This window comes from Mesoplodon densirostris, chromosome 6 (assembly GCF_025265405.1).
Source record: "Mesoplodon densirostris isolate mMesDen1 chromosome 6, mMesDen1 primary haplotype, whole genome shotgun sequence".
Taxonomy (NCBI): domain Eukaryota; kingdom Metazoa; phylum Chordata; class Mammalia; order Artiodactyla; family Ziphiidae; genus Mesoplodon; species Mesoplodon densirostris.
Window position 1 is genome coordinate 103,123,272 of NC_082666.1, and position 72,089 is coordinate 103,195,360.

Genomic DNA, 72,089 nt, shown 5'->3' on the forward strand with positions numbered 1-72,089 from the left:
ACACAACAGCAGCTTTAATCCCAGCGCTAATGGTCAGTGGATATTCCAAATCATTGCAGGCCTGTAAATGACACCTGCCCTGAAAACAAATCCTGGGGTCATATATCGACCAAAAAGTTCAAAAGACGTCCATATTTCAAAACGACAGTTTCAAGAGGAATATTTCACGAACATTAGTGTTCTGCTTCTTTTGCTTTCTTTCTTTTTTGGTTAAAAACAACGGGAATGGAAAAAGGCAACCCTCAGAATGGGCAAAAACGTTCACAAATGAATCAATGGACAAAGGTTTAATCTCCAATATATATAAACAGCTCACGCAGCTTAATATTAATAAAACAAACAACCCTAATACAAATATGGGCAGAAGATCTAAATAGACGTTTCTTCAAAGAAGTCACAGAGACGGCCAAGACGCACATGAAAAGCTGCTCAACACCACTAATTATTAGAGAAATGCAAATCAAAACGACAATAAGGTATCACCTCACACCTGTTAGAATCGGCATCATCAGAAAATCTACAAACAACAAATTCTGGGGAGGGTGTGGACAAAAGGAACCCTCTTCCACTATTGGTGGGAAGGTAAATTGTTACAGTCACTATGGAGAAGAGTATGGAGTTTCCTTAAAGAAACTAGAAATAGAATTACCATACGATCCAGCAATCCCACTTCTGGGCATATACCCAGAGACAACCATAAATCAAAAACACACATTCACCACAATGTTCATTGCAGCACTATTTACAATAGCCAGGTAATGGAAGAACCTAAATGCCCACAGACAGACGAATGGATAAAGATGTGGTACATATATAAAATGGGATATGACTCAGCCATGAAAAGGAATGAAACTGGGTTGTTTGTAGAGAAGTCGGTGGATCTAGAGACTGTCATACAGAATGAAGTAAGTCAGAAAGAGCAAAACAAATATTCTGTATTAATGCATGTATGTGGAACCTAGATATATGGTACAGATGAACAGGTTTGCAGGGCAGAAATAGAGAAACAGAGGTAGAGAACAAACGTATGGACACCAAGTCGGGGAAGCCATGGGGTGTTGTGGTCAGATGAGTTGGGAGATAGGTATTGACCTGTATATATGTATATGAATAAAATAAATAATCAATAATAACCTGCTGTATAGAAAAATAAATATAATTAAACTTCAAAATTTTTAGAAATAAAATTTAAAAATAAAACAGAAAAAAGTTCTTCCCTTCACACAGATGTATTTATATGAATGAATTATTTCCATGCTTATATCAATAAATACATAAAAGATGAATAAATTCTAACTTGAACCCAAAAAGAAAAAAAAAACCTGAACCCAGCAGTTATACAGAGGAAAACCCTATGAGGGCACTTGCTCCAGCGGTAAACAATTCTGAAATTGGTCAGAGGTGGGGAATCATCTCCCATACAGCCAGCAGCCCGGCCCCCCCACTCAAGGAGCATCCTCATTGCAAAGCTGGGGGACCGTGCCGAGGCCTCTGGGAGTAAACGTGAGCTGAGCCCCAGGCCAGCTGTTGCTGAACTGTTCCCACCCTTCCCAGGTAAAACACCTGAATATGTGCAAGGGCTTGAAAGCCTAGAGGAAGGGTCGTGGATCCACACCAGCGACAGCACGCAGGCCAACTTGGTGCCTGAAGGCCAGCCAGGATGGTCCTGGCCCCGGGCGCTCTTCTGGAAGCTTTCCATTTCCCTGCCTGAGATACCCCTCCTGTCCCGGCCTCCACTCCTTTTTTTCCTTCCTCACCTAAGCCCGGAGAGAAATTCCAGGGAAGTTATGGGTGACACATCCTCTTCTTTACAAGTGGCAGCCTGGCAACTCCTGCAGAAAGTCCAGCAGAGCCCCAGTCACACCGGGCCACCAACAAAGCCATGGACCCTCACACCCTCCCACCAGCACAGCCCCGAGACTGCTGACGGGGCAGAGAATATGGAGTCAGGCACAGCTGCAGGGGCTATTGCTGCCTGGAGTGCTGTTTCTATTGACCTCAACCCAGGCACACCTGGGGAGGGCTTGCCGGCAGGGTCAGGCTGCCCAGGTCAGCTAATCCTCAGCCCTCAGGGAATCACATTGCAGAAAATGGACCTCGCTAAGACAGAATATTAGCCAAGGAAAAAAGGACACAATGCCATTTGCAGCCCCGTAGATGAGTCTACAGGTAATCACGTGACTTGTAGTAAGTCAGAAAGTAAAAGACACATATCGTAGGATATCACTTATAGGTGTTACCTAAAAACGGATACCAGGGCAGATATTTCCACGGAGAAGGGCAATAACAGATTCATTAAACAAACTTATGGTTCACCAATGGAAAGGTGTGAGGATTGGATTCATTACGATATTGGGGTTAAGAGACATATACAAACACAGGTGAAATATATAATCACCAAAGATCTACGGAATGCCAAGAGAAGACTACTCAACATTCTATCATAACGTACATGGGAAAAGGGTCCCAGGAAGAACAGACATATGTATATGTGTAAAAGAACCACATCTTGCACACCTACAACAAGCCAAATGATGTAATCAATCTTGCTGTAATAAAAAATTAAAAATTAAATTAAAAACACGAACAAGAAGTAGTGAGACAAACTTGAGAGGTTTCTCCTGGCACATTCCATTCTAAATTCCAATCTAGAACACGGCTTCCATTGAGGCTCTGTTGCCCTAGTAAGCAGATTTGCTAAGGGAGAACTGCTGCCACCTTGTGGCCGTTTCACACAACAGCAGCATTAATCCCAGCGCTAATGGTCAGTGGATATTCCAAATCATTGCAGGCCTGTAAATGACACCTGCCCTGAAAACAAATCCTGGGGTCATATATCGACCAAAAAGTTCAAAAGACGTCCATATTTCCAAACGACAGTTTCAAGAGGCATATTTCACGCACATTAGTGTTCTGCTTCTTTTGCTTTCTTTCTTTTTTGGTTAAAAAAAACGGGAATGGAAAAAGGCAACCCTCAGAATGGGCGAAAACGTTCACAAATGAATCAATGGACAAAGGTTTAATCTCCAATATATATAAACAGCTCACGCAGCTTAATATTAATAAAACAAACAACCCAATACAAATATGGGCAGAAGATCTAAATAGACGTTTCTTCAAAGAAGTCACAGAGACGGCCAAGACGCACATGAAAAGCTGCTCAACACCACTAATTATTAGAGAAATGCAAATCAAAACGACAATGAGGTATCACCTCACACCTGTTAGAATCGGCATCATCAGAAAATCTACAAACAACAAATTCTGGGGAGGGTGTGGACAAAAGGAACCCTCTTCCACTATTGGTGGGAAGGTAAATTGATACAGTCACTATGGAGAAGAGTATGGAGTTTCCTTAAAGAAACTAGAAATAGAATTACCATAGGATCCAGCAATCCCACTTCTGGGCATATACCCAGAGACAACCATAAATCAAAAACACACATTCACCACAATGTTCATTGCAGCACTATTTACAATAGCCAGGTAATGGAAGCAACCTAAATGCCCACAGACAGACGAATGGATAAAGATGTGGTACATATATAAAATGGGATATGACTCAGCCATGAAAAGGAATGAAACTGGGTTGTTTGTAGAGAAGTCGGTGGATCTAGAGACTGTCATACAGAATGAAGTAAGTCAGAAAGAGCAAAACAAATATTCTGTATTAATGCATGTATGTGGAACCTAGATATATGGTACAGATGAACAGGTTTGCAGGGCAGAAATAGAGAAACAGAGGTAGAGAACAAACGTATGGACACCAAGTCGGGGAAGCCATGGGGTGTTGTGGTCAGATGAGTTGGGAGATAGGTATTGACCTGTATATATGTATATGAATAAAATAAATAATCAATAATAACCTGCTGTATAGAAAAATAAATATAATTAAACTTCAAAATTTTTAGAAATAAAATTTAAAAATAAAACAGAAAAAAGTTCTTCCCTTCACACAGATGTATTTATATGAATGAATTATTTCCATGCTTATATCAATAAATACATAAAAGATGAATAAATTCTAACTTGAACCCAAAAAGAAAAAAAAACCTGAACCCAGCAGTTATACAGAGGAAAACCCTATGAGGGCACTTGCTCCAGCGGTAAACAATTCTGAAATTGGTCAGAGGTGGGGAATCATCTCCCATACAGCCAGCAGCCCGGCCCCCCCACTCAAGGAGCATCCTCATTGCAAAGCTGGGGGACCGTGCCGAGGCCTCTGTGAGTAAACGTGAGCAGAGCCCCAGGCCAGCTGTTGCTGAACTGTTCCCACCCTTCCCAGGTAAAACACCTGAATATGTACAAGGGCTTGAAAGCCTAGAGGAAGGGTCGTGGATCCACACCAGCGACAGCACGCAGGCCAACTTGGTGCCTGAAGGCCAGCCAGGATGGTCCTGGCCCCGGGCGCTCTTCTGGAAGCTTTCCATTTCCCTGCCTGAGATACCCCTCCTGTCCCGGCCCCCACTCCTTTTTTTCCTTTCTCACCTAAGCCCGGAGAGAAATTCCAGCGGAAGTTATGGGTGACACTTCCTCTTCTTTACAAGTGGCAGCCTGGCAACTCCTGCAGAAAGTCCAGCAGAGCCCCACTCACACCGGGCCACCAACAAAGCCGTGGACCCTCACACCCTCCCACCAGCACAGCCCCGAGACTGCTGACGGGGCAGAGAATATGGAGTCAGGCACAGCTGCAGGGGCTATTGCTGCCTGGAGTGCTGTTTCTATTGACCTCAACCCAGGCACACCTGGGGAGGGCTTGCCGGCAGGGTCAGGCTGCCCAGGTCAGCTAATCCTCAGCCCTCAGGGAATCACATTGCAGAAAATGGACCTCGCTAAGACAGAATATTAGCCAAGGAAAAAAAGGACACAATGCCATTTGCAGCCCCGTAGATGAGTCTACAGGTAATCACGGGACTTGTAGTAAGTCAGAAAGTGAAAGACACATATCGTAGGATATCACTTATAGGTGTTACCTAAAAACGGATACCAGGGCAGATATTTCCACGGAGAAGGGCAATCACAGATTCATTAAACAAACTTATGGTTCACCAATGGAAAGGTGTGAGGATTGGATTCATTACGATATTGGTGTTAAGAGACATATACAAACACAGGTGAAATATATAATCACCAAAGACCTACGGAATGCCAAGAGAAGACTACTCAACATTCTGTCATAACGTACATGGGAAAAGGGTCCCAGGAAGAACAGACATATGTATATGTGTAAAAGAACCACATCTTGCACACCTACAACAAGCCAAACGATGTAATCAAACTTGCTGTAATAAAAAATTAAAAATTAACTTAAAAACACGAACAAGAAGTAGTGAGACAAACTTGAGGGGCTTTCTCCTGGCACATTCCATTCTAAATTCCAATCTAGAACACGGTTTCCATTGAGGCTCTGTTGCCCTAGTAAGCAGATTTGCTAAGGGAGAACTGCTGCCACCTTGTGGCCGCTTCACACAACAGCAGCTTTAATCCCAGCGCTAATGGTCAGTGGATATTCCAAATCATTGCAGGCCTGTAAATGACACCTGCCCTGAAAACAAATCCTGGGGTCATATATCGACCAAAAAGTTCAAAAGACGTCCATATTTCAAAACGACAGTTTCAAGAGGAATATTTCACGCACATTAGTGTTCTGCTTCTTTTGCTTTCTTTCTTTTTTGGTTAAAAACAACGGGAATGGAAAAAGGCAACCCTCAGAATGGGCGAAAACGTTCGCAAATGAATCAATGGACAAAGGTTTAATCTCCAATATATATAAACAGCTCACGCAGCTTAATATTAATAAAACAAACAACCCTAATACAAATATGGGCAGAAGATCTAAATAGACGTTTCTTCAAAGAAGTCACAGAGACGGCCAAGACGCACATGAAAAGCTGCTCAACACCACTAATTATTAGAGAAATGCAAATCAAAACGACAATGAGGTATCACCTCACACCTGTTAGAATCGGCATCATCAGAAAATCTACAAACAACAAATTCTGGGGAGGGTGTGGACAAAAGGAATCCTCTTCCACTATTGGTGGGAAGGTAAATTGTTACAGTCACTATGGAGAAGAGTATGGAGTTTCCTTAAAGAAACTAGAAATAGAATTACCATAGGATCCAGCAATCCCACTTCTGGGCATATACCCAGAGACAACCATAAATCAAAAACACACATTCACCACAATGTTCATTGCAGCACTATTTACAATAGCCAGGTAATGGAAGCAACCTAAATGCCCACAGACAGACGAATGGATAAAGATGTGGTACATATATAAAATGGGATATGACTCAGCCATGAAAAGGAATGAAATTGGGTTGTTTGTAGAGAAGTCGGTGGATCTAGAGACTGTCATACAGAATGAAGTAAGTCAGAAAGAGCAAAACAAATATTCTGTATTAATGCATGTATGTGGAACCTAGATATATGGTACAGATGAACAGGTTTGCAGGGCAGAAATAGAGAAACAGAGGTAGAGAACAAACGTATGGACAACAAGTCGGGGAAGCCATGGGGTGTTGTGGTCAGATGAGTTGGGAGATAGGTATTGACCTGTATATATGTATATGAATAAAATAAATAATCAATAATAACCTGCTGTATAGAAAAATAAATATAATTAAACTTCAAAATTTTTAGAAATAAAATTTAAAAATAAAACAGAAAAAAGTTCTTCCCTTCACACAGATGTATTTATATGAATGAATTATTTCCATGCTTATATCAATAAATACATAAAAGATGAATAAATTCTAACTTGAACCCAAAAAGAAAAAAAAAAACCTGAACCCAGCAGTTATACAGAGGAAAACCCTATGAGGGCACTTGCTCCAGCGGTAAACAATTCTGAAATTGGTCAGAGGTGGGGAATCATCTCCCATACAGCCAGCAGCCCGGCCCCCCCACTCAAGGAGCATCCTCATTGCAAAGCTGGGGGACCGTGCCGAGGCCTCTGTGAGTAAACGTGAGCAGAGCCACAGGCCAGCTGTTGCTGAACTGTTCCCACCCTTCCCAGGTAAAACACCTGAATATGTACAAGGGCTTGAAAGCCTAGAGGAAGGGTCGTGGATCCACACCAGCGACAGCACGCAGGCCAACTTGGTGCCTGAAGGCCAGCCAGTATGGTCCTGGCCCCGGGCGCTCTTCTGGAAGCTTTCCATTTCCCTGCCTGAGATACCCCTCCTGTCCCGGCCCCCACTCCTTTTTTTCCTTCCTCACCTAAGCCCGGAGAGAAATTCCAGCGGAAGTTATGGGTGACACATCCTCTTCTTTACAAGTGGCAGCCTGGCAACTCCTGCAGAAAGTCCAGCAGAGCCCCACTCACACCGGGCCACCAAAAAAGCCGTGGACCCTCACACCCTCCCACCAGCACAGCACCGAGACTGCTGACGGGGCAGAGAATATGGAGTCAGGCACAGCTGCAGGGGCTATTGTTACCTGGAGTGCTGTTTCTATTGACCTCGACCCAGGCACACCTGGGGAGGGCTTGCCGGCAGGGTCAGGCTGCCCAGGTCAGCTAATCCTCAGCCCTCAGGGAATCACATTGCAGAAAATGGACCTCGCTAAGACAGAATATTAGCCAAGGAAAAAAAGGACACAATGCCATTTGCAGCCCCGTAGATGAGTCTACAGGTAATCATGTGACTTGTAGTAAGTCAGAAAGTGAAAGACACATATCGTAGGATATCACTTATAGGTGTTACCTAAAAACGGATACCAGGGAAGATATTTCCACGGAGAAGGGCAATCACAGATTCATTAAACAAACTTATGGTTCACCAATGGAAAGGAGTGAGGATTCGATTCATTACGATATTGGGGTTAAGAGACATATACAAACACAGGTGAAATATATAATCACCAAAGACCTACGGAATGCCAAGAGAAGACTACTCAACATTCTGTCATAACGTACATGGGAAAAGGGTCCCAGGAAGAACAGACATATGTATATGTGTAAGAGAACCACATCTTGCACACCTACCACAAGCCAAACGTTGTAATCAAACTTGCTGTAATAAAAAATTAAAAATTAAATTAAAAACACGAACAAGAAGTAGTGAGACAAACTTGAGGGGCTTTCTCCTGGCACATTCCATTCTAAATTCCAATCTAGAACATGGCTTCCATTGAGGCTCTGTTGCCCTGGTAACCAGATTTGCTAAGGGAGAACTGCTGCCACCTTGTGGCCGTTTCACACAACATCAGCTTTAATCCCAGCGCTAATGGTCAGTGGATATTCCAAATCATTGCTGGCCTGTAAATGACACCTGCCCTGAAAACAAATCCTGGGGTCATATATCGACCAAAAAGTTCAAAAGACGTCCATATTTCAAAACGACAGTTTCAAGAGGCATATTTCACGCACATTAGTGTTCTGCTTCTTTTGCTTTCTTTCTTTTTTGGTTAAAAAAAAAAACGGGAATGGAAAAAGGCAACCCTCAGAATGGGCCAAAACGTTCGCAAACGAATCAATGGACAATGGTTTAATCTCCAACATATATAAACTGCTCACGCAGCTTAATATTAATAAAACAAACAACCCAATACAAAAATGGGCAGAAGATCTAAATAGACGTTTCTTCAAAGAAGTCACAGAGACGGCCAAGACGCACATGAAAATCTGCTCAACACCACTAATTATTAGAGAAATGCAAATCACAACGACAATGAGGTATCACCTCACACCTGTTAGAATCGGCATCATCAGAAAATCTACAAACAACAAATTCTGGGGAGGGTGTGGACAAAAGGAACCCTCTTCCACTATTAGTGGGAAGGTAAATTGATACAGTCACTATGGAGAAGAGTATGGAGTTTCCTTAAAGAAACTAGAAATAGAATTACCATAGGATCCAGCAATCCCACTTCTGGGCATATACCCAGAGAAAAGCATAAATCAAAAACACACATTCACCACAATGTTCATTGCAGCACTATTTACAATAGCCAGGTAATGGAAGCAACCTAAATGCCCACAGACAGACGAATGGATAAAGATGTGGTACATATATAAAATGGAATATGACTCAGCCATGAAAAGGAATGAAACTGGGTTGTTTGTAGAGAAGTCGGTGGATCTAGAGACTGTCATACAGAATGAAGTAAGTCAGAAAGAGCCAAACAAATATTCTGTATTAATGCATGTATGTGGAACCTAGATATATGGTACAGATGAACAGGTTTGCAGGGCAGAAATAGAGAAACAGAGGTCGAGAACAAACGTATGGACACCAAGTGGGGGAAGCCATGGGGTGTTGGTGGTCAGATGAGTTGGGAGATAGGTATTGACCTGTATATATGTATATGAATAAAATAGATAACTAATAATAACCTGCTGTATAGAAAAATAAATATAATTAAACTTCAAAATTTTAGAAATGAAATTTAAAAATAAAACAGAAAAAAGTTCTTCCCTTCACACAGATGTATTTCTATGAATGAATTATTTCCATGCTTATATCAGTAAATACATAAAAGATGAATGAATTCTAACTTCAACCAAAAAAGAAAACAAAAAACCTGAACCCAGCAGTTATACAGAGGAAAACCCTATCAGGGCACTTGCTCCAGCGGTAAACAATTCTGAAATTGGTCAGAGGTGGGGAATCATCTCCCATACAGCCAGCAGCCCGGCCCCTCCACGCAAGGAGCGTCCTCATTGCAAAGCTGGGGGACCGTGCCGGGGCCTCTGTGAGTAAACGTGAGCAGAGCCCCAGGCCAGCTGTTGCTGAACTGTTCCCACGCTTCCCAGGTAAAACACCTGAATATGTACAAGGGCTTGAAAGCCTAGAGGAAGGGTCGTGGAGCCACACCAGCGACAGCACGCAGGCCAACTTGGTGCCTGCAGGCCAGCCAGGATGGTCCTGGCCCCGGGCACTCTTCTAGAAGCTTTCCATTTCCCTGCCTGATATACCCCTCCTGTCCCGGCCATCATTCCTTCTTTTCCTTCCTCACCTCAGCCCGGAGAGAAATTCCAGCGGAAGTTATGGGTGACACATCCTCTTCTTTACAAGTGGCAGCCTGGCAACCCCTGCAGAAAGTCCAGCAGAGCCCCACTCACACCGGGCCACCAACAAAGCCGTGGACCCTCACACCCTCCCACCAGCACAGCCCCGAGACTGCTGACGGGGCAGAGAATATGGAGTCAGGCACAGCTGCAGGGGCTATTGCTGCCTGGAGTGCTGTTTCTATTGACCTCAACCCAGGCACACCTGGCGAGGGCTTGCCGGCAGGGTCAGGCTGCCCAGGTCAGCTAATCCTCAGCCCTCAGGGAATCACATTGCAGAAAATGGACCTCGCTAAGACAGAATATTAGCCAAGGAAAAAACGGACACAATGCCATTTGCAGCCCCGTAGATGAGTCTACAGGTAATCACGTGACTTGTAGTAAGTCAGAAAATGAAAGACACATATCGTAGGATATCACTTACAGGTGTTACCTAAAAACGGATACCAGGGCAGATATTTCCACGGAGAAGGGCAATCACAGATTCATTAAACAAACTTATGGTTCACCAATGGAAAGGTGTGAGGATTGGATTCATTACGATATTGGTGTTAAGAGACATATACAAACACAGGTGAAATATATAATCACCAAAAACCTACGGAATGCCAAGAGAAGACTACTCAACATTCTGTCATAACGTACATGGGAAAAGGGTCCCAGGAAGAACAGACATATGTATATGTGTAAAAGAACCACATCTTGCACACCTACAACAAGCCAAACGATGTAATCAAACTTGCTGTAATAAAATATTAAAAATTAAATTAAAAACACGAACAAGAAGTAGTGAGACAAACTTGAGGTGCTTTCTCCTGGCACATTCCATTCTAAATTCCAATCTAGAACACGGCTTCCATTGAGGCTCTGTTGCCCTAGTAAGCAGATTTGCTAAGGGAGAACTGCTGCCACCTTGTGGCCGCTTCACACAACAGCAGCTTTAATCCCAGTGCTAATGGTCAGTGGATATTCCAAATCATTGCAGGCCTGTAAATGACACCTGCCCTGAAAACAAATCCTGGGGTCATATATCGACCAAAAATTTCAAAAGACGTCCATATTTCAAAACGACAGTTTCAAGAGGCATATTTCACACACATTAGTGTTCTGCTTCTTTTGCTTTCTTTCTTTTTGGTTAAAAAAAACGGGAATGGAAAAAGGCATCCCTCAGAATGGGCGAAAACGTTCGCAAATGAATCAATGGACAAAGGTTTAATCTCCAATATATATAAACAGCTCACCCAGCTTAATATTAATAAAACAAACAACCCTAATACAAATATGGGCAGAAGATCTAAATAGACGTTTCTTCAAAGAAGTCACAGAGACGGCCAAGACGCACATGAAAAGCTGCTCAACACCACTAATTATTAGAGAAATGCAAATCAAAACGACAATGAGGTATCACCTCACACCTGTTAGAATCGGCATCATCAGAAAATCTACAAACAACAAATTCTGGGGAGGGTGTGGACAAAAGGAACCCTCTTCCACTATTGGTGGGAAGGTAAATTGATACAGTCACTATGGAGAACAGTATGGAGTTTCCTTAAAGAAACTAGAAATAGAATTACCATAGGATCCAGCAATCCCACTTCTGGGCATATACCCAGAGACAACCATAAATCAAAAACACACATTCACCACAATGTTCATTGCAGCACTATTTACAATAGCCAGGTAATGGAAGCAACCTAAATGCCCACAGACAGACAAAGGATAAAGATATGGTACATATATAAAATGGAATATGACTCAGCCATGATAAGGAATGAAACTGGGTTGTTTGTAGAGAAGTCGGTGGATCTAGAGACTGTCATACAGAATGAAGTACGTCAGAAAGAGCAAAACAAATATTCTGTATTAATGCATGTATGTGGAACCTACATATATGGTACAGATGAACAGGTTTGCAGGACAGAAATAGAGAAACAGAGGTAGAGAAAAAACGTATGGACACCAAGTCGGGGAAGCCATGGGGTGTTGTGGTCAGATGAGTTGGGAGATAGGTATTGACCTGTATATATGTATATGAATAAAATAAATAATCAATAATAACCTGCTGTATAGAAAAATAAATATAAATAAACTTCAAAATTTTTAGAAATAAAATTTAAAAATAAAACAGAAAAAAGTTCTTCCCTTCACACAGATGTATTTATATGAATGAATTATTTCCATGCTTATATCAATAAATACATAAAAGATGAATAAATTCTAACTTGAACCCAAAAAGAAAAAAAAAACCTGAACCGAGCAGTTCTACAGAGGAAAACCCTATGAGGGCACTTGCTCCAGCGGTAAACAATTCTGAAATTGGTCAGAGGTGGGGAATCATCTCCCATACAGCCAGCAGCCCGGCCCCCACACGCAACGAGCGTCCACATTGCAAAGCTGGGGGACCGTGCAGAGGCCTCTGTCAGTAAACGTGAGCTGAGCCCCAGGCCAGCTGTTGCTGAACTGTTCCCACCCTTCCCAGGTAAAACACCTGAATATGTACAAGGGCTTGAAAGCCTAGAGGAAGGGTCGTGGAGCCACACCAGCGACAGCACGCAGGCCAACTTGGTGCCTGCAGGCCAGCCAGGATGGTCCTGGCCCCGGGCGCTCTTCTGGAAGCTTTCCATTTCCCTGCCTGAGATACCCCTCCTGTCCCGGCCCCCACTCCTTTTTTTCCTTCCTCACCTCAACCCGGAGAGAAATTCCAGCGGAAGTTATGGGTGACACATCCTCTTCTTTACAAGTGGCAGCCTGGCAACTCCTGCAGAAAGTCCAGCAGAGCCCCACTCACACCGGGCCACCAACAAAGCTGTGGACCCTCACACCCTCCCACCAGCACAGCCCCGAGACTGCTGACGGGGCAGAGAATATGGAGTCAGGCACAGCTGCAGGGGCTATTGCTGCCTGGAGTGCTGTTTCTATTGACCTCAACCCAGGCACACCTGGGGAGGGCTTGCCGGCAGGGTCAGGCTGCCCAGGTCAGCTAATCCTCAGCCCTCAGGGAATCACATTGCAGAAAATGGACCTCGCTAAGACAGAATATTAGCCAAGGAAAAAAGGACACAATGCCATTTGCAGCCCCGTAGATGAGTCTACAGGTAATCACGTGACTTGTAGTAAGTCAGAAAGTGAAAGACACATATCGTAGGATATCACTTATAGGTGTTACCTAAAAACGGATACCAGGGCAGATATTTCCACGGAGAAGGGCAATAACAGATTCATTAAACAAACTTATGGTTCACCAATGGAAAGGTGTGAGGATTGGATTCATTACGATATTGGGGTTAAGAGACATATACAAACACAGGTGAAATATATAATCACCAAAGATCTACGGAATGCCAAGAGAAGACTACTCAACATTCTATCATAATGTACATGGGAAAAGGGTCCCAGGAAGAACAGACATATGTATATGTGTAAAAGAACCACATCTTGCACACCTACAACAAGCCAAATGATGTAATCAATATTGCTGTAATAAAAAATTAAAAATTAAATTAAAAACACGAACAAGAAGTAGTGAGACAAACTTGAGAGGCTTTCTCCTGGCACATTCCATTCTAAATTCCAATCTAGAACACGGCTTCCATTGAGGCTCTGTTGCCCTAGTAAGCAGATTTGCTAAGGGAGAACTGCTGCCACCTTGTGGCCGTTTCACACAACAGCAGCTTTAATCCCAGCGCTAATGGTCAGTGGATATTCCAAATCATTGCAGGCCTGTAAATGACACCTGCCCTGAAAACAAATCCTGGGGTCATATATCGACCAAAAAGTTCAAAAGACGTCCATATTTCCAAACGACAGTTTCAAGAGGCATATTTCACGCACATTAGTGTTCTGCTTCTTTTGCTTTCTTTCTTTTTTGGTTAAAAAAAACGGGAATGGAAAAAGGCAACCCTCAGAATGGGCGAAAACGTTCGCAAACGAATCAATGGACAAAGGTTTAATCTCCAATATATATAAACAGCTCACGCAGCTTAATATTAATAAAACAAACAAACCAATACAAATATGGGCAGAAGATCTAAATAGACGTTTCTTCAAAGAAGTCACAGAGACGGCCAAGACGCACATGAAAAGCTGCTCAACACCACTAATTATTAGAGAAATGCAAATCAAAACGACAATGAGGTATCACCTCACACCTGTTAGAATCGGCATCATCAGAAAATCTACAAACAACAAATTCTGGGGAGGGTGTGGACAAAAGGAACCCTCTTCCACTATTGGTGGGAAGGTAAATTGATACAGTCACTATGGAGAAGAGTATGGAGTTTCCTTAAAGAAACTAGAAATAGAATTACCATAGGATCCAGCAATCCCACTTCTGGGCATATACCCAGAGACAACCATAAATCAAAAACACACATTCACCACAATGTTCATTGCAGCACTATTTACAATAGCCAGGTAATGGAAGCAACCTAAATGCCCACAGACAGACGAATGGATAAAGATGTGGTACATATATAAAATGGGATATGACTCAGCCATGAAAAGGAATGAAACTGGGTTGTTTGTAGAGAAGTCGGTGGATCTAGAGACTGTCATACAGAATGAAGTAAGTCAGAAAGAGCCAAACAAATATTCTGTATTAATGCATGTATGTGGAACCTAGATATATGGTACAGATGAACAGGTTTGCAGGGCAGAAATAGAGAAACAGAGGTAGAGAACAAACGTATGGACACCAAGTCGGGGAAGCCATGGGGTGTTGTGGTCAGATGAGTTGGGAGATAGGTATTGACCTGTATATATGTATATGAATAAAATAAATAATCAATAATAACCTGCTGTATAGAAAAATAAATATAATTAAACTTCAAAATTTTTAGAAATAAAATTTAAAAATAAAACAGAAAAAAGTTCTTCCCTTCACACAGATGTATTTATATGAATGAATTATTTCCATGCTTATATCAATAAATACATAAAAGATGAATAAATTCTAACTTGAACCCAAAAAGAAAAAAAAAACCTGAACCCAGCAGTTATACAGAGGAAAACCCTATGAGGGCACTTGCTCCAGCGGTAAACAATTCTGAAATTGGTCAGAGGTGGGGAATCATCTCCCATACAGCCAGCAGCCCGGCCCCCCCACTCAAGGAGCATCCTCATTGCAAAGCTGGGGGACCGTGCCGAGGCCTCTGTGAGTAAACGTGAGCAGAGCCCCAGGCCAGCTGTTGCTGAACTGTTCCCACCCTTCCCAGGTAAAACACCTGAATATGTACAAGGGCTTGAAAGCCTAGAGGAAGGGTCGTGGATCCACACCAGCGACAGCACGCAGGCCAACTTGGTGCCTGCAGGCCAGCCAGGATGGTCCTGGCCCCGGGCGCTCTTCTGGAAGCTTTCCATTTCCCTGCCTGAGATACCCCTCCTGTCCCGGCCCCCACTCCTTTTTTTCCTTCCTCACCTAAGCCCGGAGAGAAATTCCAGTGGAAGTTATGGGTGACACATCCTCTTCTTTACAAGTGGCAGCCTGGCAACTCCTGCAGAAAGTCCAGCAGAGCCCCACTCACACCGGGCCACCAACAAAGCCGTGGACCCTCACACCCTCCCACCAGCACAGCCCCGAGACTGCTGACGGGGCAGAGAATATGGAGTCAGGCACAGCTGCAGGGGCTATTGCTGCCTGGAGTGCTGTTTCTATTGACCTCAACCCAGGCACACCTGGGGAGGGCTTGCCGGCAGGGTCAGGCTGCCCAGGTCAGCTAATCCTCAGCCCTCAGGGAATCACATTGCAGAAAATGGACCTCGCTAAGACAGAATATTAGCCAAGGAAAAAAAGGACACAATGCCATTTGCAGCCCCGTAGATGAGTCTACAGGTAAGCACGGGACTTGTAGTAAGTCAGAAAGTGAAAGACACATATCGTAGGATATCTCTTATAGGTGTTACCTAAAAACGGATACCAGGGCAGATATTTCCACGGAGAAGGGCAATCACAGATTCATTAAACAAACTTATGGTTCACCAATGGAAAGGTGTGAGGATTGGATTCATTACGATATTGGTGTTAAGAGACATATACAAACACAGGTGAAATATATAATCACCAAAGACCTACGGAATGCCAAGAGAAGACTACTCAACATTCTGTCATAACGTACATGGGAAAAGGGTCCCAGGAAGAACAGACATATGTATATGTGTAAAAGAACCACATCTTGCACACCTACAACAAGCCAAACGATGTAATCAAACTTGCTGTATTAAAAAATTAAAAATTAAATTAAAAACACGAACAAGAAGTACTGAGACAAACTTGAGGGGCTTTCTCCTGGCACATTCCATTCTAAATTCCAATCTAGAACACGGCTTCCATTGAGGCTCTGTTGCCCTAGTAAGCAGATTTGCTAAGGGAGAACTGCTGCCACCTAGTGGCCGCTTCACACAACAGCAGCTTTAATCCCAGCGCTAATGGTCAGTGGATATTCCAAATCATTGCAGGCCTGTAAATGACACCTGCCCTGAAAACAAATCCTGGGGTCATATATCGACCAAAAATTTCAAAAGACGTCCATATTTCAAAACGACAGTTTCAAGAGGCATATTTCACGCACATTAGTGTTCTGCTTCTTTTGCTTTCTTTCTTTTTTGGTTAAAAACAACGGGAATGGAAAAAGGCAACCCTCAGAATGGGCGAAAACGTTCACAAATGAATCAATGGACAAAGGTTTAATCTCCAATATATATAAACAGCTCACGCAGCTTAATATTAATAAAACAAACAACCCTAATACAAATATGGGCAGAAGATCTAAATAGACGTTTCTTCAAAGAAGTCACAGAGACGGCCAAGACGCACATGAAAAGCTGCTCAACACCACTAATTATTAGAGAAATGCAAATCAAAACGACAATGAGGTATCACCTCACACCTGTTAGAATCGGCATCATCAGAAAATCTACAAACAACAAATTCTGGGGAGGGTGTGGACAAAAGGAACCCTCTTCCACTATTGGTGGGAAGGTAAATTGTTACAGTCACTATGGAGAAGAGTATGGAGTTTCCTTAAAGAAACTAGAAATAGAATTACCATAGGATCCAGCAATCCCACTTCTGGGCATATACCCAGAGACAACCATAAATCAAAAACACATATTCACCACAATGTTCATTGCAGCACTATTTACAATAGCCAGGTAATGGAAGCAACCTAAATGCCCACAGACAGACGAATGGATAAAGATGTGGTACATATATAAAATGGGATATGACTCAGCCATGAAAAGGAATGAAACTGGGTTGTTTGTAGAGAAGTCGGTGGATCTAGAGACTGTCATACAGAATGAAGTAAGTCAGAAAGAGCAAAACAAATATTCTGTATTAATGCATGTATGTGGAACCTAGATATATGGTACAGATGAACAGGTTTGCAGGGCAGAAATAGAGAAACAGAGGTAGAGAACAAACGTATGGACAACAAGTCGGGGAAGCCATGGGGTGTTGTGGTCAGATGAGTTGGGAGATAGGTATTGACCTGTATATATGTATATGAATAAAATAAATAATCAATAATAACCTGCTGTATAGAAAAATAAATATAATTAAACTTCAAAATTTTTAGAAATAAAATTTAAAAATAAAACAGAAAAAAGTTCTTCCCTTCACACAGATGTATTTATATGAATGAATTATTTCCATGCTTATATCAATAAATACATAAAAGATGAATAAATTCTAACTTGAACCCAAAAAGAAAAAAAAAAACCTGAACCCAGCAGTTATACAGAGGAAAACCCTATGAGGGCACTTGCTCCAGCGGTAAACAATTCTGAAATTGGTCAGAGGTGGGGAATCATCTCCCATACAGCCAGCAGCCCGGCCCCCCCACTCAAGGAGCATCCTCATTGCAAAGCTGGGGGACCGTGCCGAGGCCTCTGTGAGTAAACGTGAGCAGAGCCCCAGGCCAGCTGTTGCTGAACTGTTCCCACCCTTCCCAGGTAAAACACCTGAATATGTACAAGGGCTTGAAAGCCTAGAGGAAGGGTCGTGGATCCACACCAGCGACAGCACGCAGGCCAACTTGGTGCCTGAAGGCCAGCCAGTATGGTCCTGGCCCCGGGCGCTCTTCTGGAAGCTTTCCATTTCCCTGCCTGAGATACCCCTCCTGTCCCGGCCCCCACTCCTTTTTTTCCTTCCTCACCTAAGCCCGGAGAGAAATTCCAGCGGAAGTTATGGGTGACACATCCTCTTCTTTACAAGTGGCAGCCTGGCAACTCCTGCAGAAAGTCCAGCAGAGCCCCACTCACACCGGGCCACCAACAAAGCCGTGGACCCTCACACTCTCCCACCAGCACAGCCCCGAGACTGCTGACGGGGCAGAGAATATGGAGTCAGGCACAGCTGCAGGGGCTATTGCTGCCTGGAGTGCTGTTTCTATTGACCTCAACCCAGGCACACCTGGGGAGGGCTTGCCGGCAGGGTCAGGCTGCCCAGGTCAGCTAATCCTCAGCCCTCAGGGAATCACATTGCAGAAAATGGACCTCGCTAAGACAGAATATTAGCCAAGGAAAAAAAGGACACAATGCCATTTGCAGCCCCGTAGATGAGTCTACAGGTAAGCACGGGACTTGTAGTAAGTCAGAAAGTGAAAGACACATATCGTAGGATATCTCTTATAGGTGTTACCTAAAAACGGATACCAGGGCAGATATTTCCACGGAGAAGGGCAATCACAGATTCATTAAACAAACTTATGGTTCACCAATGGAAAGGTGTGAGGATTGGATTCATTACGATATTGGTGTTAAGAGACATATACAAACACAGGTGAAATATATAATCACCAAAGACCTACGGAATGCCAAGAGAAGACTACTCAACATTCTGTCATAACGTACATGGGAAAAGGGTCCCAGGAAGAACAGACATATGTATATGTGTAAAAGAACCACATCTTGCACACCTACAACAAGCCAAACGATGTAATCAAACTTGCTGTATTAAAAAATTAAAAATTAAATTAAAAACACGAACAAGAAGTACTGAGACAAACTTGAGGGGCTTTCTCCTGGCACATTCCATTCTAAATTCCAATCTAGAACACGGCTTCCATTGAGGCTCTGTTGCCCTAGTAAGCAGATTTGCTAAGGGAGAACTGCTGCCACCTAGTGGCCGCTTCACACAACAGCAGCTTTAATCCCAGCGCTAATGGTCAGTGGATATTCCAAATCATTGCAGGCCTGTAAATGACACCTGCCCTGAAAACAAATCCTGGGGTCATATATCGACCAAAAATTTCAAAAGACGTCCATATTTCAAAACGACAGTTTCAAGAGGCATATTTCACGCACATTAGTGTTCTGCTTCTTTTGCTTTCTTTCTTTTTTGGTTAAAAACAACGGGAATGGAAAAAGGCAACCCTCAGAATGGGCGAAAACGTTCACAAATGAATCAATGGACAAAGGTTTAATCTCCAATATATATAAACAGCTCACGCAGCTTAATATTAATAAAACAAACAACCCTAATACAAATATGGGCAGAAGATCTAAATAGACGTTTCTTCAAAGAAGTCACAGAGACGGCCAAGACGCACATGAAAAGCTGCTCAACACCACTAATTATTAGAGAAATGCAAATCAAAACGACAATGAGGTATCACCTCACACCTGTTAGAATCGGCATCATCAGAAAATCTACAAACAACAAATTCTGGGGAGGGTGTGGACAAAAGGAACCCTCTTCCACTATTGGTGGGAAGGTAAATTGTTACAGTCACTATGGAGAAGAGTATGGAGTTTCCTTAAAGAAACTAGAAATAGAATTACCATAGGATCCAGCAATCCCACTTCTGGGCATATACCCAGAGACAACCATAAATCAAAAACACATATTCACCACAATGTTCATTGCAGCACTATTTACAATAGCCAGGTAATGGAAGCAACCTAAATGCCCACAGACAGACGAATGGATAAAGATGTGGTACATATATAAAATGGGATATGACTCAGCCATGAAAAGGAATGAAACTGGGTTGTTTGTAGAGAAGTCGGTGGATCTAGAGACTGTCATACAGAATGAAGTAAGTCAGAAAGAGCAAAACAAATATTCTGTATTAATGCATGTATGTGGAACCTAGATATATGGTACAGATGAACAGGTTTGCAGGGCAGAAATAGAGAAACAGAGGTAGAGAACAAACGTATGGACAACAAGTCGGGGAAGCCATGGGGTGTTGTGGTCAGATGAGTTGGGAGATAGGTATTGACCTGTATATATGTATATGAATAAAATAAATAATCAATAATAACCTGCTGTATAGAAAAATAAATATAATTAAACTTCAAAATTTTTAGAAATAAAATTTAAAAATAAAACAGAAAAAAGTTCTTCCCTTCACACAGATGTATTTATATGAATGAATTATTTCCATGCTTATATCAATAAATACATAAAAGATGAATAAATTCTAACTTGAACCCAAAAAGAAAAAAAAAAACCTGAACCCAGCAGTTATACAGAGGAAAACCCTATGAGGGCACTTGCTCCAGCGGTAAACAATTCTGAAATTGGTCAGAGGTGGGGAATCATCTCCCATACAGCCAGCAGCCCGGCCCCCCCACTCAAGGAGCATCCTCATTGCAAAGCTGGGGGACCGTGCCGAGGCCTCTGTGAGTAAACGTGAGCAGAGCCCCAGGCCAGCTGTTGCTGAACTGTTCCCACCCTTCCCAGGTAAAACACCTGAATATGTACAAGGGCTTGAAAGCCTAGAGGAAGGGTCGTGGATCCACACCAGCGACAGCACGCAGGCCAACTTGGTGCCTGAAGGCCAGCCAGTATGGTCCTGGCCCCGGGCGCTCTTCTGGAAGCTTTCCATTTCCCTGCCTGAGATACCCCTCCTGTCCCGGCCCCCACTCCTTTTTTTCCTTCCTCACCTAAGCCCGGAGAGAAATTCCAGCGGAAGTTATGGGTGACACATCCTCTTCTTTACAAGTGGCAGCCTGGCAACTCCTGCAGAAAGTCCAGCAGAGCCCCACTCACACCGGGCCACCAACAAAGCCGTGGACCCTCACACTCTCCCACCAGCACAGCCCCGAGACTGCTGACGGGGCAGAGAATATGGAGTCAGGCACAGCTGCAGGGGCTATTGCTGCCTGGAGTGCTGTTTCTATTGACCTCAACCCAGGCACACCTGGGGAGGGCTTGCCGGCAGGGTCAGGCTGCCCAGGTCAGCTAATCCTCAGCCCTCAGGGAATCACATTGCAGAAAATGGACCTCGCTAAGACAGAATATTAGCCAAGGAAAAAAAGGACACAATGCCATTTGCAGCCCCGTAGATGAGTCTACAGGTAATCACGGGACTTGTAGTAAGTCAGAAAGTGAAAGACACATATCGTAGGATATCACTTATAGGTGTTACCTAAAAACGGATACCAGGGCAGATATTTCCACGGAGAAGGGCAATCACAGATTCATTAAACAAACTTATGGTTCACCAATGGAAAGGTGTGAGGATTGGATTCATTACGATATTGGTGTTAAGAGACATATACAAACACAGGTGAAATATATAATCACCAAAGACCTACGGAATGCCAAGAGAAGACTACTCAACATTCTGTCATAACGTACATGGGAAAAGGGTCCCAGGAAGAACAGACATATGTATATGTGTAAAAGAACCACATCTTGCACACCTACAACAAGCCAAACGATGTAATCAAACTTGCTGTATTAAAAAATTAAAAATTAAATTAAAAACACGAACAAGAAGTACTGAGACAAACTTGAGGGGCTTTCTCCTGGCACATTCCATTCTAAATTCCAATCTAGAACACGGCTTCCATTGAGGCTCTGTTGCCCTAGTAAGCAGATTTGCTAAGGGAGAACTGCTGCCACCTAGTGGCCGCTTCACACAACAGCAGCTTTAATCCCAGCGCTAATGGTCAGTGGATATTCCAAATCATTGCAGGCCTGTAAATGACACCTGCCCTGAAAACAAATCCTGGGGTCATATATCGACCAAAAATTTCAAAAGACGTCCATATTTCAAAACGACAGTTTCAAGAGGCATATTTCACGCACATTAGTGTTCTGCTTCTTTTGCTTTCTTTCTTTTTTGGTTAAAAACAACGGGAATGGAAAAAGGCAACCCTCAGAATGGGCGAAAACGTTCACAAATGAATCAATGGACAAAGGTTTAATCTCCAATATATATAAACAGCTCACGCAGCTTAATATTAATAAAACAAACAACCCTAATACAAATATGGGCAGAAGATCTAAATAGACGTTTCTTCAAAGAAGTCACAGAGACGGCCAAGACGCACATGAAAAGCTGCTCAACACCACTAATTATTAGAGAAATGCAAATCAAAACGACAATGAGGTATCACCTCACACCTGTTAGAATCGGCATCATCAGAAAATCTACAAACAACAAATTCTGGGGAGGGTGTGGACAAAAGGAACCCTCTTCCACTATTGGTGGGAAGGTAAATTGTTACAGTCACTATGGAGAAGGGTATGGAGTTTCCTTAAAGAAACTAGAAATAGAATTACCATAGGATCCAGCAATCCCACTTCTGGGCATATACCCAGAGACAACCATAAATCAAAAACACACATTCACCACAATGTTCATTGCAGCACTATTTACAATAGCCAGGTAATGGAAGCAACCTAAATGCCCACAGACAGACGAATGGATAAAGATGTGGTACATATATAAAATGGGATATGACTCAGCCATGAAAAGGAATGAAACTGGGTTGTTTGTAGAGAAGTCGGTGGATCTAGAGACTGTCATACAGAATGAAGTAAGTCAGAAAGAGCCAAACAAATATTCTGTATTAATGCATGTATGTGGAACCTAGATATATGGTACAGATGAACAGGTTTGCAGGGCAGAAATAGAGAAACAGAGGTAGAGAACAAACGTATGGACACCAAGTCGGGGAAGCCATGGGGTGTTGTGGTCAGATGAGTTGGGAGATAGGTATTGACCTGTATATATGTATATGAATAAAATAAATAATCAATAATAACATGCTGTATAGAAAAATAAATATAATTAAACTTCAAAATTTTTAGAAATAAAATTTAAAAATAAAACAGAAAAAAGTTCTTCCCTTCACACAGATGTATTTATATGAATGAATTATTTCCATGCTTATATCAATAAATACATAAAAGATGAATAAATTCTAACTTGAACCCAAAAAGAAAAAAAAACCTGAACCCAGCAGTTATACAGAGGAAAACCCTATGAGGGCACTTGCTCCAGCGGTAAACAATTCTGAAATTGGTCAGAGGTGGGGAATCATCTCCCATACAGCCAGCAGCCCGGCCCCCCCACTCAAGGAGCATCCTCATTGCAAAGCTGGGGGACCGTGCCGAGGCCTCTGTGAGTAAACGTGAGCAGAGCCCCAGGCCAGCTGTTGCTGAACTGTTCCCACCCTTCCCAGGTAAAACACCTGAATATGTACAAGGGCTTGAAAGCCTAGAGGAAGGGTCGTGGATCCACACCAGCGACAGCACGCAGGCCAACTTGGTTCCTGAAGGCCAGCCAGGATGGTCCTGGCCCCGGGCGCTCTTCTGGAAGCTTTCCATTTCCCTACCTGAGATACCCCTCCTGTCCCGGCCCCCACTCCATTTTTTCCTTCCTCACCTAAGCCCGGAGAGAAATTCCAGGGAAGTTATGGGTGACACATCCTCTTCTTTACAAGTGGCAGCCTGGCAACTCCTGCAGAAATTCCAGCAGAGCCCCACTCACACCGGGCCACCAACAAAGCCATGGACCCTCACACCCTCCCACCAGCACAGCCCCGAGACTGCTGACGGGGCAGAGAATATGGAGTCAGGCACAGCTGCAGGGGCTATTGCTGCCTGGAGTGCTGTTTCTATTGACCTCAACCCAGGCACACCTGGGGAGGGCTTGCCGGCAGGGTCAGGCTGCCCAGGTCAGCTAATCCTCAGCCCTCAGGGAATCACATTGCAGAAAATGGACCTCGCTAAAACAGAATATTAGCCAAGGAAAAAAAGGACACAATGCCATTTGCAGCCCCGTAGATGAGTCTACAGGTAATCACGTGACTTGTAGTAAGTCAGAAAGTGAAAGACACATATCGTAGGATATCACTTATAGGTGTTACCTAAAAACGGATACCAGGGCAGATATTTCCACGGAGAAGGGCAATCACAGATTCATTAAACAAACTTATGGTTCACCAATGGAAAGGTGTGAGGATTGGATTCATTACGATATTGGTGTTAAGAGACATATACAAAAACAGGTGAAATATATAATCACCAAAGACCTACGGAATGCCAAGAGAAGACTACTCAACATTCTGTCATAACGTACATGGGAAAAGGGTCCCAGGAAGAACAGACATATGTATATGTGTAAAAGAACCACATCTTGCACACCTACAACAAGCCAAACGATGTAATCAAACTTGCTGTAATAAAAAATAAAAAATTAAATTAAAAACACGAACAAGAAGTACTGAGACAAACTTGAGGGTCTTTCTCCTGGCACATTCCATTCTAAATTCCAATCTAGAACACGGCTTCCATTGAGGTTCTGTTGCCCTAGTAAGCAGATTTGCTAAGGGAGAACTGCTGCCACCTTGTGGCCGCTTCACACAACAGCAGCTGTAATCCCAGCGCTAATGGTCAGTGGATATTCCAAATCATTGCAGGCCTGTAAATGACACCTGCCCTGAAAACAAATCCTGGGGTCATATATCGACCAAAAAGTTCAAAAGACGTCCATATTTCAAAACGACAGTTTCAAGAGGAATATTTCACGAACATTAGTGTTCTGCTTCTTTTGCTTTCTTTCTTTTTTGGTTAAAAACAACGGGAATGGAAAAAGGCAACCCTCAGAATGGGCAAAAACGTTCACAAATGAATCAATCGACAAAGGTTTAATCTCCAATATATATAAACAGCTCACGCAGCTTAATATTAATAAAACAAACAACCCTAATACAAATATGGGCAGAAGATCTAAATAGACGTTTCTTCAAAGAAGTCACAGAGACGGCCAAGACGCACATGAAAAGCTGCTCAACACCACTAATTATTAGAGAAATGCAAATCAAAACGACAATAAGGTATCACCTCACACCTGTTAGAATCGGCATCATCAGAAAATCTACAAACAACAAATTCTGGGGAGGGTGTGGACAAAAGGAACCCTCTTCCACTATTGGTGGGAAGGTAAATTGTTACAGTCACTATGGAGAAGAGTATGGAGTTTCCTTAAAGAAACTAGAAATAGAATTACCATACGATCCAGCAATCCCACTTCTGGGCATATACCCAGAGACAACCATAAATCAAAAACACACATTCACCACAATGTTCATTGCAGCACTATTTACAATAGCCAGGTAATGGAAGAACCTAAATGCCCACAGACAGACGAATGGATAAAGATGTGGTACATATATAAAATGGGATATGACTCAGCCATGAAAAGGAATGAAACTGGGTTGTTTGTAGAGAAGTCGGTGGATCTAGAGACTGTCATACAGAATGAAGTAAGTCAGAAAGAGCAAAACAAATATTCTGTATTAATGCATGTATGTGGAACCTAGATATATGGTACAGATGAACAGGTTTGCAGGGCAGAAATAGAGAAATAGAGGTAGAGAACAAACGTATGGACACCAAGTCGGGGAAGCCATGGGGTGTTGTGGTCAGATGAGTTGGGAGATAGGTATTGACCTGTATATATGTATATGAATAAAATAAATAATCAATAATAACCTGCTGTATAGAAAAATAAATATAATTAAACTTCAAAATTTTTAGAAATAAAATTTAAAAATAAAACAGAAAAAAGTTCTTCCCTTCACACAGATGTATTTATATGAATGAATTATTTCCATGCTTATATCAATAAATACATAAAAGATGAATAAATTCTAACTTGAACCCAAAAAGAAAAAAAAAACCTGAACCCAGCAGTTATACAGAGGAAAACCCTATGAGGGCACTTGCTCCAGCGGTAAACAATTCTGAAATTGGTCAGAGGTGGGGAATCATCTCCCATACAGCCAGCAGCCCGGCCCCCCCACTCAAGGAGCATCCTCATTGCAAAGCTGGGGGACCGTGCCGAGGCCTCTGTGAGTAAACGTGAGCAGAGCCCCAGGCCAGCTGTTGCTGAACTGTTCCCACCCTTCCCAGGTAAAACACCTGAATATGTACAAGGGCTTGAAAGCCTAGAGGAAGGGTCGTGGATCCACACCAGCGACAGCACGCAGGCCAACTTGGTGCCTGCAGGCCAGCCAGGATGGTCCTGGCCCCGGGCGCTCTTCTGGAAGCTTTCCATTTCCCTGCCTGAGATACCCCTCCTGTCCCGGCCTCCACTCCTTTTTTTCCTTCCTCACCTAAGCCCGGAGGGAAATTCCAGCGGAAGTTATGGGTGACACATCCTCTTCTTTACAAGTGGCAGCCTGGCAACTCCTGCAGAAAGTCCAGCAGAGCCCCAGTCACACCGGGCCACCAACAAAGCCATGGACCCTCACACCCTCCCACCAGCACAGCCCCGAGACTGCTGACGGGGCAGAGAATATGGAGTCAGGCACAGCTGCAGGGGCTATTGCTGCCTGGAGTGCTGTTTCTATTGACCTCAACCCAGGCACACCTGGGGAGGGCTTGCCGGCAGGGTCAGGCTGCCCAGGTCAGCTAATCCTCAGCCCTCAGGGAATCACATTGCAGAAAATGGACCTCGCTAAGACAGAATATTAGCCAAGGAAAAAAGGACACAATGCCATTTGCAGCCCCGTAGATGAGTCTACAGGTAATCACGTGACTTGTAGTAAGTCAGAAAGTGAAAGACACATATCGTAGGATATCACTTATAGGTGTTACCTAAAAACGGATACCAGGGCAGATATTTCCACGGAGAAGGGCAATAACAGATTCATTAAACAAACTTATGGTTCACCAATGGAAAGGTGTGAGGATTGGATTCATTACGATATTGGGGTTAAGAGACATATACAAACACAGGTGAAATATATAATCACCAAAGATCTACGGAATGCCAAGAGAAGACTACTCAACATTCTATCATAACGTACATGGGAAAAGGGTCCCAGGAAGAACAGACATATGTATATGTGTAAAAGAACCACATCTTGCACACCTACAACAAGCCAAATGATGTAATCAATCTTGCTGTAATAAAAAATTAAAAATTAAATTAAAAACACGAACAAGAAGTAGTGAGACAAACTTGAGAGGCTTTCTCCTGGCACATTCCATTCTAAATTCCAATCTAGAACACGGCTTCCATTGAGGCTCTGTTGCCCTAGTAAGCAGATTTGCTAAGGGAGAACTGCTGCCACCTTGTGGCCGTTTCACACAACAGCAGCTTTAATCCCAGCGCTAATGGTCAGTGGATATTCCAAATCATTGCAGGCCTGTAAATGACACCTGCCCTGAAAACAAATCCTGGGGTCATATATCGACCAAAAAGTTCAAAAGACGTCCATATTTCCAAACGACAGTTTCAAGAGGCATATTTCACGCACATTAGTGTTCTGCTTCTTTTGCTTTCTTTCTTTTTTGGTTAAAAAAAACGGGAATGGAAAAAGGCAACCCTCAGAATGGGCGAAAACGTTCACAAATGAATCAATGGACAAAGGTTTAATCTCCAATATATATAAACAGCTCACGCAGCTTAATATTAATAAAACAAACAACCCAATACAAATATGGGCAGAAGATCTAAATAGACGTTTCTTCAAAGAAGTCACAGAGACGGCCAAGACGCACATGAAAAGCTGCTCAACACCACTAATTATTAGAGAAATGCAAATCAAAACGACAATGAGGTATCACCTCACACCTGTTAGAATCGGCATCATCAGAAAATCTACAAACAACAAATTCTGGGGAGGGTGTGGACAAAAGGAACCCTCTTCCACTATTGGTGGGAAGGTAAATTGATACAGTCACTATGGAGAAGAGTATGGAGTTTCCTTAAAGAAACTAGAAATAGAATTACCATAGGATCCAGCAATCCCACTTCTGGGCATATACCCAGAGACAACCATAAATCAAAAACACACATTCACCACAATGTTCATTGCAGCACTATTTACAATAGCCAGGTAATGGAAGCAACCTAAATGCCCACAGACAGACGAATGGATAAAGATGTGGTACATATATAAAATGGGATATGACTCAGCCATGAAAAGGAATGAAACTGGGTTGTTTGTAGAGAAGTCGGTGGATCTAGAGACTGTCATACAGAATGAAGTAAGTCAGAAAGAGCAAAACAAATATTCTGTATTAATGCATGTATGTGGAACCTAGATATATGGTACAGATGAACAGGTTTGCAGGGCAGAAATAGAGAAACAGAGGTAGAGAACAAACGTATGGACACCAAGTCGGGGAAGCCATGGGGTGTTGTGGTCAGATGAGTTGGGAGATAGGTATTGACCTGTATATATGTATATGAATAAAATAAATAATCAATAATAACCTGCTGTATAGAAAAATAAATATAATTAAACTTCAAAATTTTTAGAAATAAAATTTAAAAATAAAACAGAAAAAAGTTCTTCCCTTCACACAGATGTATTTATATGAATGAATTATTTCCATGCTTATATCAATAAATACATAAAAGATGAATAAATTCTAACTTGAACCCAAAAAGAAAAAAAAAACCTGAACCCAGCAGTTATACAGAGGAAAACCCTATCAGGGCACTTGCTCCAGCGGTAAACAATTCTGAAATTGGTCAGAGGTGGGGAATCATCTCCCATACAGCCAGCAGCCCGGCCCCCCCACTCAAGGAGCATCCTCATTGCAAAGCTGGGGGACCGTGCCGAGGCCTCTGTGAGTAAACGTGAGCAGAGCCCCAGGCCAGCTGTTGCTGAACTGTTCCCACCCTTCCCAGGTAAAACACCTGAATATGTACAAGGGCTTGAAAGCCTAGAGGAAGGGTCGTGGATCCACACCAGCGACAGCACGCAGGCCAACTTGGTGCCTGAAGGCCAGCCAGGATGGTCCTGGCCCCGGGCGCTCTTCTGGAAGCTTTCCATTTCCCTGCCTGAGATACCCCTCCTGTCCCGGCCCCCACTCCTTTTTTTCCTTCCTCACCTAAGCCCGGAGAGAAATTCCAGCGGAAGTTATGGGTGACACATCCTCTTCTTTACAAGTGGCAGCCTGGCAACTCCTGCAGAAAGTCCAGCAGAGCCCCACTCACACCGGGCCACCAACAAAGCCGTGGACCCTCACACCATCCCACCAGCACAGCCCCGAGACTGCTGACGGGGCAGAGAATATGGAGTCAGGCACAGCTGCAGGGGCTAATGCTGCCTGGAGTGCTGTTTCTATTGACCTCAACCCAGGCACACCTGGGGAGGGCTTGCCGGCAGGGTCAGGCTGCCCAGGTCAGCTAATCCTCAGCCCTCAGGGAATCACATTGCAGAAAATGGACCTCGCTAAGACAGAATATTAGCCAAGGAAAAAAAGGACACAATGCCATTTGCAGCCCCGTAGATGAGTCTACAGGTAAGCACGGGACTTGTAGTAAGTCAGAAAGTGAAAGACACATATCGTAGGATATCTCTTATAGGTGTTACCTAAAAACGGATACCAGGGCAGATATTTCCACGGAGAAGGGCAATCACAGATTCATTAAACAAACTTATGGTTCACCAATGGAAAGGTGTGAGGATTGGATTCATTACGATATTGGTGTTAAGAGACATATACAAACACAGGTGAAATATATAATCACCAAAGACCTACGGAATGCCAAGAGAAGACTACTCAACATTCTGTCATAACGTACATGGGAAAAGGGTCCCAGGAAGAACAGACATATGTATATGTGTAAAAGAACCACATCTTGCACACCTACAACAAGCCAAACGATGTAATCAAACTTGCTGTAATAAAAAATTAAAAATTAACTTAAAAACACGAACAAGAAGTAGTGAGACAAACTTGAGGGGCTTTCTCCTGGCACATTCCATTCTAAATTCCAATCTAGAACACGGTTTCCATTGAGGCTCTGTTGCCCTAGTAAGCAGATTTGCTAAGGGAGAACTGCTGCCACCTTGTGGCCGCTTCACACAACAGCAGCTTTAATCCCAGCGCTAATGGTCAGTGGATATTCCAAATCATTGCAGGCCTGTAAATGACACCTGCCCTGAAAACAAATCCTGGGGTCATATATCGACCAAAAAGTTCAAAAGACGTCCATATTTCAAAATGACAGTTTCAAGAGGAATATTTCACGCACATTAGTGTTCTGCTTCTTTTGCTTTCTTTCTTTTTTGGTTAAAAACAACGGGAATGGAAAAAGGCAACCCTCAGAATGGGCGAAAACGTTCGCAAATGAATCAATGGACAAAGGTTTAATCTCCAATATATATAAACAGCTCACGCAGCTTAATATTAATAAAACAAACAACCCTAATACAAATATGGGCAGAAGACCTAAATAGACGTTTCTTCAAAGAAGTCACAGAGACGGCCAAGACGCACATGAAAAGGTGCTCAACACCACTAATTATTAGAGAAATGCAAATCAAAACGACAATGAGGTATCACCTCACACCTGTTAGAATCGGCATCATCAGAAAATCTACAAACAACAAATTCTGGGGAGGGTGTGGACAAAAGGAAACCTCTTCCACTATTGGTGGAAGGTAAATTGTTACAGTCACTATGGAGAAGAGTATGGAGTTTCCTTAAAGAATCTAGAAATAGAATTAACATAGGATCCAACTATCCCACTTCTGGGCATATACCCAGAGACAACCATAAATCAAAAACACACATTCACCACAATGTTCATTGCAGCACTATTTACAATAGCCAGGTAATGGAAGCAACCTAAATGCCCACAGACAGACGAATGGATAAAGATGTGGTACATATATAAAATGGGATATGACTCAGCCATGAAAAGGAATGAAACTGGGTTGTTTGTAGAGAAGTCGGTGGATCTAGAGACTGTCATACAGAATGAAGTAAGTCAGAAAGAGCAAAACAAATATTCTGTATTAATGCATGTATGCGGAACCTAGATATATGGTACAGATGAACAGGTTTGCAGGGCAGAAATAGAGAAACAGAGGTAGAGAACAAACGTATGGACACCAAGTCGGGGAAGCCCTGGGGTGTTGTGGTCAGATGAGTTGGGAGATAGGTATTGACCTGTATATATGTATATGAATAAAATAAATAATCAATAATAACCTGCTGTATAGAAAAATAAATATAATTAAACTTCAAAATTTTTAGAAATAAAATTTAAAAATAAAACAGAAAAAAGTTCTTCCCTTCACACAGATGTATTTATATGAATGAATTATTTCCAGGCTTATATCAATAAATACATAAAAGATGAATAAATTCTAACTGGAACCCAAAAAGAAAAAAAAACCTGAACCCAGCAGTTATACAGAGGAAAACCCTATGAGGGCACTTGCTCCAGCGGTAAACAATTCTGAAATTGGTCAGAGGTGGGGAATCATCTCCCATACAGCCAGCAGCCCGGCCCCCCCAATCAAGGAGCATCCTCATTGCAAAGCTGGGGGACCGTGCCGAGGCCTCTGGGAGTAAACGTGAGCTGAGCCCCAGGCCAGCTGTTGCTGAACTGTTCCCACCCTTCCCAGGTAAAACACCTGAATATGTACAAGGGCTTGAAAGCCTAGAGGAAGGGTCGTGGAGCCACACCAGCGACAGCACGCAGGCCAACTTGGTGCCTGCAGGCCAGCCAGGATGGTCCTGGCCCCGGGCGCTCTTCTGGAAGCTTTCCATTTCCCTGCCTGAGATACCCCTCCTGTCCCGGCCCCCACTCCTTTTTTTCCTTCCTCACCTCAGCCCGGAGAGAAATTCCAGCGGAAGTTATGGGTGACACATCCTCTTCTTTACAAGTGGCAGCCTGGCAACTCCTGCAGAAAGTCCAGCAGAGCCCCACTCACACCGGGCCACCAACAAAGCCATGGACCCTCACACCCTCCCACCAGCACAGCCCCGAGACTGCTGACGGGGCAGAGAATATGGAGTCAGGCACAGCTGCAGGGGCTATTGCTGCCTGGAGTGCTGTTTCTATTGACCTCAACCCAGGCACACCTGGGGAGGGCTTGCCGGCAGGGTCAGGCTGCCCAGGTCAGCTAATCCTCAGCCCTCAGGGAATCACATTGCAGAAAATGGACCTCGCTAAAACAGAATATTAGCCAAGGAAAAAAAGGACACAATGCCATTTGCAGCCCCGTAGATGAGTCTACAGGTAATCACGTGACTTGTAGTAAGTCAGAAAGTGAAAGACACATATCGTAGGATATCACTTATAGGTGTTACCTAAAAACGGATACCAGGGCAGATATTTCCACGGAGAAGGGCAATCACAGATTCATTAAACAAACTTATGGTTCACCAATGGAAAGGTGTGAGGATTGGATTCATTACGATATTGGGGTTAAGAGACATATACAAACACAGGTGAAATATATAATCACCAAAGATCTACGGAATGCCAAGAGAAGAATACTCAACATTCTGTCATAACGTACATGGGAAAAGGGTCCCAGGAAGAACAGACATATGTATATGTGTAAAAGAACCACATCTTGCACACCTACAACAAGCCAAATGATGTAATCAAACTTGCTGTAATAAAAAAATAAAAATTAAATTAAAAACACGAACAAGAAGTAGTGAGACAAACTTGAGGGGCTTTCTCCTGGCACATTCCATTCTAAATTCCAATCTAGAACACGGCTTCCATTGAGGCTCTGTTGCCCTAGTAAGCAGATTTGCTAAGGGAGAACTGCTGCCACCTTGTGGCCGTTTCACACAACAGCAGCTTTAATCCCAGCGCTAATGGTCAGAGGATATTCCAAATCATTGCAGGCCTGTAAATGACACCTGCCCTGAAAACAAATCCTGGGGTCATATATCGACCAAAAAGTTCAAAAGACGTCCATATTTCCAAACGACAGTTTCAAGAGGCATATTTCACGCACATTAGTGTTCTGCTTCTTTTGCTTTCTTTCTTTTTTGGTTAAAAAAAACGGGAATGGAAAAAGGCAACCCTCAGAATGAGCGAAAACGTTCGCAAACGAATCAATGGACAAAGGTTTAATCTCCAATATATATAAACAGCTCACGCAGCTTAATATTAATAAAACAAACAACCCAATACAAATATGGGCAGAAGATCTAAATAGACGTTTCTTCAAAGAAGTCACAGAGACGGCCAAGACGCACATGAAAAGCTGCTCAACACCACTAATTATTAGAGAAATGCAAATCAAAACGACAATGAGGTATCACCTCACACCTGTTAGAATCGGCATCATCAGAAAATCTACAAACAACAAATTCTGGGGAGGGTGTGGACAAAAGGAACCCTCTTCCACTCTTGGTGGGAAGGTAAATTGATACAGTCACTATGGAGAAGAGTATGGAGTTTCCTTAAAGAAACTAGAAATAGAATTACCATAGGATCCAGCAATCCCACTTCTGGGCATATACCCAGAGACAACCATAAATCAAAAACACACATTCACCACAATGTTCATTGCAGCACTATTTACAATAGCCAGGTAATGGAAGCAACCTAAATGCCCACAGACAGACGAATGGATAAAGATGTGGTACATATATAAAATGGGATATGACTCAGCCATGAAAAGGAATGAAACTGGGTTGTTTGTAGAGAAGTCGGTGGATCTAGAGACTGTCATACAGAATGAAGTAAGTCAGAAAGAGCAAAACAAATATTCTGTATTAATGCATGTATGTGGAACCTAGATATATGGTACAGATGAACAGGTTTGCAGGGCAGAAATAGAGAAACAGAGGTAGAGAACAAACGTATGGACACCAAGTCGGGGAAGCCATGGGGTGTTGTGGTCAGATGAGTTGGGAGATAGGTATTGACCTGTATATATGTATATGAATAAAATAAATAATCAATAATAACCTGCTGTATAGAAAAATAAATATAATTAAACTTCAAAATTTTTAGAAATAAAATTTAAAAATAAAACAGAAAAAAGTTCTTCCCTTCACACAGATGTATTTATATGAATGAATTATTTCCATGCTTATATCAATAAATACATAAAAGATGAATAAATTCTAACTTGAACCCAAAAAGAAAAAAAAAAACCTGAACCCAGCAGTTATACAGAGGAAAACCCTATGAGGGCACTTGCTCCAGCGGTAAACAATTCTGAAATTGGTCAGAGGTGGGGAATCATCTCCCATACAGCCAGCAGCCCGGCCCCCCCACTCAAGGAGCATCCTCATTGCAAAGCTGGGGGACCGTGCCGAGGCCTCTGGGAGTAAACGTGAGCTGAGCCCCAGGCCAGCTGTTGCTGAACTGTTCCCACCCTTCCCAGGTAAAACACCTGAATATGTGCAAGGGCTTGAAAGCCTAGAGGAAGGGTCGTGGATCCACACCAGCGACAGCACGCAGGCCAACTTGGTGCCTGAAGGCCAGCCAGGATGGTCCTGGCCCCGGGCGCTCTTCTGGAAGTTTTCCATTTCCCTCCCTGAGATACCACTCCTGTCCCGGCCTCCACTCCTTTTTTTCCTTCCTCACCTAAGCCCGGAGAGAAATTCCAGCGGAAGTTATGGGTGACACATCCTCTTCTTTACAAGTGGCAGCCTGGCAACTCCTGCAGAAAGTCCAGCAGAGCCCCAGTCACACCGGGCCACCAACAAAGCCATGGACCCTCACACCCTCCCACCAGCACAGCCCCGAGACTGCTGACGGGGCAGAGAATATGGAGTCAGGCACAGCTGCAGGGGCTATTGCTGCCTGGAGTGCTGTTTCTATTGACCTCAACCCAGGCACACCTGGGGAGGGCTTGCCGGCAGGGTCAGGCTGCCCAGGTCAGCTAATCCTCAGCCCTCAGGGAATCACATTGCAGAAAATGGACCTCGCTAAGACAGAATATTAGCCAAGGAAAAAAGGACACAATGCCATTTGCAGCCCCGTAGATGAGTCTACAGGTAATCACGTGACTTGTAGTAAGTCAGAAAGTGAAAGACACATATCGTAGGATATCACTTATAGGTGTTACCTAAAAACGGATACCAGGGCAGATATTTCCACGGAGAAGGGCAATAACAGATTCATTAAACAAACTTATGGTTCACCAATGGAAAGGTGTGAGGATTGGATTCATTACGATATTGGGGTTAAGAGACATATACAAACACAGGTGAAATATATAATCACCAAAGATCTACGGAATGCCAAGAGAAGACTACTCAACATTCTATCATAACGTACATGGGAAAAGGGTCCCAGGAAGAACAGACATATGTATATGTGTAAAAGAACCACATCTTGCACACCTACAACAAGCCAAATGATGTAATCAATCTTGCTGTAATAAAAAATTAAAAATTAAATTAAAAACACGAACAAGAAGTAGTGAGACAAACTTGAGAGGCTTTCTCCTGGCACATTCCATTCTAAATTCCAATCTAGAACACGGCTTCCATTGAGGCTCTGTTGCCCTAGTAAGCAGATTTGCTAAGGGAGAACTGCTGCCACCTTGTGGCCGTTTCACACAACAGCAGCTTTAATCCCAGCGCTAATGGTCAGTGGATATTCCAAATCATTGCAGGCCTGTAAATGACACCTGCCCTGAAAACAAATCCTGGGGTCATATATCGACCAAAAAGTTCAAAAGACGTCCATATTTCCAAACGACAGTTTCAAGAGGCATATTTCACGCACATTAGTGTTCTGCTTCTTTTGCTTTCTTTCTTTTTTGGTTAAAAAAAACGGGAATGGAAAAAGGCAACCCTCAGAATGGGCGAAAACGTTCACAAATGAATCAATGGACAAAGGTTTAATCTCCAATATATATAAACAGCTCACGCAGCTTAATATTAATAAAACAAACAACCCAATACAAATATGGGCAGAAGATCTAAATAGACGTTTCTTCAAAGAAGTCACAGAGACGGCCAAGACGCACATGAAAAGCTGCTCAACACCACTAATTATTAGAGAAATGCAAATCAAAACGACAATGAGGTATCACCTCACACCTGTTAGAATCGGCATCATCAGAAAATCTACAAACAACAAATTCTGGGGAGGGTGTGGACAAAAGGAACCCTCTTCCACTATTGGTGGGAAGGTAAATTGATACAGTCACTATGGAGAAGAGTATGGAGTTTCCTTAAAGAAACTAGAAATAGAATTACCATAGGATCCAGCAATCCCACTTCTGGGCATATACCCAGAGACAACCATAAATCAAAAACACACATTCACCACAATGTTCATTGCAGCACTATTTACAATAGCCAGGTAATGGAAGCAACCTAAATGCCCACAGACAGACGAATGGATAAAGATGTGGTACATATATAAAATGGGATATGACTCAGCCATGAAAAGGAATGAAACTGGGTTGTTTGTAGAGAAGTCGGTGGATCTAGAGACTGTCATACAGAATGAAGTAAGTCAGAAAGAGCAAAACAAATATTCTGTATTAATGCATGTATGTGGAACCTAGATATATGGTACAGATGAACAGGTTTGCAGGGCAGAAATAGAGAAACAGAGGTAGAGAACAAACGTATGGACACCAAGTCGGGGAAGCCATGGGGTGTTGTGGTCAGATGAGTTGGGAGATAGGTATTGACCTGTATATATGTATATGAATAAAATAAATAATCAATAATAACCTGCTGTATAGAAAAATAAATATAATTAAACTTCAAAATTTTTAGAAATAAAATTTAAAAATAAAACAGAAAAAAGTTCTTCCCTTCACACAGATGTATTTATATGAATGAATTATTTCCATGCTTATATCAATAAATACATAAAAGATGAATAAATTCTAACTTGAACCCAAAAAGAAAAAAAAAACCTGAACCCAGCAGTTATACAGAGGAAAACCCTATCAGGGCACTTGCTCCAGCGGTAAACAATTCTGAAATTGGTCAGAGGTGGGGAATCATCTCCCATACAGCCAGCAGCCCGGCCCCCCCACTCAAGGAGCATCCTCATTGCAAAGCTGGGGGACCGTGCCGAGGCCTCTGTGAGTAAACGTGAGCAGAGCCCCAGGCCAGCTGTTGCTGAACTGTTCCCACCCTTCCCAGGTAAAACACCTGAATATGTACAAGGGCTTGAAAGCCTAGAGGAAGGGTCGTGGATCCACACCAGCGACAGCACGCAGGCCAACTTGGTGCCTGAAGGCCAGCCAGGATGGTCCTGGCCCCGGGCGCTCTTCTGGAAGCTTTCCATTTCCCTGCCTGAGATACCCCTCCTGTCCCGGCCCCCACTCCTTTTTTTCCTTCCTCACCTAAGCCCGGAGAGAAATTCCAGCGGAAGTTATGGGTGACACATCCTCTTCTTTACAAGTGGCAGCCTGGCAACTCCTGCAGAAAGTCCAGCAGAGCGCCACTCACACCGGGCCACCAACAAAGCCGTGGACCCTCACACCCTCCCACCAGCACAGCCCCGAGACTGCTGACGGGGCAGAGAATATGGAGTCAGGCACAGCTGCAGGGGCTATTGCTGCCTGGAGTGCTGTTTCTATTGACCTCAACCCAGGCACACCTGGGGAGGGCTTGCCGGCAGGGTCAGGCTGCCCAGGTCAGCTAATCCTCAGCCCTCAGGGAATCACATTGCAGAAAATGGACCTCGCTAAGACAGAATATTAGCCAAGGAAAAAAAGGACACAATGCCATTTGCAGCCCCGTAGATGAGTCTACAGGTAATCACGGGACTTGTAGTAAGTCAGAAAGTGAAAGACACATATCGTAGGATATCACTTATAGGTGTTACCTAAAAACGGATACCAGGGCAGATATTTCCACGGAGAAGGGCAATCACAGATTCATTAAACAAACTTATGGTTCACCAATGGAAAGGTGTGAGGATTGGATTCATTACGATATTGGGGTTAAGAGACATATACAAACACAGGTGAAATATATAATCACCAAAGATCTACGGAATGCCAAGAGAAGACTACTCAACATTCTATCATAACGTACATGGGAAAAGGGTCCCAGGAAGAACAGACATATGTATATGTGTAAAAGAACCACATCTTGCACACCTACAACAAGCCAAATGATGTAATCAATCTTGCTGTAATAAAAAATTAAAAATTAAATTAAAAACACGAACAAGAAGTAGTGAGACAAACTTGAGAGGCTTTCTCCCGGCACATTCCATTCTAAATTCCAATCTAGAACACGGCTTCCATTGAGGCTCTGTTGCCCTAGTAAGCAGATTTGCTAAGGGAGAACTGCTGCCACCTTGTGGCCGTTTCACACAACAGCAGCTTTAATCCCAGCGCTAATGGTCAGTGGATATTCCAAATCATTGCAGGCCTGTAAATGACACCTGCCCTGAAAACAAATCCTGGGGTCATATATCGACCAAAAAGTTCAAAAGACGTCCATATTTCCAAACGACAGTTTCAAGAGGCATATTTCACGCACATTAGTGTTCTGCTTCTTTTGCTTTCTTTCTTTTTTGGTTAAAAAAAACGGGAATGGAAAAAGGCAACCCTCAGAATGGGCGAAAACGTTCACAAATGAATCAATGGACAAAGGTTTAATCTCCAATATATATAAACAGCTCACGCAGCTTAATATTAATAAAACAAACAACCCAATACAAATATGGGCAGAAGATCTAAATAGACGTTTCTTCAAAGAAGTCACAGAGACGGCCAAGACGCACATGAAAAGCTGCTCAACACCACTAATTATTAGAGAAATGCAAATCAAAACGACAATGAGGTATCACCTCACACCTGTTAGAATCGGCATCATCAGAAAATCTACAAACAACAAATTCTGGGGAGGGTGTGGACAAAAGGAACCCTCTTCCACTATTGGTGGGAAGGTAAATTGATACAGTCACTATGGAGAAGAGTATGGAGTTTCCTTAAAGAAACTAGAAATAGAATTACCATAGGATCCAGCAATCCCACTTCTGGGCATATACCCAGAGACAACCATAAATCAAAAACACACATTCACCACAATGTTCATTGCAGCACTATTTACAATAGCCAGGTAATGGAAGCAACCTAAATGCCCACAGACAGACGAATGGATAAAGATGTGGTACATATATAAAATGGGATATGACTCAGCCATGAAAAGGAATGAAACTGGGTTGTTTGTAGAGAAGTCGGTGGATCTAGAGACTGTCATACAGAATGAAGTAAGTCAGAAAGAGCAAAACAAATATTCTGTATTAATGCATGTATGTGGAACCTAGATATATGGTACAGATGAACAGGTTTGCAGGGCAGAAATAGAGAAACAGAGGTAGAGAACAAACGTATGGACACCAAGTCGGGGAAGCCATGGGGTGTTGTGGTCAGATGAGTTGGGAGATAGGTATTGACCTGTATATATGTATATGAATAAAATAAATAATCAATAATAACCTGCTGTATAGAAAAATAAATATAATTAAACTTCAAAATTTTTAGAAATAAAATTTAAAAATAAAACAGAAAAAAGTTCTTCCCTTCACACAGATGTATTTATATGAATGAATTATTTCCATGCTTATATCAATAAATACATAAAAGATGAATAAATTCTAACTTGAACCCAAAAAGAAAAAAAAAACCTGAACCCAGCAGTTATACAGAGGAAAACCCTATGAGGGCACTTGCTCCAGCGGTAAACAATTCTGAAATTGGTCAGAGGTGGGGAATCATCTCCCATACAGCCAGCAGCCCGGCCCCCCCACTCAAGGAGCATCCTCATTGCAAAGCTGGGGGACCGTGCCGAGGCCTCTGTGAGTAAACGTGAGCAGAGCCCCAGGCCAGCTGTTGCTGAACTGTTCCCACCCTTCCCAGGTAAAACACCTGAATATGTACAAGGGCTTGAAAGCCTAGAGGAAGGGTCGTGGATCCACACCAGCGACAGCACGCAGGCCAACTTGGTGCCTGAAGGCCAGCCAGGATGGTCCTGGCCCCGGGCGCTCTTCTGGCAGCTTTCCATTTCCCTGCCTGAGATACCCCTCCTGTCCCGGCCCCCACTCCTTTTTTTCCTTCCTCACCTAAGCCCGGAGAGAAATTCCAGCGGAAGTTATGGGTGACACATCCTCTTCTTTACAAGTGGCAGCCTGGCAACTCCTGCAGAAAGTCCAGCAGAGCCCCACTCACACCGGGCCACCAACAAAGCCGTGGACCCTCACACCCTCCCACCAGCACAGCCCCGAGACTGCTGACGGGGCAGAGAATATGGAGTCAGGCACAGCTGCAGGGGCTATTGCTGCCTGGAGTGCTGTTTCTATTGACCTCAACCCAGGCACACCTGGGGAGGGCTTGCCGGCAGGGTCAGGCTGCCCAGGTCAGCTAATCCTCAGCCCTCAGGGAATCACATTGCAGAAAATGGACCTCGCTAAGACAGAATATTAGCCAAGGAAAAAAAGGACACAATGCCATTTGCAGCCCCGTAGATGAGTCTACAGGTAATCACGGGACTTGTAGTAAGTCAGAAAGTGAAAGACACATATCGTAGGATATCACTTATAGGTGTTACCTAAAAACGGATACCAGGGCAGATATTTCCACGGAGAAGGGCAATCACAGATTCATTAAACAAACTTATGGTTCACCAATGGAAAGGTGTGAGGATTGGATTCATTACGATATTGGTGTTAAGAGACATATACAAACACAGGTGAAATATATAATCACCAAAGACCTACGGAATGCCAAGAGAAGACTACTCAACATTCTGTCATAACGTACATGGGAAAAGGGTCCCAGGAAGAACAGACATATGTATATGTGTAAAAGAACCACATCTTGCACACCTACAACAAGCCAAACGATGTAATCAAACTTGCTGTAATAAAAAATTAAAAATTAACTTAAAAACACGAACAAGAAGTAGTGAGACAAACTTGAGGGGCTTTCTCCTGGCACATTCCATTCTAAATTCCAATCTAGAACACGGTTTCCATTGAGGCTCTGTTGCCCTAGTAAGCAGATTTGCTAAGGGAGAACTGCTGCCACCTTGTGGCCGCTTCACACAACAGCAGCTTTAATCCCAGCGCTAATGGTCAGTGGATATTCCAAATCATTGCAGGCCTGTAAATGACACCTGCCCTGAAAACAAATCCTGGGGTCATATATCGACCAAAAAGTTCAAAAGACGTCCATATTTCAAAACGACAGTTTCAAGAGGAATATTTCACGCACATTAGTGTTCTGCTTCTTTTGCTTTCTTTCTTTTTTGGTTAAAAACAACGGGAATGGAAAAAGGCAACCCTCAGAATGGGCGAAAACGTTCGCAAATGAATCAATGGACAAAGGTTTAATCTCCAATATATATAAACAGCTCACGCAGCTTAATATTAATAAAACAAACAACCCTAATACAAATATGGGCAGAAGATCTAAATAGACGTTTCTTCAAAGAAGTCACAGAGACGGCCAAGACGCACATGAAAAGCTGCTCAACACCACTAATTATTAGAGAAATGCAAATCAAAACGACAATGAGGTATCACCTCACACCTGTTAGAATCGGCATCATCAGAAAATCTACAAACAACAAATTCTGGGGAGGGTGTGGACAAAAGGAACCCTCTTCCACTATTGGTGGGAAGGTAAATTGTTACAGTCACTATGGAGAAGAGTATGGAGTTTCCTTAAAGAAACTAGAAATAGAATTACCATAGGATCCAGCAATCCCACTTCTGGGCATATACCCAGAGACAACCATAAATCAAAAACACACATTCACCACAATGTTCATTGCAGCACTATTTACAATAGCCAGGTAATGGAAGCAACCTAAATGCCCACAGACAGACGAATGGATAAAGATGTGGTACATATATAAAATGGGATATGACTCAGCCATGAAAAGGAATGAAATTGGGTTGTTTGTAGAGAAGTCGGTGGATCTAGAGACTGTCATACAGAATGAAGTAAGTCAGAAAGAGCAAAACAAATATTCTGTATTAATGCATGTATGTGGAACCTAGATATATGGTACAGATGAACAGGTTTGCAGGGCAGAAATAGAGAAACAGAGGTAGAGAACAAACGTATGGACAACAAGTCGGGGAAGCCATGGGGTGTTGTGGTCAGATGAGTTGGGAGATAGGTATTGACCTGTATATATGTATATGAATAAAATAAATAATCAATAATAACCTGCTGTATAGAAAAATAAATATAATTAAACTTCAAAATTTTTAGAAATAAAATTTAAAAATAAAACAGAAAAAAGTTCTTCCCTTCACACAGATGTATTTATATGAATGAATTATTTCCATGCTTATATCAATAAATACATAAAAGATGAATAAATTCTAACTTGAACCCAAAAAGAAAAAAAAAACCTGAACCCAGCACTTATACAGAGGAAAACCCTATGAGGGCACTTGCTCCAGCGGTAAACAATTCTGAAATTGGTCAGAGGTGGGGAATCATCTCCCATACAGCCAGCAGCCCGGCCCCCCCACTCAAGGAGCATCCTCATTGCAAAGCTGGGGGACCGTGCCGAGGCCTCTGTGAGTAAACGTGAGCAGAGCCACAGGCCAGCTGTTGCTGAACTGTTCCCACCCTTCCCAGGTAAAACACCTGAATATGTACAAGGGCTTGAAAGCCTAGAGGAAGGGTCGTGGATCCACACCAGCGACAGCACGCAGGCCAACTTGGTGCCTGAAGGCCAGCCAGTATGGTCCTGGCCCCGGGCGCTCTTCTGGAAGCTTTCCATTTCCCTGCCTGAGATACCCCTCCTGTCCCGGCCCCCACTCCTTTTTTTCCTTCCTCACCTAAGCCCGGAGAGAAATTCCAGCGGAAGTTATGGGTGACACATCCTCTTCTTTACAAGTGGCAGCCTGGCAACTCCTGCAGAAAGTCCAGCAGAGCCCCACTCACACCGGGCCACCAACAAAGCCGTGGACCCTCACACTCTCCCACCAGCACAGCCCCGAGACTGCTGACGGGGCAGAGAATATGGAGTCAGGCACAGCTGCAGGGGCTATTGCTGCCTGGAGTGCTGTTTCTATTGACCTCAACCCAGGCACACCTGGGGAGGGCTTGCCGGCAGGGTCAGGCTGCCCAGGTCAGCTAATCCTCAGCCCTCAGGGAATCACATTGCAGAAAATGGACCTCGCTAAGACAGAATATTAGCCAAGGAAAAAAAGGACACAATGCCATTTGCAGCCCCGTAGATGAGTCTACAGGTAATCACGTGACTTGTAGTAAGTCAGAAAGTGAAAGACACATATCGTAGGATATCACTTATAGGTGTTACCTAAAAACGGATACCAGGGCAGATATTTCCACGGAGAAGGGCAATCACAGATTCATTAAACAAACTTATGGTTCACCAATGGAAAGGTGTGAGGATTCGATTCATTACGATATTGGGGTTAAGAGACATATACAAACACAGGTGAAATATATAATCACCAAAGACCTACGGAATGCCAAGAGAAGACTACTCAACATTCTGTCATAACGTACATGGGAAAAGGGTCCCAGGAAGAACAGACATATGTATATGTGTAAAAGAACCACATCTTGCACACCTACAACAAGCCAAACGATGTAATCAAACTTGCTGTATTAAAAAATTAAAAATTAAATTAAAAACACGAACAAGAAGTACTGAGACAAACTTGAGGGGCTTTCTCCTGGCACATTCCATTCTAAATTCCAATCTAGAACACGGCTTCCATTGAGGCTCTGTTGCCCTAGTAAGCAGATTTGCTAAGGGAGAACTGCTGCCACCTAGTGGCCGCTTCACACAACAGCAGCTTTAATCCCAGCGCTAATGGTCAGTGGATATTCCAAATCATTGCAGGCCTGTAAATGACACCTGCCCTGAAAACAAATCCTGGGGTCATATATCGACCAAAAATTTCAAAAGACGTCCATATTTCAAAACGACAGTTTCAAGAGGCATATTTCACGCACATTAGTGTTCTGCTTCTTTTGCTTTCTTTCTTTTTTGGTTAAAAACAACGGGAATGGAAAAAGGCAACCCTCAGAATGGGCGAAAACGTTCACAAATGAATCAATGGACAAAGGTTTAATCTCCAATATATATAAACAGCTCACGCAGCTTAATATTAATAAAACAAACAACCCTAATACAAATATGGGCAGAAGATCTAAATAGACGTTTCTTCAAAGAAGTCACAGAGACGGCCAAGACGCACATGAAAAGCTGCTCAACACCACTAATTATTAGAGAAATGCAAATCAAAACGACAATGAGGTATCACCTCACACCTGTTAGAATCGGCATCATCAGAAAATCTACAAACAACAAATTCTGGGGAAGGTGTGGACAAAAGGAACCCTCTTCCACTATTGGTGGGAAGGTAAATTGTTACAGTCACTATGGAGAAGGGTATGGAGTTTCCTTAAAGAAACTAGAAATAGAATTACCATAGGATCCAGCAATCCCACTTCTGGGCATATACCCAGAGACAACCATAAATCAAAAACACACATTCACCACAATGTTCATTGCAGCACTATTTACAATAGCCAGGTAATGGAAGCAACCTAAATGCCCACAGACAGACGAATGGATAAAGATGTGGTACATATATAAAATGGGATATGACTCAGCCATGAAAAGGAATGAAACTGGGTTGTTTGTAGAGAAGTCGGTGGATCTAGAGACTGTCATACAGAATGAAGTAAGTCAGAAAGAGCCAAACAAATATTCTGTATTAATGCATGTATGTGGAACCTAGATATATGGTACAGATGAACAGGTTTGCAGGGCAGAAATAGAGAAACAGAGGTAGAGAACAAACGTATGGACACCAAGTCGGGGAAGCCATGGGGTGTTGTGGTCAGATGAGTTGGGAGATAGGTATTGACCTGTATATATGTATATGAATAAAATAAATAATCAATAATAACATGCTGTATAGAAAAATAAATATAATTAAACTTCAAAATTTTTAGAAATAAAATTTAAAAATAAAACAGAAAAAAGTTCTTCCCTTCACACAGATGTATTTATATGAATGAATTATTTCCATGCTTATATCAATAAATACATAAAAGATGAATAAATTCTAACTTGAACCCAAAAAGAAAAAAAAACCTGAACCCAGCAGTTATACAGAGGAAAACCCTATGAGGGCACTTGCTCCAGCGGTAAACAATTCTGAAATTGGTCAGAGGTGGGGAATCATCTCCCATACAGCCAGCAGCCCGGCCCCCCCACTCAAGGAGCATCCTCATTGCAAAGCTGGGGGACCGTGCCGAGGCCTCTGTGAGTAAACGTGAGCAGAGCCCCAGGCCAGCTGTTGCTGAACTGTTCCCACCCTTCCCAGGTAAAACACCTGAATATGTACAAGGGCTTGAAAGACTAGAGGATGGGTCGTGGAGCCACACCAGCGACAGCACGCAGGCCAACTTGGTGCCTGAAGGCCAGCCAGGATGGTCCTGGCCCTGGGCGCTCTTCTGGAAGCTTTCCATTTCCCTGCCTGAGATACCCCTCCTGTCCCGGCCCCCACTCCATTTTTTCCTTCCTCACCTAAGCCCGGAGAGAAATTCCAGGGAAGTTATGGGTGACACATCCTCTTCTTTACAAGTGGCAGCCTGGCAACTCCTGCAGAAAGTCCAGCAGAGCCCCACTCACACCGGGCCACCAACAAAGCCATGGACCCTCACACCCTCCCACCAGCACAGCCCCGAGACTGCTGACGGGGCAGAGAATATGGAGTCAGGCACAGCTGCAGGGGCTATTGCTGCCTGGAGTGCTGTTTCTATTGACCTCAACCCAGGCACACCTGGGGAGGGCTTGCCGGCAGGGTCAGGCTGCCCAGGTCAGCTAATCCTCAGCCCTCAGGGAATCACATTGCAGAAAATGGACCTCGCTAAAACAGAATATTAGCCAAGGAAAAAAAGGACACAATGCCATTTGCAGCCCCGTAGATGAGTCTACAGGTAATCACGTGACTTGTAGTAAGTCAGAAAGTGAAAGACACATATCGTAGGATATCACTTATAGGTGTTACCTAAAAACGGATACCAGGGCAGATATTTCCACGGAGAAGGGCAATCACAGATTCATTAAACAAACTTATGGTTCACCAATGGAAATGTGTGAGGATTGGATTCATTACGATATTGGTGTTAAGAGACATATACAAAAACAGGTGAAATATATAATCACCAAAGACCTACGGAATGCCAGGAGAAGACTACTCAACATTCTGTCATAACGTACATGGGAAAAGGGTCCCAGGAAGAACAGACATATGTATATGTGTAAAAGAACCACATCTTGCACACCTACAACAAGCCAAACGATGTAATCAAACTTGCTGTAATAAAAAATAAAAAATTAAATTAAAAACACGAACAAGAAGTACTGAGACAAACTTGAGGGGCTTTCTCCTGGCACATTCCATTCTAAATTCCAATCTAGAACACGGCTTCCATTGAGGTTCTGTTGCCCTAGTAAGCAGATTTGCTAAGGGAGAACTGCTGCCACCTTGTGGCCGCTTCACACAACAGCAGCTTTAATCCCAGCGCTAATGGTCAGTGGATATTCCAAATCATTGCAGGCCTGTAAATGACACCTGCCCTGAAAACAAATCCTGGGGTCATATATCGACCAAAAAGTTCAAAAGACGTCCATATTTCAAAACGACAGTTTCAAGAGGAATATTTCACGCACATTAGTGTTCTGCTTCTTTTGCTTTCTTTCTTTTTTGGTTAAAAACAACGGGAATGGAAAAAGGCAACCCTCAGAATGGGCAAAAACGTTCACAAATGAATCAATGGACAAAGGTTTAATCTCCAATATATATAAACAGCTCACGCAGCTTAATATTAATAAAACAAACAACCCTAATACAAATATGGGCAGAAGATCTAAATAGACGTTTCTTCAAAGAAGTCACAGAGACGGCCAAGACGCACATGAAAAGCTGCTCAACACCACTAATTATTAGAGAAATGCAAATCAAAACGACAATGAGGTATCACCTCACACCTGTTAGAATCGGCATCATCAGAAAATCTACAAACAACAAATTCTGGGGAGGGTGTGGACAAAAGGAACCCTCTTCCACTATTGGTGGGAAGGTAAATTGTTACAGTCACTATGGAGAAGAGTATGGAGTTTCCTTAAAGAAACTAGAAATAGAATTACCATAGGATCCAGCAATCCCACTTCTGGGCATATACCCAGAGACAACCATAAATCAAAAACACACATTCACCACAATGTTCATTGCAGCACTATTTACAATAGCCAGGTAATGGAAGAACCTAAATGCCCACAGACAGACGAATGGATAAAGATGTGGTACATATATAAAATGGGATATGACTCAGCCATGAAAAGGAATGAAACTGGGTTGTTTGTAGAGAAGTCGGTGGATCTAGAGACTGTCATACAGAATGAAGTAAGTCAGAAAGAGCAAAACAAATATTCTGTATTAATGCATGTATGTGGAACCTAGATATATGGTACAGATGAACAGGTTTGCAGGGCAGAAATAGAGAAACAGAGGTAGAGAACAAACGTATGGACACCAAGTCGGGGAAGCCATGGGGTGTTGTGGTCAGATGAGTTGGGAGATAGGTATTGACCTGTATATATGTATATGAATAAAATAAATAATCAATAATAACCTGCTGTATAGAAAAATAAATATAATTAAACTTCAAAATTTTTAGAAATAAAATTTAAAAATAAAACAGAAAAAAGTTCTTCCCTTCACACAGATGTATTTATATGAATGAATTATTTCCATGCTTATATCAATAAATACATAAAAGATGAATAAATTCTAACTTGAACCCAAAAAGAAAAAAAAAAACCTGAACCCAGCAGTTATACAGAGGAAAACCCTATGAGGGCACTTGCTCCAGCGGTAAACAATTCTGAAATTGGTCAGAGGTGGGGAATCATCTCCCATACAGCCAGCAGCCCGGCCCCCCCACTCAAGGAGCATCCTCATTGCAAAGCTGGGGGACCGTGCCGAGGCCTCTGGGAGTAAACGTGAGCTGAGCCCCAGGCCAGCTGTTGCTGAACTGTTCCCACCCTTCCCAGGTAAAACACCTGAATATGTGCAAGGGCTTGAAAGCCTAGAGGAAGGGTCGTGGATCCACACCAGCGACAGCACGCAGGCCAACTTGGTGCCTGAAGGCCAGCCAGTATGGTCCTGGCCCCGGGCGCTCTTCTGGAAGCTTTCCATTTCCCTGCCTGAGATACCCCTCCTGTCCCGGCCTCCACTCCTTTTTTTCCTTCCTCACCTAAGCCCGGAGAGAAATTCCAGCGGAAGTTATGGGTGACACATCCTCTTCTTTACAAGTGGCAGCCTGGCAACTCCTGCAGAAAGTCCAGCAGAGCCCCAGTCACACCGGGCCACCAACAAAGCCATGGACCCTCACACCCTCCCACCAGCACAGCCCCGAGACTGCTGACGGGGCAGAGAATATGGAGTCAGGCACAGCTGCAGGGGCTATTGCTGCCTGGAGTGCTGTTTCTATTGACCTCAACCCAGGCACACCTGGGGAGGGCTTGCCGGCAGGGTCAGGCTGCCCAGGTCAGCTAATCCTCAGCCCTCAGGGAATCACATTGCAGAAAATGGACCTCGCTAAGACAGAATATTAGCCAAGGAAAAAAAGGACACAATGCCATTTGCAGCCCCGTAGATGAGTCTACAGGTAATCACGGGACTTGTAGTAAGTCAGAAAGTGAAAGACACATATCGTAGGATATCACTTATAGGTGTTACCTAAAAACGGATACCAGGGCAGATATTTCCACGGAGAAGGGCAATAACAGATTCATTAAACAAACTTATGGTTCACCAATGGAAAGGTGTGAGGATTGGATTCATTACGATATTGGGGTTAAGAGACATATACAAACACAGGTGAAATATATAATCACCAAAGATCTACGGAATGCCAAGAGAAGACTACTCAACATTCTATCATAACGTACATGGGAAAAGGGTCCCAGGAAGAACAGACATATGTATATGTGTAAAAGAACCACATCTTGCACACCTACAACAAGCCAAATGATGTAATCAATCTTGCTGTAATAAAAAATTAAAAATTAAATTAAAAACACGAACAAGAAGTAGTGAGACAAACTTGAGAGGCTTTCTCCTGGCACATTCCATTCTAAATTCCAATCTAGAACACGGCTTCCATTGAGGCTCTGTTGCCCTAGTAAGCAGATTTGCTAAGGGAGAACTGCTGCCACCTTGTGGCCGTTTCACACAACAGCAGCTTTAATCCCAGCGCTAATGGTCAGTGGATATTCCAAATCATTGCAGGCCTGTAAATGACACCTGCCCTGAAAACAAATCCTGGGGTCATATATCGACCAAAAAGTTCAAAAGACGTCCATATTTCCAAACGACAGTTTCAAGAGGCATATTTCACGCACATTAGTGTTCTGCTTCTTTTGCTTTCTTTCTTTTTTGGTTAAAAAAAACGGGAATGGAAAAAGGCAACCCTCAGAATGGGCGAAAACGTTCACAAATGAATCAATGGACAAAGGTTTAATCTCCAATATATATAAACAGCTCACGCAGCTTAATATTAATAAAACAAACAACCCAATACAAATATGGGCAGAAGATCTAAATAGACGTTTCTTCAAAGAAGTCACAGAGACGGCCAAGACGCACATGAAAAGCTGCTCAACACCACTAATTATTAGAGAAATGCAAATCAAAACGACAATGAGGTATCACCTCACACCTGTTAGAATCGGCATCATCAGAAAATCTACAAACAACAAATTCTGGGGAGGGTGTGGACAAAAGGAACCCTCTTCCACTATTGGTGGGAAGGTAAATTGATACAGTCACTATGGAGAAGAGTATGGAGTTTCCTTAAAGAAACTAGAAATAGAATTACCATAGGATCCAGCAATCCCACTTCTGGGCATATACCCAGAGACAACCATAAATCAAAAACACACATTCACCACAATGTTCATTGCAGCACTATTTACAATAGCCAGGTAATGGAAGCAACCTAAATGCCCACAGACAGACGAATGGATAAAGATGTGGTACATATATAAAATGGGATATGACTCAGCCATGAAAAGGAATGAAACTGGGTTGTTTGTAGAGAAGTCGGTGGATCTAGAGACTGTCATACAGAATGAAGTAAGTCAGAAAGAGCAAAACAAATATTCTGTATTAATGCATGTATGTGGAACCTAGATATATGGTACAGATGAACAGGTTTGCAGGGCAGAAATAGAGAAACAGAGGTAGAGAACAAACGTATGGACACCAAGTCGGGGAAGCCATGGGGTGTTGTGGTCAGATGAGTTGGGAGATAGGTATTGACCTGTATATATGTATATGAATAAAATAAATAATCAATAATAACCTGCTGTATAGAAAAATAAATATAATTAAACTTCAAAATTTTTAGAAATAAAATTTAAAAATAAAACAGAAAAAAGTTCTTCCCTTCACACAGATGTATTTATATGAATGAATTATTTCCATGCTTATATCAATAAATACATAAAAGATGAATAAATTCTAACTTGAACCCAAAAAGAAAAAAAAAACCTGAACCCAGCAGTTATACAGAGGAAAACCCTATGAGGGCACTTGCTCCAGCGGTAAACAATTCTGAAATTGGTCAGAGGTGGGGAATCATCTCCCATACAGCCAGCAGCCCGGCCCCCCCACTCAAGGAGCATCCTCATTGCAAAGCTGGGGGACCGTGCCGAGGCCTCTGTGAGTAAACGTGAGCAGAGCCCCAGGCCAGCTGTTGCTGAACTGTTCCCACCCTTCCCAGGTAAAACACCTGAATATGTACAAGGGCTTGAAAGCCTAGAGGAAGGGTCGAGGATCCACACCAGCGACAGCACGCAGGCCAACTTGGTGCCTGAAGGCCAGCCAGGATGGTCCTGGCCCCGGGCGCTCTTCTGGAAGCTTTCCATTACCCTGCCTGAGATACCCCTCCTGTCCCGGCCCCCACTCCTTTTTTTCCTTCCTCACCTAAGCCCGGAGAGAAATTCCAGCGGAAGTTATGGGTGACACATCCTCTTCTTTACAAGTGGCAGCCTGGCAACTCCTGCAGAAAGTCCAGCAGAGCCCCACTCACACCGGGCCACCAACAAAGCCGTGGACCCTCACACCATCCCACCAGCACAGCCCCGAGACTGCTGACGGGGCAGAGAATATGGAGTCAGGCACAGCTGCAGGGGCTAATGCTGCCTCGAGTGCTGTTTCTATTGACCTCAACCCAGGCACACCTGGGGAGGGCTTGCCGGCAGGGTCAGGCTGCCCAGGTCAGCTAATCCTCAGCCCTCAGGGAATCACATTGCAGAAAATGGACCTCGCTAAGACAGAATATTAGCCAAGGAAAAAAAGGACACAATGCCATTTGCAGCCCCGTAGATGAGTCTACAGGTAAGCACGGGACTTGTAGTAAGTCAGAAAGTGAAAGACACATATCGTAGGATATCACTTATAGGTGTTACCTAAAAACGGATACCAGGGCAGATATTTCCACGGAGAAGGGCAATCACAGATTCATTAAACAAACTTATGGTTCACCAATGGAAAGGTGTGAGGATTGGATTCATTACGATATTGGGGTTAAGAGACATATACAAACACAGGTGAAATATATAATCACCAAAGACCTACGGAATGCCAAGAGAAGACTACTCAACATTCTGTCATAACGTACATGGGAAAAGGGTCCCAGGAAGAACAGACATATGTATATGTGTAAAAGAACCACATCTTGCACACCTACAACAAGCCAAACGATGTAATCAAACTTGCTGTAATAAAAAATTAAAAATTAACTTAAAAACACGAACAAGAAGTAGTGAGACAAACTTGAGAGGCTTTCTCCTGGCACATTCCATTCTAAATTCCAATCTAGAACACGGCTTCCATTGAGGCTCTGTTGCCCTAGTAAGCAGATTTGCTAAGGGAGAACTGCTGCCACCTTGTGGCCGTTTCACACAACAGCAGCTTTAATCCCAGCGCTAATGGTCAGTGGATATTCCAAATCATTGCAGGCCTGTAAATGACACCTGCCCTGAAAACAAATCCTGGGGTCATATATCGACCAAAAAGTTCAAAAGACGTCCATATTTCCAAACGACAGTTTCAAGAGGCATATTTCACGCACATTAGTGTTCTGCTTCTTTTGCTTTCTTTCTTTTTTGGTTAAAAAAAACGGGAATGGAAAAAGGCAACCCTCAGAATGGGCGAAAACGTTCACAAATGAATCAATGGACAAAGGTTTAATCTCCAATATATATAAACAGCTCACGCAGCTTAATATTAATAAAACAAACAACCCAATACAAATATGGGCAGAAGATCTAAATAGACGTTTCTTCAAAGAAGTCACAGAGACGGCCAAGACGCACATGAAAAGCTGCTCAACACCACTAATTATTAGAGAAATGCAAATCAAAACGACAATGAGGTATCACCTCACACCTGTTAGAATCGGCATCATCAGAAAATCTACAAACAACAAATTCTGGGGAGGGTGTGGACAAAAGGAACCCTCTTCCACTATTGGTGGGAAGGTAAATTGATACAGTCACTATGGAGAAGAGTATGGAGTTTCCTTAAAGAAACTAGAAATAGAATTACCATAGGATCCAGCAATCCCACTTCTGGGCATATACCCAGAGACAACCATAAATCAAAAACACACATTCACCACAATGTTCATTGCAGCACTATTTACAATAGCCAGGTAATGGAAGCAACCTAAATGCCCACAGACAGACGAATGGATAAAGATGTGGTACATATATAAAATGGGATATGACTCAGCCATGAAAAGGAATGAAACTGGGTTGTTTGTAGAGAAGTCGGTGGATCTAGAGACTGTCATACAGAATGAAGTAAGTCAGAAAGAGCAAAACAAATATTCTGTATTAATGCATGTATGTGGAACCTAGATATATGGTACAGATGAACAGGTTTGCAGGGCAGAAATAGAGAAACAGAGGTAGAGAACAAACGTATGGACACCAAGTCGGGGAAGCCATGGGGTGTTGTGGTCAGATGAGTTGGGAGATAGGTATTGACCTGTATATATGTATATGAATAAAATAAATAATCAATAATAACCTGCTGTATAGAAAAATAAATATAATTAAACTTCAAAATTTTTAGAAATAAAATTTAAAAATAAAACAGAAAAAAGTTCTTCCCTTCACACAGATGTATTTATATGAATGAATTATTTCCATGCTTATATCAATAAATACATAAAAGATGAATAAATTCTAACTTGAACCCAAAAAGAAAAAAAAAACCTGAACCCAGCAGTTATACAGTGGAAAACCCTATGAGGGCACTTGCTCCAGCGGTAAACAATTCTGAAATTGGTCAGAGGTGGGGAATCATCTCCCATACAGCCAGCAGCCCGGCCCCCCCACTCAAGGAGCATCCTCATTGCAAAGCTGGGGGACCGTGCCGAGGCCTCTGTGAGTAAACGTGAGCAGAGCCCCAGGCCAGCTGTTGCTGAACTGTTCCCACCCTTCCCAGGTAAAACACCTGAATATGTACAAGGGCTTGAAAGCCTAGAGGAAGGGTCGAGGATCCACACCAGCGACAGCACGCAGGCCAACTTGGTGCCTGAAGGCCAGCCAGGATGGTCCTGGCCCCGGGCGCTCTTCTGGAAGCTTTCCATTACCCTGCCTGAGATACCCCTCCTGTCCCGGCCCCCACTCCTTTTTTTCCTTCCTCACCTAAGCCCGGAGAGAAATTCCAGCGGAAGTTATGGGTGACACATCCTCTTCTTTACAAGTGGCAGCCTGGCAACTCCTGCAGAAAGTCCAGCAGAGCCCCACTCACACCGGGCCACCAACAAAGCCGTGGACCCTCACACCATCCCACCAGCACAGCCCCGAGACTGCTGACGGGGCAGAGAATATGGAGTCAGGCACAGCTGCAGGGGCTAATGCTGCCTGGAGTGCTGTTTCTATTGACCTCAACCCAGGCACACCTGGGGAGGGCTTGCCGGCAGGGTCAGGCTGCCCAGGTCAGCTAATCCTCAGCCCTCAGGGAATCACATTGCAGAAAATGGACCTCGCTAAGACAGAATATTAGCCAAGGAAAAAAAGGACACAATGCCATTTGCAGCCCCGTAGATGAGTCTACAGGTAAGCACGGGACTTGTAGTAAGTCAGAAAGTGAAAGACACATATCGTAGGATATCACTTATAGGTGTTACCTAAAAACGGATACCAGGGCAGATATTTCCACGGAGAAGGGCAATCACAGATTCATTAAACAAACTTATGGTTCACCAATGGAAAGGTGTGAGGATTGGATTCATTACGATATTGGGGTTAAGAGACATATACAAACACAGGTGAAATATATAATCACCAAAGACCTACGGAATGCCAAGAGAAGACTACTCAACATTCTGTCATAACGTACATGGGAAAAGGGTCCCAGGAAGAACAGACATATGTATATGTGTAAAAGAACCACATCTTGCACACCTACAACAAGCCAAACGATGTAATCAAACTTGCTGTAATAAAAAATTAAAAATTAACTTAAAAACACGAACAAGAAGTAGTGAGACAAACTTGAGGGGCTTTCTCCTGGCACATTCCATTCTAAATTCCAATCTAGAACACGGTTTCCATTGAGGCTCTGTTGCCCTAGTAAGCAGATTTGCTAAGGGAGAACTGCTGCCACCTTGTGGCCGCTTCACACAACAGCAGCTTTAATCCCAGCGCTAATGGTCAGTGGATATTCCAAATCATTGCAGGCCTGTAAATGACACCTGCCCTGAAAACAAATCCTGGGGTCATATATCGACCAAAAAGTTCAAAAGACGTCCATATTTCAAAATGACAGTTTCAAGAGGAATATTTCACGCACATTAGTGTTCTGCTTCTTTTGCTTTCTTTCTTTTTTGGTTAAAAACAACGGGAATGGAAAAAGGCAACCCTCAGAATGGGCGAAAACGTTCGCAAATGAATCAATGGACAAAGGTTTAATCTCCAATATATATAAACAGCTCACGCAGCTTAATATTAATAAAACAAACAACCCTAATACAAATATGGGCAGAAGACCTAAATAGACGTTTCTTCAAAGAAGTCACAGAGACGGCCAAGACGCACATGAAAAGCTGCTCAACACCACTAATTATTAGAGAAATGCAAATCAAAACGACAATGAGGTATCACCTCACACCTGTTAGAATCGGCATCATCAGAAAATCTACAAACAACAAATTCTGGGGAGGGTGTGGACAAAAGGAAACCTCTTCCACTATTGGTGGAAGGTAAATTGTTACAGTCACTATGGAGAAGAGTATGGAGTTTCCTTAAAGAATCTAGAAATAGAATTAACATAGGATCCAACTATCCCACTTCTGGGCATATACCCAGAGACAACCATAAATCAAAAACACACATTCACCACAATGTTCATTGCAGCACTATTTACAATAGCCAGGTAATGGAAGCAACCTAAATGCCCACAGACAGACGAATGGATAAAGATGTGGTACATATATAAAATGGGATATGACTCAGCCATGAAAAGGAATGAAACTGGGTTGTTTGTAGAGAAGTCGGTGGATCTAGAGACTGTCATACAGAATGAAGTAAGTCAGAAAGAGCAAAACAAATATTCTGTATTAATGCATGTATGCGGAACCTAGATATATGGTACAGATGAACAGGTTTGCAGGGCAGAAATAGAGAAACAGAGGTAGAGAACAAACGTATGGACACCAAGTCGGGGAAGCCCAGGGGTGTTGTGGTCAGATGAGTTGGGAGATAGGTATTGACCTGTATATATGTATATGAATAAAATAAATAATCAATAATAACCTGCTGTATAGAAAAATAAATATAATTAAACTTCAAAATTTTTAGAAATAAAATTTAAAAATAAAACAGAAAAAAGTTCTTCCCTTCACACAGATGTATTTATATGAATGAATTATTTCCATGCTTATATCAATAAATACATAAAAGATGAATAAATTCTAACTTGAACCCAAAAAGAAAAAAAAACCTGAACCCAGCAGTTATACAGAGGAAAACCCTATGAGGGCACTTGCTCCAGCGGTAAACAATTCTGAAATTGGTCAGAGGTGGGGAATCATCTCCCATACAGCCAGCAGCACGGCCCCCCCACTCAAGGAGCATCCTCATTGCAAAGCTGGGGGACCGTGCCGAGGCCTCTGGGAGTAAACGTGAGCTGAGCCCCAGGCCAGCTGTTGCTGAACTGTTCCCACCCTTCCCAGGTAAAACACCTGAATATGTACAAGGGCTTGAAAGCCTAGAGGAAGGGTCGTGGAGCCACACCAGCGACAGCACGCAGGCCAACTTGGTGCCTGCAGGCCAGCCAGGATGGTCCTGGCCCCGGGCGCTCTTCTGGAAGCTTTCCATTTCCCTGCCTGAGATACCCCTCCTGTCCCGGCCCCCACTCCTTTTTTTCCTTCCTCACCTCAGCCCGGAGAGAAATTCCAGCGGAAATTATGGGTGACACATCCTCTTCTTTACAAGTGGCAGCCTGGCAACTCCTGCAGAAAGTCCAGCAGAGCCCCACTCACACCGGGCCACCAACAAAGCCATGGACCCTCACACCCTCCCACCAGCACAGCCCCGAGACTGCTGACGGGGCAGAGAATATGGAGTCAGGCACAGCTGCAGGGGCTATTGCTGCCTGGAGTGCTGTTTCTATTGACCTCAACCCAGGCACACCTGGGGAGGGCTTGCCGGCAGGGTCAGGCTGCCCAGGTCAGCTAATCCTCAGCCCTCAGGGAATCACATTGCAGAAAATGGACCTCGCTAAAACAGAATATTAGCCAAGGAAAAAAAGGACACAATGCCATTTGCAGCCCCGTAGATGAGTCTACAGGTAATCACGTGACTTGTAGTAAGTCAGAAAGTGAAAGACACATATCGTAGGATATCACTTATAGGTGTTACCTAAAAACGGATACCAGGGCAGATATTTCCACGGAGAAGGGCAATCACAGATTCATTAAACAAACTTATGGTTCACCAATGGAAAGGTGTGAGGATTGGATTCATTACGATATTGGGGTTAAGAGACATATACAAACACAGGTGAAATATATAATCACCAAAGATCTACGGAATGCCAAGAGAAGACTACTCAACATTCTGTCATAACGTACATGGGAAAAGGGTCCCAGGAAGAACAGACATATGTATATGTGTAAAAGAACCACATCTTGCACACCTACAACAAGCCAAATGATGTAATCAAACTTGCTGTAATAAAAAATTAAAAATTAAATTAAAAACACGAACAAGAAGTAGTGAGACAAACTTGAGGGGCTTTCTCCTGGCACATTCCATTCTAAATTCCAATCTAGAACACGGCTTCCATTGAGGCTCTGTTGCCCTAGTAAGCAGATTTGCTAAGGGAGAACTGCTGCCACCTTGTGGCCGTTTCCCACAACAGCAGCTTTAATCCCAGCGCTAATGGTCAGAGGATATTCCAAATCATTGCAGGCCTGTAAATGACACCTGCCCTGAAAACAAATCCTGGGATCATATATCGACCAAAAAGTTCAAAAGACGTCCATATTTCCAAACGACAGTTTCAAGAGGCATATTTCACGCACATTAGTGTTCTGCTTCTTTTGCTTTCTTTCTTTTTTGGTTAAAAAAAACGGGAATGGAAAAAGGCAACCCTCAGAATGGGCGAAAACGTTCGCAAACGAATCAATGGACAAAGGTTTAATCTCCAATATATATAAACAGCTCACGCAGCTTAATATTAATAAAACAAACAAACCAATACAAATATGGGCAGAAGATCTAAATAGACGTTTCTTCAAAGAAGTCACAGAGACGGCCAAGACGCACATGAAAAGCTGCTCAACACCACTAATTATTAGAGAAATGCAAATCAAAACGACAATGAGGTATCACCTCACACCTGTTAGAATCGGCATCATCAGAAAATCTACAAACAACAAATTCTGGGGAGGGTGTGGACAAAAGGAACCCTCTTCCACTCTTGGTGGGAAGGTAAATTGATACAGTCACTATGGAGAAGAGTATGGAGTTTCCTTAAAGAAACTAGAAATAGAATTACCATAGGATCCAGCAATCCCACTTCTGGGCATATACCCAGAGACAACCATAAATCAAAAACACACATTCACCACAATGTTCATTGCAGCACTATTTACAATAGCCAGGTAATGGAAGCAACCTAAATGCCACAGACAGACGAATGGATAAAGATGTGGTACATATATAAAATGGGATATGACTCAGCCATGAAAAGGAATGAAACTGGGTTGTTTGTAGAGAAGTCGGTGGATCTAGAGACTGTCATACAGAATGAAGTAAGTCAGAAAGAGCAAAACAAATATTCTGTATTAATGCATGTATGTGGAACCTAGATATATGGTACAGATGAACAGGTTTGCAGGGCAGAAATAGAGAAACAGAGGTAGAGAACAAACGTATGGACACCAAGTCGGGGAAGCCATGGGGTGTTGTGGTCAGATGAGTTGGGAGATAGGTATTGACCTGTATATATGTATATGAATAAAATAAATAATCAATAATAACCTGCTGTATAGAAAAATAAATATAATTAAACTTCAAAATTTTTAGAAATAAAATTTAAAAATAAAACAGAAAAAAGTTCTTCCCTTCACACAGATGTATTTATATGAATGAATTATTTCCATGCTTATATCAATAAATACATAAAAGATGAATAAATTCTAACTTGAACCCAAAAAGAAAAAAAAAACCTGAACCCAGCAGTTATACAGAGGAAAACCCTATGAGGGCACTTGCTCCAGCGGTAAACAATTCTGAAATTGGTCAGAGGTGGGGAATCATCTCCCATACAGCCAGCAGCCCGGCCCCCCCACTCAAGGAGCATCCTCATTGCAAAGCTGTGGGACCGTGCTGAGGCTTCTGTGAGTAAACGTGAGCAGAGCCCCAGGCCAGCTGTTGCTGAACTGTTCCCACCCTTCCCAGGTAAAACACCTGAATATGTACAAGGGCTTGAAAGCCTAGAGGAAGGGTCGAGGATCCACACCAGCGACAGCACGCAGGCCAACTTGGTGCCTGAAGGCCAGCCAGGATGGTCCTGGCCCCGGGCGCTCTTCTGGAAGCTTTCCATTTCCCTGCCTGAGATACCCCTCCTGTCCCGGCCCCCACTCCTTTTTTTCCTTCCTCACCTAAGCCCGGAGAGAAATTCCAGCAGAAGTTATGGGTGACACATCCTCTTCTTTACAAGTGGCAGCCTGGCAACTCCTGCAGAAAGTCCAGCAGAGCCCCAGTCACACCGGGCCACCAACAAAGCCATGGACCCTCACACCCTCCCACCAGCACAGCCCCGAGACTGCTGACGGGGCAGAGAATATGGAGTCAGGCACAGCTGCAGGGGCTATTGCTGCCTGGAGTGCTGTTTCTATTGACCTCAACCCAGGCACACCTGGGGAGGGCTTGCCGGCAGGGGCAGGCTGCCCAGGTCAGCTAATCCTCAGCCCTCAGGGAATCACATTGCAGAAAATGGACCTCGCTAAGACAGAATATTAGCCAAGGAAAAAAGGACACAATGCCATTTGCAGCCCCGTAGATGAGTCTACAGGTAATCACGTGACTTGTAGTAAGTCAGAAAGTGAAAGACACATATCGTAGGATATCACTTATAGGTGTTACCTAAAAACGGATACCAGGGCAGATATTTCCACGGAGAAGGGCAATAACAGATTCATTAAACAAACTTATGGTTCACCAATGGAAAGGTGTGAGGATTGGATTCATTACGATATTGGGGTTAAGAGACATATACAAACACAGGTGAAATATATAATCACCAAAGATCTACGGAATGCCAAGAGAAGACTACTCAACATTCTGTCATAACGTACATGGGAAAAGGGTCCCAGGAAGAACAGACATATGTATATGTGTAAAAGAACCACATCTTGCACACCTACAACAAGCCAAATGATGTAATCAATCTTGCTGTAATAAAAAATTAAAAATTAAATTAAAAACACGAACAAGAAGTAGTGAGACAAACTTGAGGGGCTTTCTCCTGGCACATTCCATTCTAAATTCCAATCTAGAACACGGCTTCCATTGAGGCTCTGTTGCCCTAGTAAGCAGATTTGCTAAGGGAGAACTGCTGCCACCTTGTGGCCGTTTCACACAACAGTAGCTTTAATCCCAGCGCTAATGGTCAGTGGATATTCCAAATCATTGCAGGCCTGTAAATGACACCTGCCCTGAAAACAAATCCTGGGGTCATATATCGACCAAAAAGTTCAAAAGACGTCCATATTTCCAAACGACAGTTTCAAGAGGCATATTTCACGCACATTAGTGTTCTGCTTCTTTTGCTTTCTTTCTTTTTTGGTTAAAAAAAACGGGAATGGAAAAAGGCAACCCTCAGAATGGGCGAAAACGTTCGCAAACGAATCAATGGACAAAGGTTTAATCTCCAATATATATAAACAGCTCACGCAGCTTAATATTAATAAAACAAACAAACCAATACAAATATGGGCAGAAGATCTAAATAGACGTTTCTTCAAAGAAGTCACAGAGACGGCCAAGACGCACATGAAAAGCTGCTCAACACCACTAATTATTAGAGAAATGCAAATCAAAACGACAATGAGGTATCACCTCACACCTGTTAGAATCGGCATCATCAGAAAATCTACAAACCACAAATTCTGGGGAGGGTGTGGACAAAAGGAACCCTCTTCCACAATTGGTGGAAGGTAAATTGTTAGAGTCACTATGGAGAACAGTATGGAGTTTCCTTAAAGAATCTAGTAATAGAATTAATATAGGATCCAGCAATCCCACTTCTGGGCATATACCCAGAGACAACCATAAATCAAAAACACACATTCACCACAATGTTCATTGCAGCACTATTTACAATAGCCAGGTAATGGAAGCAACCTAAATGCCCACATACAGACGAATGGATAAAGATGTGGTACATATATAAAATGGGATATGACTCAGCCATGAAAAGGAATGAAACTGGTTTGTTTGTAGAGAAGTCGGTGGATCTAGAGACTGTCATACAGAATGAAGTAAGTCAGAAAGAGCCAAACAAATATTCTGTATTAATGCATGTATGTGGAACCTAGATATATGGTACAGATGAACAGGTTTGCAGGGCAGAAATAGAGAAACAGAGGTAGAGAACAAACGTATGGACACCAAGTCGGGGAAGCCATGGGGTGTTGTGGTCAGATGAGTTGGGAGATAGGTATTGACCTGTATATATGTATATGAATAAAATAAATAATCAATAATAACCTGCTGTATAGAAAAATAAATATAATTAAACTTCAAAATTTTTAGAAATAAAATTTAAAAATAAAACAGAAAAAAGTTCTTCCCTTCACACAGATGTATTTCTATGAATGAATTATTTCCATGCTTATATCAATAAATATATAAAAGATGAATAAATTCTAACTTCAACCCAAAAAGAAAAAAAAAACCTGAACCCAGCAGTTATACAGAGGAAAACCCTATGAGGGCACTTGCTCCAGCGGTAAACAATTCTGAAATTGGTCAGAGGTGGGGATTCATCTCCCATACAGCCAGCAGCCCGGCCCCCCCACTCAAGGAGCATCCTCATTGCAAAGCTGGGGGACCGTGCCGAGGCCTCTGTGAGTAAACGTGAGCAGAGCCCCAGGCCAGCTGTTGCTGAACTGTTCCCACCCTTCCCAGGTAAAACACCTGAATATGTACAAGGGCTTGAAAGCCTAGAGGAAGGGTCGTGGATCCCCACCAGCGACAGCACGCAGGCCAACTTGGTGCCTGAAGGCCAGCCAGGATGGTCCTGGCCCCGGGCGCTCTTCTGGAAGCTTTCCATTTCCCTGCCTGAGATACCCCTCCTGTCCCGGCCGCCACTACTTTTTTTCCTTCCTCACCTCAGCCCGGAGAGAAATTCCAGCGGAAGTTATGGGTGACACATCCTCTTCTTTACAAGTGGCAGCCTGGCAACTCCTGCAGAAAGTCCAGCAGAGCCCCACTCACACCGGGCCACCAACAAAGCCGTGGACCCTCACACCCTCCCACCAGCACAGCCCCGAGACTGCTGACGGGGCAGAGAATATGGAGTCAGGCACAGCTGCAGGGGCTATTGCTGCCTGGAGTGCTGTTTCTATTGACCTCAACCCAGGCACACCTGGGGAGGGCTTGCCGGCAGGGTCAGGCTGCCCAGGTCAGCTAATCCTCAACCCTCAGGGAATCACATTGCAGAAAATGGACCTCGCTAAGACAGAATATTAGCCAAGGAAAAAAAGGACACAATGCCATTTGCAGCCCCGTAGATGAGTCTACAGGTAATCACGTGACTTGTAGTAAGTCAGAAAGTGAAAGACACATATCGTAGGATATCACTTATAGGTGTTACCTAAAAACGGATACCAGGGCAGATATTTCCACGGAGAAGGGCAATCACAGATTCATTAAACAAACTTATGGTTCACCAATGGAAAGGTGTGAGGATTGGATTCATTACGATATTGGTGTTAAGAGACAAATACAAACACAGGTGAAATATATAATCACCAAAGACCTACGGAATGCCAAGAGAAGACTACTCAACATTCTGTCATAACGTACATGGGAAAAGGGTCCCAGGAAGAACAGACATATGTATATGTGTAAAAGAACCACATCTTGCACACCTACAACAAGCCAAACGATGTAATCAAACTTGCTGTAATAAAAAATTAAAAATTAAATTAAAAACACGAACAAGAAGTAGTGAGACAAACTTGAGGGGCTTTCTCCTGGCACATTCCATTCTAAATTCCAATCTAGAACATGGCTTCCATTGAGGTTCTGTTGCCCTAGTAAGCAGATTTGCTAAGGGAGAACTGCTGCCACCTTGTGGCCGCTTCACACAACAGCAGCTTTAATCCCAGCGCTAATGGTCAGTGGATATTCCAAATCATTGCAGGCCTGTAAATGACACCTGCCCTGAAAACAAATCCTGGGGTCATATATCGACCAAAAAGTTCAAAAGACGTCCATATTTCAAAACGACAGTTTCAAGAGGAATATTTCACGCACATTAGTGTTCTGCTTCTTTTGCTTTCTTTCTTTTTTGGTTAAAAACAACGGGAATGGAAAAAGGCAACCCTCAGAATGGGCGAAAACGTTCACAAATGAATCAATGGACAAAGGTTTAATCTCTAATATATATAAACAGCTCACGCAGCTTAATATTAATAAAACAAACAACCCTAATACAAATATGGGCAGAAGATCTAAATAGACGTTTCTTCAAAGAAGTCACAGAGACGGCCAAGACGCACATGAAAAGCTGCTCAACGCCACTAATTATTAGAGAAATGCAAATCAAAACGACAATGAGGTATCACCTCACACCTGTTAGAATCGGCATCATCAGAAAATCTACAAACAACAAATTCTGGGGAGGGTGTGGACAAAAGGAACCCTCTTCCACTATTGGTGGGAAGGTAAATTGTTACAGTCACTATGGAGAAGAGTATGGAGTTTCCTTAAAGAAACTAGAAATAGAATTACCATAGGATCCAGCAATCCCACTTCTGGGCATATACCCAGAGACAACCATAAATCAAAAACACACATTCACCACAATGTTCATTGCAGCACTATTTACAATAGCCAGGTAATGGAAGCAACCTAAATGCCCACAGACAGACGAATGGATAAAGATGTGGTACATATATAAAATGGGATATGACTCAGCCATGAAAAGGAATGAAACTGGGTTGTTTGTAGAGAAGTCGGTGGATCTAGAGACTGTCATACAGAATGAAGTAAGTCAGAAAGAGCCAAACAAATATTCTGTATTAATGCATGTATGTGGAACCTAGATATATGGTACAGATGAACAGGTTTGCAGGGCAGAAATAGAGAAACAGAGGTAGAGAACAAACGTATGGACACCAAGTCGGGGAAGCCATGGGGTGTTGTGGTCAGATGAGTTGGGAGATAGGTATTGACCTGTATATATGTATATGAATAAAATAAATAATCAATAATAACCTGCTGTATAGAAAAATAAATATAATTAAACTTCAAAATTTTTAGAAATAAAATTTAAAAATAAAACAGAAAAAAGTTCTTCCCTTCACACAGATGTATTTCTATGAATGAATTATTTCCATGCTTATATCAATAAATATATAAAAGATGAATAAATTCTAACTTCAACCCAAAAAGAAAAAAAAAACCTGAACCCAGCAGTTATACAGAGGAAAACCCTATGAGGGCACTTGCTCCAGCGGTAAACAATTCTGAAATTGGTCAGAGGTGGGGATTCATCTCCCATACAGCCAGCAGCCCGGCCCCCCCACTCAAGGAGCATCCTCATTGCAAAGCTGGGGGACCGTGCCGAGGCCTCTGTGAGTAAACGTGAGCAGAGCCCAAGGCCAGCTGTTGCTGAACTGTTCCCACCCTTCCCAGGTAAAACACCTGAATATGTACAAGGGCTTGAAAGCCTAGAGGAAGGGTCGTGGATCCACACCAGCGACGGCACGCAGGCCAACTTGGTGCCTGCAGGCCAGCCAGGATGGTCCTGGCCCCGGGCATCTTCTGGAAGCTTTCCATTTCCCTGCCTGATATACCCCTCCTGTCCCGGCCCCCATTCCTTTTTTCCTTCCTCACCTCAGCCCGGAGAGAAATTCCAGTGGAAGTTATGGGTGACACATCCTCTTGTTTACAGGTGGCAGCCTGGCAACTCTTGCAGAAAGTCCAGCAGAGCCCCACTCACACCGGGCCACCAACAAAGCCGTGGACCCTCACACCCTCCCACCAGCACAGCCCCGAGACTGCTGACGGGGCAGAGAATATGGAGTCAGGAACAGCTGCAGGGGCTGTTGCTGCCTGGAGTGCTGTTTCTATCGACCTCAACCCAGGCACACCTGGGGAGGGCTTGCCGGCAGGGTCAGGCTGCCCAGGTCAGCTAATCCTCAGCCCTCAGGAAATCACATTGCAGAAAATGGACCTCGCAAAGACAGAATATTAGCCAAGGAAAAAAAGGGCACAATGCCATTTGCAGCCCCGTAGATGAGTCTACAGGTAATCACGTGACTTGTAGTAAGTCAGAAAGTGAAAGACACATATCGTAGGATATCACTTATAGGTGTTACCTAAAAACGGATACCAGGGCAGATATTTCCATGGAGAAGGGCAATCACAGATTCATTAAACAAACTTATGGTTCACCAATGGAAAGGTGTGAGGATTGGATTCATTACGATATTGGTGTTAAGAGACATATACAAACACAGGTGAAATATATAATCACCAAAGACCTACGGAATGCCAAGAGAAGACTACTCAACATTCTGTCATAACGTACATGGGAAAAGGGTCCCAGGAAGAACAGACATATGTATATGTGTAAAAGAACCACAACTTGCACACCTACAACAAGCCAAACGTTGTAATCAAACTTGCTGTAATAAAAAATTAAAAATTAAATTAAAAACACGAACAAGAAGTAGTGAGACAAACTTGAGGGGCTTTCTCCTGGCACATTCCATTCTAAATTCCAATCTAGAACAGGGCTTCCATTGAGGCTCTGTTGCCCTAGTAACCAGATTTGCTAAGGGAGAACTGCTGCCACCTTGTGGCCGTTTCACACAACAGCACCTTTAATCCCAGCGCTACTGGTCAGTGGATATTCCAAATCATTGCAGGCCTGTAAATGACACCTGCCCTGAAAACAAATCCTGGGGTCATATATCGACCAAAAAGTTCAAAAGACGTCCATATTTCAAAACGACAGTTTCAAGAGGCATATTTCACGCACATTAGTGTTCTGCTTCTTTTGCTTTCTTTCTTTTTTGGTTAAAAAAAAAACGGGAATGGAAAAAGGCAACCCTCAGAATGGGCAAAAACGTTCGCAAAAGAATCAATGGACAAAGGTTTAATCTCCAATATATATAAACAGCTCACGCAGCTTAATATTAATAAAAAAAACAACCCAATACAAAAATGGGCAGAAGATGTAAATAGACGTTTCTTCAAAGAAGTCACAGAGACGGCCAAGACGCACATGAAAAGCTGCCCAACACCACTAATTATTAGAGAAATGCAAATCAAAACGACAATGAGGTATCACCTCACACCTGTTAGAATCGGCATCATCAGAAAATCTACAAACAACAAATTCTGGGGAGGGTGTGGACAAAAGGAACCCTCTTCCACTATTGGTGAGAAGGTAAATTGATACAGTCACTATGGAGAACAGTATGGAGTTTCCTTAAAGAAACTAGAAATAGAATTACCATAGGATCCAGCAATCCCACTTCTGGATATATAACCAGAGAAAACCATAAATCAAAAACACACATTCACCACAATGTTCATTGCAGCACTATTTACAATAGCCAGGTAATGGAAGCGACCTAAATGCCCAAAGACAGACGAATGGATAAAGATGTGGTACATATATAAAATGGAATATGACTCAGCCATGAAAAGGAATGAAACTGGGTTATTTGTAGAGAAGTCGGTGGATCTAGAGACTATCATACAGAATGAAGTAAGTCAGAAAGAGCCAAACAAATATTCTGTATTAATGCATGTATGTGGATCCTAGATATATGGTACAGATGAACAGGTTTGCAGGGCAGAAATAGAGAAACAGAGGTAGAGAACAAACGAATGGACACCAAGTGGAGGAAGCCATGGTGTGTTCGTGGTCAGATGAGTTTGGAGATAGGTGTTGACCTGTATATATGTATATGAATAAAATAGATAACTAATAATAACCTGCTGTATAGAAAAATAAATATAATTAAACTGCAAAATTTTTAGAAATGAAATTTAAAAATAAAACAGAAAAAAGTACTTCCCTTCACACAGATGTATTTCTATGAATGAATTATTTCCATGCTTATATCAATAAATACATAAAAGATGAATAAATTGTAACTTGAACCAAAAAAGAAAAAAAAAAAACCTGAACGCAGCAGTTATACAGAGGTAAACCCTATGAGGGCACTTGCTCCAGCGGTAAACAATTCTGAAATTGGTCAAAGGTGGGGAATCATCTCCCACAGAGCCAGCAGCCCGGCCCACCCACACAAGGAGCGTCCTCATTGCAAAGCTGTGAGACCGTGCCGAGGCATCTGTGAGTAAACGTGAGCTGAGCCCCAGGCCAGCTGCTGCTGAACTGTTCCCACCCTTCCCAGGTAAAACACCTGAATATGTACAAGGGCTTGAAAGCCTAGAGGAAGGGCCGTGGAGCCATACCAGCGACAGCACGCAGGCCAACTTGGTGCCTGCAGGCCAGCCAGGATGGTCCTGGCCCCGGGCATCTTCTGGAAGCTTTCCATTTCCCTGCCTGATATACCCCTCCTGTCCCGGCCCCCATTCCTTTTTTCCTTCCTCACCTCAGCCCGGAGAGAAATTCCAGTGGAAGTTATGGGTGACACATCCTCTTGTTTACAGGTGGCAGCCTGGCAACTCCTGCAGAAAGTCCAGCAGAGCCCCACTCACACCGGGCCACCAACAAAGCCGTGGACCCTCACACCCTCCCACCAGCACAGCCCCGAGACTGCTGACGGGGCAGAGAATATGGAGTCAGGCACAGCTGCAGGGGCTATTGCTGCCTGGAGTGCTGTTTCTATCGACCTCAACCCAGGCACACCTGGGGAGGGCTTGCCGGCAGGGTCAGGCTGCCCAGGTCAGCTAATCCTCAGCCCTCAGGAAATCACATTGCAGAAAATGGACCTCGCAAAGACAGAATATTAGCCAAGGAAAAAAAGGGCACAATGCCATTTGCAGCCCCGTAGATGAGTCTACAGGTAATCACGTGACTTGTAGTAAGTCAGAAAGTGAAAGACACATATCGTAGGATATCACTTATAGGTGTTACCTAAAAACGGATACCAGGGCAGATATTTCCATGGAGAAGGGCAATCACAGATTCATTAAACAAACTTATGGTTCACCAATGGAAAGGTGTGAGGATTGGATTCATTACGATATTGGTGTTAAGAGACATATACAAACACAGGTGAAATATATAATCACCAAAGACCTACGGAATGCCAAGAGAAGACTACTCAACATTCTGTCATAACGTACATGGGAAAAGGGTCCCAGGAAGAACAGACATATGTATATGTGTAAAAGAACCACATCTTGCACACCTACAACAAGCCAAACGTTGTAATCAAACTTGCTGTAATAAAAAATTAAAAATTAAATTAAAAACACGAACAAGAAGTAGTGAGACAAACTTGAGGGGCTTTCTCCTGGCACATTCCATTCTAAATTCCAATCTAGAACAGGGCTTCCATTGAGGCTCTGTTGCCCTAGTAACCAGATTTGCTAAGGGAGAACTGCTGCCACCTTGTGGCCGTTTCACACAACAGCACCTTTAATCCCAGCGCTACTGGTCAGTGGATATTCCAAATCATTGCAGGCCTGTAAATGACACCTGCCCTGAAAACAAATCCTGCGGTCATATATCGACCAAAAAGTTCAAAAGAAGTCCATATTTCAAAACGACAATTTCAAGAGGCATATTTCACGCACATTAGTGTTCTGCTTCTTTTGCTTTCTTTCTTTTTTGGTTAAAAAAAAACGGGAATGGAAAAAGGCAACCCTCAGAATGGGCAAAAACGTTCGCAAAAGAATCAATGGACAAAGGTTTAATCTCCAATATATATAAACAGCTCACGCAGCTTAATATTAATAAAAAAAACAACCCAATACAAAAATGGGCAGAAGATGTAAATAGACGTTTCTTCAAAGAAGTCACAGAGACGGCCAAGACGCACATGAAAAGCTGCCCAACACCACTAATTATTAGAGAAATGCAAATCAAAACGACAATGAGGTATCACGTCACACCTTTTAGAATCGGCATCATCAGAAAATCTACAAACAACAAATTCTGGGGAGGGTGTGGACAAAAGGAACCCTCTTCCACTATTGGTGAGAAGGTAAATTGATACAGTCACTATGGAGAACAGTATGGAGTTTCCTTAAAGAAACTAGAAATATAATTACCATAGGATCCAGCAATCCCACTTCTGGGCATATAACCAGAGAAAACCATAAATCAAAAACACACATTCACCACAATGTTCATTGCAGCACTATTTACAATAGCCAGGTAATTGAAGCGACCTAAATGCCCAAAGACAGACGAATGGATAAAGATGTGGTACACATATAAAATGGAATATGACTCAGCCATGAAAAGCAATGAAACTGGGTTATTTGTAGAGAAGTCGGTGGATCTAGAGACTATCATACAGAATGAAGTAAGTCAGAAAGAGCCAAACAAATATTCTGTATTAATGCATGTATGTGGATCCTAGATATATGGTACAGATGAACAGGTTTGCAGGGCAGAAATAGAGAAACAGAGGTAGAGAACAAACGAATGGACACCAAGTGGAGGAAGCCATGGTGTGTTGGTGGTCAGATGAGTTTGGAGATAGGTATTGACCTGTATATATGTATATGAATAAAATAGATAACTAATAATAACCTGCTGTATAGAAAAATAAATATAATTAAACTGCAAAATTTTTAGAAATGAAATTTAAAAATAAAACAGAAAAAAGTTCTTCCCTTCACACAGATGTATTTCTATGAATGAATTATTTCCATGCTTATATCAATAAATACATAAAAGATGAATAAATTCTAACTTGAACCAAAAAAGAAAAAAAAAAAACCTGAACGCAGCAGTTATACAGAGGTAAACCCTATCAGGGCACTTGCTCCAGCGGTAAACAATTCTGAAATTGGTCAAAGGTGGGGAATCATCTCCCATACAGCCAGCAGCCCGGCCCACCCACACAAGGAGCGTCCTCATTGCAAAGCTGTGGGACCGTGCCGAGGCCTCTGTGAGTAAACGTGAGCTGAGCCCCAGGCCAGCTGCTGCTGAACTGTTCCCACCCTTCCCAGGTAAAACACCTGAATATTTACAAGGGCTTGAAAGCCTAGAGGAAGGGCCGTGGAGCCACACCAGCGACAGCACGCAGGCCAACTTGGTGCCTGCAGGCCAGCCAGGATGGTCCTGGCCACGGGAACTCTTCTGGAAGCTTTCCATTTCCCTGCCTGATATAACCCTCCTGTCCCGGCCTCCATTCCTTTTTTTCCTTCCTCACCTCAGCCCGGAGAGAAATTCCAGTGGAAGTTATGGGTGACACATCCTCGTCTTTACAGGTGGCAGCCTGGCAACTCCTGCAGAAAGTCCAGCAGAGCCCCACTCACACCGGGCCACCAACAAAGCCGTGGACCCTCACATCCTCCCACCAGCACAGCCCCGAGACTGCTGACGGGGCAGAGAATATGGAGTCCGGCACAGCTGCAGGGGCTATTGCTGCCTGGAGTGCTGTTTCTATCGACCTCAACCCAGGCACACCTGAGGAGGGCTTGCCGGCAGGGTCAGGCTGCCCAGGTCAGCTAATCCTCAGCCCTCAGGGAATCACATTGCAGAAAATGGACCTCGCTAAGCCAGAATATTAGCCAAGGAAAAAAAGGGCACAATGCCATTTGCAGCCAGGTAGATGAGTCTACAGGTAATCACGTGACTTGTAGTAAATCAGAAAGTGAAAGACACATATCGTAGGATATCACTTATAGGTGTTACCTAAAAACGGATACCAGGGCAGATATTTCCACAGAGAAGGGCAATCACAGATTCATTAAACAAACTTATGGTTCACCAATGGAAAGGTGTGAGGATTGGATTCATTACGATATTGGGGTTAAGAGACATATACAAACACAGGTGAAGTATATAATCACCAAAGACCTACGGAATGCCAAGAGAAGACTACTCAACATTCTGTCATAACGTACATGGGAAAAGGGTCCCAGGAAGAACAGACATATGTATATGTGTAACAGAACTACATCTTGCACACCTACAAAAAGCAAACGTTGTAATCAAACTTGCTGTAATAAAAAATTAAAAATTAAATTAAAAACACGAACAAGAAGTAGTGAGACAAACTTGAGGGCTTTCTCCTGGCACCTTCCATCCTAAATTCCAATCTAGAACACGGTTTCCATTGAGGCTCTGTTGCCCTAGTAACCAGATTTGCTAAGGGAGAACTGCTGCCACCTTGTGGCCGTTTCACACAATATCAGCTTTAATTCCAGCGCTAATGGTCAGTGGATATTCCAAATCATTGCTGGCCTGTAAATGACACCTGCCCTGAAAACAAATCCTGGGGTCATATATAGACAAAAAAGTTCAAAAGACGTCCATATTTCAAAACGACAGTTTCAAGAGGCATATTTCACGCACATTAGTGTTCTGTTTCTTTTGCTTTCTTTCTTTTTTGGTTAAAAAAAACGGGAATGGAAAAAGGCAACCCTCAGAATGGGCCAAAACGTTCGCAAACGAATCAATGGACAATGGTTTAATCTCCAACATATATAAACAGCTCACGCAGCTTAATATTAATAAAACAAACAACCCAATACAAAAAATGGGCAGAAGATCTAAATAGACGTTTCTTCAAAGAAGTCACAGAGACGGCCAAGACGCACATGAAAAGCTGCTCAACACCACTAATTATTAGAGAAATGCAAATCACAACGACAATGAGGTATCACCTCACACCTGTTAGAATCGGCATCATCAGAAAATCTACAAACAACAAATACTGGGGAGGGTGTGGACAAAAGGAACCCTCTTCTAGTATTAGTGGGAAGGTAAAATTGATACAGTCACTATGGAGAACAGTATGGAGTTTCCTTAAAGAAACTAGAAATAGAATTACCATAGGATCCAGCAATCCCACTTCTGGGCATATACCCAGAGACAACCATAAATCAAAAACACACATTCACCACAATGTTCATTGCAGCACTATTTACAATAGCCAGGTAATGGAAGCAACCTAAATGCCCACAGACAGAAGAATGGATAAAGATGTGGTACATATATAAAATGGGATATGACTCAGCCATGAAAAGGAATGAAACTGGGTTATTTGTAGAGAAGTCGGTGGATCTAGACACTGTCATACAGAGTGAAGTAAGTCAGAAAGAGCAAAACAAATATTCTGTATTAATGCATGTATGTGGAACCTAGATATATGGTACAG